Source organism: Magnolia sinica, chromosome 6 (assembly GCF_029962835.1).
Source record: "Magnolia sinica isolate HGM2019 chromosome 6, MsV1, whole genome shotgun sequence".
NCBI classification, from domain to species: domain Eukaryota; kingdom Viridiplantae; phylum Streptophyta; class Magnoliopsida; order Magnoliales; family Magnoliaceae; genus Magnolia; species Magnolia sinica.
The window spans coordinates 7,370,856-7,435,842 of NC_080578.1; the positions used below are offsets into that span (position 1 = coordinate 7,370,856).

Genomic DNA, 64,987 nt, shown 5'->3' on the forward strand with positions numbered 1-64,987 from the left:
CAAAGCACTATGTTTTAGTGGCCAATCAATGGTTCAGATCATCATACGCAGGTGCCACATGTATGATACAAGATCCAGGACCACTAGAGGCAGTGGATCGGCTCCACTAACTAACATACACGTGTTGCTAACCTGATGACTGGACGGGGCTGATTTTAACGGCATGGAATATCCACAATGGGATGAGCGGTCCGTTTCACCCACGTGCCTGGTTAATACGTGTGGGGATGGTCAGTTTCGGCGACCACCCGGGAAGGCAGTCTAGTCATGTTGTCGGCGGAACCTTCCAATTCTGGAGGCGACTGGAAGTCCGAATTCAAATCTCAAAGTTGAAAGTAAAAATCAGGAAGTCTAGAAGGGTTGAAGGCACACTGCGCACCCGGCGCAGTTTATCTTCCAGAGATTCCCTTATAACATGCGCACCCGTCCTTTCAATATTATATGCGCGGGTTTCGAAATCTGGGAAGTAGGCCCATTATTCCGTAAATCTTGACCACTGATCTGTTGAGACCCACCGTGGATGGACTAATAATAGAAGATCTTCTCAATTGAAATTTTTTAACTTTTTGATTTACGGCCTATAAATAGACGGCCAAAAATTGAAGAACCCCAAATTCAACGGACTAATAGTATCGCAACACGCGAATCTCGTGAAGAAAATCCGAAGAACAAATGAAAATATCAGGATAGCGTGCTTTCGCCAGCAACTACTCTGGCGCACAGTAGAGATACGTATGTAGCCGATCACGACGGTTGATATTTTGGGAATTCAGAACGGACGGAGCATAGCCATGGATCGCACTGATCGAATGAATTTAATCATTCAATGGACCATTGAGAAAAATGGTCAGCTATCCCCATTGGATGGACCAGATTCGACGGTTATCATCCTCGAATTAATGTACTTTATGGTGTGTGACTCATCCTCGAAGTGGGCCATGATAAAGCGTTGTAGCAGAACAGCTGGCCTCGAGAGGGTTATCATAAGGGGCCGGATTCGGTGGATCCGCCTTAAATCCACACCATCCATCCGTTTTTACAGAGTATTTTATGGCTTGATCCCAAAAAGGAAGGATATCCAATTCTTAGTTAGACAACACCACAGAAAACATCAGTGATTGAATAACCACCATTAAAAGCTTATTTGGGCTTTATGAATTTTGATTCTATTCGGGTCAGAGGGTAATGGGTCATTGGCCGATCTTCGGCTGAACCCGACTCGTCCGAACCCGGCCCATTGCCACCCATATTTAGAGTGCTGGGGTGTTATTTGATGCTCTGCATACAATGCTTGATATACGGGCACCCGGAAATTGTATACACAGCAAAAGTAGAATACTTTTGACTTGACTAAATTGTGGAACTCAATGGTTGTAAGTCACAGTTTCCAAATTAGATTGATCTATGGATCTGGACCTTTGATTTGTGGACGGTTGTTTGTTGAAATAGGACCACTGGATATTTTTCATTTTTAACCGTCAAACAAATGTCCACTGTTTCCGCTGCTCAAAGAACCAAATAAGAATAATATTTTGCTGTGGCCATAATTTGAACGGTTAATTTGAGTTACTGGTATTCTACTTATGCAATTTCTAACTAAATTTTAACTGCCTGCGTATCATCAATCATAGTTTGCCAGAGTATCAATGTTTTTCTCTCTCGCGCCGCTCTATCTATCTATCATCTGTTTGCCGCCATATGATTCCCCTGCACTGGGAGTGGATTAGGTAAGACCCCGGTTACACCTAGGTGGGTGGGACCTCTAACTGTGGACATCACAATGATGTATGTGACTTAAATCCACGCCGTCCAACCATTTTGAAATATCATTTTAGGGTATATCCCAAAAATGAAGCTGACTCAAATCTTAGGTGGACCACACAACGGAAAAAAGTCTTCATTGAATCCTCACCATTAAAATCTTCATGAATTCTAGCGGAATGTTTATTCGCCGTCAAACCTGTTGATAAGGTCACAGACACCTCGATGAAGATAAGGTACAAATATCATCTTGATCCAAAGCTTTTGTGACCCAAAAGAAGTTTTGAATGGTCAATCACCAATAGAACTGCTTCAATTTTCGAATCATAAGCTTTCAATACGGATGGATGGCGTGGATGTAGTCACATACATGGCCCCACATCAGGGTCCCACCCATCTCCGTGGATTCGGAACTCACCTAATCCGCTACCGTTGGTCTGTTCGCCGCCATTAGTAAAAAGGTAATATGATTCCTCTGCGGTACACATGCATACATGTAAGTTTACGCAGATAGTCCAGATTTTCGGCCCGGTTTCATGGATCCTGGCCCAGAAATCAGATATTAGAATGATCAGACAATCATCTGATCTGACCGTTGAATACGAACTCCTAACCATTGGACGGTTGAGATTACCGTCATGATTCTACAATGGCCCATCCATAACTGATCAGACGACTTGGATGTAATTAATTGGCATCCATACATGCCACGCGTGAAATGGATGGCTTTGCATAGTTTAGTAAACGGCTGTGAAAGCTCGCACGTGTCGTCACAGTATATTGAAATTTCCCTCACCGGGGTTGATTTTTTTGAAACCTACAGTAGAACTAAAAACAGATTTCGTTTTGCCTCTGGCGCGACTGAGGTACAGCGTGTATCGCGGTCCACTGGGATCTACATACTGGGTTTTCCAATGATCTGAACCGTCCATATTGTGGAATTTATGCTACACGTACACGTATAAACTTCTGATGAACAGATGTTGTGATAATAACTACCTGTGGATGAATTTCGAAAAAATACTAAAATATTTTTTTAGGGTTGAAATCAACTGAGAAAAAAAAAATTAGGATTATATATGTATTAGAGATAATAATAACGGTTCCGATCATAATATAATCTCAGTAAGTGGGCCCCAGTGGGTGCGACACGCGCTGATCCCGAGCCACGATATGGGCAAAACGAAATCTTAAAAACGAGCGGGTCGGAACGCGGAGGAGTTATATGATACGCTGGTAGAGTATAATAAGTGTATATATTCACTGGGGTCCATCATATTATTGAAATAATATTATACAAATCTAAACCATTCAAATACATAAAATTATTATATCCAACAAAAATAATTTTTAAATTTTTTTATATACTTTCCTCTATCTATTATATCTATGCTGTTGAATATCTTTTGTTTTAATGGCTAAGAAGATATACATTAATATAATGGTTAAAATAATTAATTAATTTTAATTTTCAAATTAATAGTCCATAAAAATAAAAATATATGATAAAGATGGTTTAATTTGAGGTATTTATATTTCAAATATACAGAGATTATATGCATGCGTATGAACTATCATATTCTACCAGAGCTTCGAAGTTTTTTTTCTCGTAAGGAACAATGCGCACCTGGCGCTCTTTAGCCGACGGACATTTCCCACGCCGAACCGCAGGGAAGCAAGAAAGAAATAAAATGACGGGGCTCTAGAGAAGAAACTTCCAACGACCACGCCAGCTACTTCGTTCCTAAGACGCCTCTCTTGTTCTTCTTCTTCTTCTTCGACATTTCCAGGGTTTGCAGCAAAGAAGATTAGGGTTAGGGTTTTTGGAGTAGAGGAAGAACATGGAAAACTTGATCGGACTCGTTAACAGAATCCAGAGGGCCTGTACGGTCCTCGGTGACCATGGCGGCGACAACGCCTTGCCGACTCTTTGGGAATCTCTTCCGTCCGTCGCCGTCGTCGGAGGACAGGTCAGTAGCTCTCCCTCTCTCTCTCTATCCATTTCTCAATCTTCTTCTTCTACTTTTTGTTTGATGTTCTGATTTCCGGTTGCAGAGTTCTGGAAAATCTTCAGTTCTTGAGAGCTTCGTCGGGCGTGATTTCCTTCCCAGGGGCTCTGGTTAGTTTTTTTTTTAATTGGCCGGTTGGTTTTCCTGATTTGGAAGTTCTTTTTTTCTTTTTTCAAATTTTCAAATGATTGTTTGGTTTGCAGGGATCGTAACGAGGCGACCGTTGGTTCTGCAGCTGCACAAGACGGAAGAGGGACAGGTGGAGTATGCCGAGTTTCTTCATTTGCAGAACAGAAGATTTACGGATTTTGGTAGGTTGTTTCTTAATCACGTTTGAGATATGATTGTTCGAATTCTGTTTGAATGCAATCTGTATATTTGAGTATGTTTCTCTGTAACATTTTACACATAGTAGATTCTGGATAGATGTTAAATTGTGTTAGTTGGGGAATGATTACATTCGTTCAACATGTGTGAGTTCCCATATGGTCGAGCTGTGTGGGGCCCACAATTATGTGTTTGTGCCATCCAATCCTTCGATCAGATCCCCCTCTCCGATGTGAGGCCAAGGGCCCAAAAATCATCCTAATCCAAACCACAGGAATCAATGGAAGGGAGACCCACCATTGAATCTTCCAGATTGTGTGGAGCCAAAAGTGCTGTGTATGTATTGACCATCCAATCCAGTTGTCAGAGGTGCCTCTCTAAGATGAAGGGACACCCTAAAAATGAGGCCATTCCATATCCCAAGTGGGGCACGCCACAGGGAACAATGTAAAATCACATATTCCCTGTGGTGCGTGTGGCCCACCTGAGCTCTGGATTGGGCTGAACTTTGGCTGCTTGGTGAACATGATGCAGCGCACCTGATGCATGGTTTGGATTCCACACACACATCACAGTGGGTCCCACAGAAGCTCAACTGTTTGGGAACTCTTGTTTGAACGTATGTGATCATTCCCCTTGTTGGTTTCCTGATTCGCGTCAATTGTGCAATAATGGAGATTTAGATGTAGGTTAGGATTTTTTCAAAGATTTTCTAATTGTCTCATTTCATTGTAAATTAGCTGATTGAATGACTTGTTTTCATCAAAAAATTGCCGGAGCCTTTTGATGTCGGTGGTGTTCTCTTTGATGAGGAATTTTGTGGTCCTGCTGACCGACATATGTACAGTTTGCTAAAGCACCGGATTCCTTCATGTGGAGCCCATGGTTCAATGATCCGAGTTGCTGATCTGATAGCCCTCGTGGTGGGTAATGGATGCCTCGGAAGTTTCCCAGCTTGGATGATCCAAACCCTTCAATATTTGGTATTTTTTTTTTCCATTGAATGTGGACTGTTGCACTTCTTCTCTTAACTGGGCCATCAATTGAAGGTTTGAAATCATTCAATCTGAGAGATTTCTGCGGCATCCCTTATCCTCACCTAGGGTCATCAGATAAACAATACAGATCACTAAACATGAGCTCCACATGCAGGGAATCTTGTGTGTCAATAAACCCATATGTTTGCTGATTAGCAGGACCTTATAATTCCACCTCTTTTAGTCATGATTTTTGTTTTAGTGGCAAGGCTATTTCGTCCATTGAACTTTGACACAGTGGGTTCTGCTTATTGTGAATTTGTGATCCTTGAAAAGAAAGTTATACTAATATTTCTTATCCATGATATGATACTGATACTTTAAAAAACTGGAGTACCCAAATTGAACACTCTTAACTCTTCAGATAAGGGTAATGATGAGGGATTGCCCTTTCCCAAGATTTGAAATCCAGATCTACTGGTATTTTGAATGCTAAAGTTAACAACTAATTATAATTCATACTGCATCATGCCAATTGGCAACACATTCAACTTATGCTATTGTTAGGGAATATTGATCATGATTATAGTTATGACCGGTGACCCATCCTTGTTGTACCCATATCCTCAGAATTTGGATTTTGACAATCCACCAATCCATTTATTTTTGTACTTGATATCCATGCCTAGGCTTTGGTAGCATAGGTGCTCATTATTATCTCCAGTTATGCTATGGACTTCTCTGTCGTAGCAATTGGATTTTGTATAGGTTTCTCAAGTTCCTTTTTAATTTTCTGGAAAAAGTTAATGAAGGTGTGATGTATTGTTTGACCATCTCATTTTCTTTTGTAGCCATGGTGCGCAAGGAAATTCAAGACGAGACTGACAGAATAACTGGGAGATCTAAACAGATATCTCCAGTTCCTATCCACCTCAGCATATACTCTCCAAATGGTGTGTATATTCAGCACCTTACTTTATCTAGTTTGTTTTTATTCGTTGACCATCAAATTGGATATCACTCTCTTTCTATCTACTTTCTCCAATATCATGTGGCTTATGTCATTGCTTGCTCAGAGAAAAAATTATATTGTTTAGCAATTGATATTTTCTTGAGGTGTTTCAAAGTGCTTATTATTTGTTTGAAACATAATACAATTGAAATCCATATTATTTGTTTCATTTATTCCTAATTTCATCTTTTCCCCAAATTCTAAAAAACCATAATTCCAAAATTCCCAATTCCTATGAACCCTAATTTTTCAAATTTCATATTTTCCCTTCCTAACCCTAATCATAGAATCTACAAGTCATTCCCTTGAGTGTGGAACATGCCTATGCTAAATTAGAAGTTCCATCCTTCCATTGGGCCTAATTTTAATTAATTTATGTGATTTCTTAGCATGCAGGCATATGATTTGGGTTAAATTAGATTTTATTTCCCATTATTTACTCTTAATTACGTGGTTGGTTAGAATCTTTTGTTAATCGAATACTTTATAGACTTTTTCATAATATCCATGTTGTATGCTAGGATTAAATCATGTGTCCTGCATCAAGAAGCTAACCACTGACTACATAAACAAGCGGAAAAAGGATATCAAGTTACGTTAGCAGTCAAGGGCTAATTGGCTTAAAGAGGGGATAAGAACACCAAATTCTTCCATGGGATTGCTAATGCTCATGCCAGAGCTAACAAGATCACTTCCTTGTTGGTGGATGGAAGGAGACTTACAAACAAAACCCAAATTGGTGATGTCGTGGTAAACTTTTACTCGAGTCTCCTCTTGGAAGAGAATTGGAGGCGGTTAAGTTTCGATAATCTGTTGTTCAATAGAATCTCAAAGGAGGAAGCAACTAACCTTGAGAAGTAGGTTCTGGGAGTGGAAGGAAAGGCTGCGATGGAGACACTTGCCTTCTTTGAACTCTTCCGAGAGATGGTTAAGGTTGATTTGCTAAGTTTCACTCACGAGTTAGTTTGATTCTGGCTTACTACCGACAAAGATGGAATGTTCATTCATATCCATTCTTTCGAAATTTGAGGGAGTTGAGAGCCTAAAAGACTTAGGCCCCATCAATAGCCCTCTATAAAATCATTGCCAAGATCCTAGCTCAAAGGTTTCGATCTGTCCTCCCGAAGGTCATATCCCCTCCCCAGAGTGTCTTCATCTTCGGCAAGCAAATTTTGGATGGCACATTGGTGGCTCATTAGTGCATCAACTCGTGCCACCGGTTGAGTATTATCTGCAAGCTTTGGAAAAAGCCTATGACCACATCGATTGGAAGTTCCTCGACTATCTGTTGTACTGGTTGGGTTTTAGGGCTCGATGGAGGAAGTGGATCCAAGAATGCATTCTGTCAACAAAATTATCCATTCTAATCTACGATTCCCTATTCGGCTTTTTCTAAGCCGAATAGGGGTCTCCGGCAAAGGGATTCCCTTTCTCCCTTCCTGTTCATGGCTGTCTCAAAGGTGCTAAGTAGAATGTTGAATAAAAGCTAGTTCATGGGTCTCTTTGAAGGATTTAAGGTGAAAAATGTTGATTTCAGGATATCCAACTTCCAATTCGCAGATGAGACAATCATCTTTTGTGAAGTTGTCGAGTCCATGGTGGACAACTTGCATAAAATTGGGAGGTGCTTCGAGTCTCTCTAGGCTAAAAGTTAACCTCTTTAAGAGTGAGATCCCCGGGATTCACCTATCCCATGTGGAAGTTTCTAGGATGGTTGAAGTCATCCACCAAGCTGGCTCCTTCCCCTCTTCGTATCTTGATCTCCCTCTCTATGTTGGAAAACCGCCTAAGCATATGTGGGATAAGGTTGTTGAGAGAATGGAGAGGAAGCTTTTCATCTTGGAAAAGAAGGCATCTGTCCTTAGAAGGCAGAATTACGCTAATCAAAGTTGCGCTCTCGGACCTGCCCTTGTATTTCATGTCCTTGTTAACGTGCTCATCCTCGATCTTGGCTAGGATTGAAAGGCTGAGAATGGATTTCCTTAGGTAAAGCGCTCCAGCCAAAGGTGAGTTCCTTCTACTAGATTGGAAGGAAGTGTGCAGGCCGCACGAGGAAGGTGGTGCGGGTATTAGGCGGTTGGAGGATGTCAACCCAATCTTCTTGGACAAGTGGGTTTGGAGATTTGGCACTGAAGAGGACAGGATTTGGAGGTCCATCATCGCAAGTAAATATGGCGTTTCTGCCATAGGTTGATGGAACAAAGCCTTTTCCCTCTACAAAGCATCTCATCTTTGGACAGTGATTGCCCAGTTAGCAAGCAAAGTCTTCGAGGGGATTGGCTTTTCTGTCGGAGACGGTGAGTGGATTCAGTTTGGGGACGATATTTGGATTGAGGAGACCTGGTTTAGATCAAAGTTCCTTAGCCTTGTCACCCTCTCCTTTCCTCTGGATTTATTGATCACTCGATGCTTCTCTGGGCCGGGCAATGGCAGCGTTTGGGCCCTCCTTGTAGGCGCAACCTTAATGACGCTAAGGTGGTTAAGTTACCGAGCCTCTTAGCTTGCCTCCAAGGAACTTGTCTGTCTCTGGGAGTGAGGGACTCACTAGTCTGGCTGAGAGACAAATCTAGAAAGTTTTCTATGAAATCCTTCTTCAGTATGATCTCCCAGGTAACATCTGTTGTGAGGTTCTCACAGGCCCAATCTGGTCCTATGGAGCACTGCCCAAGGTAGCGTCATTCGTTTGGCTCGTCAGTAGTAATAGAGTGCTCACCATTGATAACCTGTGCAAGAGAGTTATGGTGCTTCTTAATGTCTGTCTCTTGTGCATGAATGACGCGGAGTCGGTGAATCATATCTTTATCCATTGCTCCTTTGCTTGGGGTGTATGGATCGGCATTTTGGATGCCTTCAAAATTCCGTGGGTGATGCTGGGGTTTGTGAGAGGGTCATTCAATCCTTGGCATGAAGGTAGACCTTGAAGGAAAGGTAAGTTGAGATGGCAGCTGGCCTTACTTGCTAGCTTGTCGTCCTTGTGGGGAGAGAGGAACGATTGTTGTTTTAGGAATCGTTGTAGGCCTATTTTGGCTGTTAGTAGTAGGGCTTTAATGTATATTAGGGAGTGGCCTCCCTGATTTTTTAGGGTCTTTTTGCGTGTTGTGGTTTGCCTCTTGTATTCTTTCAGCCTTTTGGGCTTTTCCTTAATAAAATTCATTACTTCTCAAAAAAAAAAAACAACGAAGAAGAAGTAAGAATATGGTGGGGTTTTCAGAATAACTTTGTAAAGTTTCGTTTTCAAATTTTGCATTGGTTTCAACTATTAAACTCGAGTTCATGTCTGTTCTAAGTATTGATATTCGGCATATCTCTATTCCCTAGGCAATATTATAAATTCTCAGGAAATTTTGGCTGTCTTGTCTATTTATAGCTTTTCATTAGGTTTTCAAATTTTAGCATTGGTTTCGACTGGTGAAGTCTGTTCTAAGTATCGATATTCAGCATCTCTAGGCAATATTATAAACTCTTGGGAAATTTTGGCAGTTTCGTGTATTTGTATTTGCACACCATACTGGGTGCAGCTTTTTATTTGGTTTTCCTTGATTTTACTGTTACTACTGATTTATCACTTCCTCTCTCATCTTCCTTGGATGTCAAGTTTATTCACTTCTGATTGTATGAATTGTATTCTCTATTTTTTTAATTGACGCCATCCAATGCTTTACTTCATTTTGGCAGTTGTCAACCTGACATTGATAGATCTACCTGGTCTTACAAAGGTTGCTATAGGTAATATTTTGTTTCGTTTTGTTTTGTTTTGTTTTTTTAATTTGCTCCTCTTTCTCCTTTTCCTTTCTGTTTCTGTGTTCCAAGCCTTTGGTACCTTGTTTACTTTTGTTCTGTTTTACTTTTGAAAACATTTCAGATTATTCTTCTTTGAAAAAAAAAAAAACTAAAAAAGAAAAAAGCCATCACTGGCCCTCTTTGTTGTAATAAGTTTGGTATTGTTAGTTTCTAAGGTGGGCCTGGTTCTTTTATGTAGAGGGACAGCCAGACAGTATTGTTGAAGACATTGAGAACATGGTCCGCAGTTATGTTGAAAAGGTAACAATCTGATATCTTAGTACAACAATGAGCATTTTTTTAATCTCATTTTCTCTTTATGTAGTGTCATGATGTTTCTGGTAACTTAATACGTCTCAAGTTTCTCGTTCATGGATGAAGAAGCTTTTCTCCCACACTTTCTATGTATGCGCGCGCACTGCGCACATGTGCGTGTGCCCAGAGCTTATTTCTGCAACAGTCTTGTCAGAAACTTATGGTTCTTATATCCTGACAAGTATAATAGTGCCAAAGTGACTTCAATGCATCATGATCCTTCTACCAGGTCCCTATCCAAAGTCCCTGATGTATATATTTTCTAACATTTTGATACAAATGCTTTCCTGCTCCTGCACCCAAATCTGTTACTATTTTCACTTGATGCTTCATGCAACTAATACTTAAATGGGTCTTTTTAGAATATTTATGTTATATCCTCCATTCTTTATCTGGTGATGATTGTAAAGGAAACATTCACCATGTAGCCGAAGCTGTTATCATCATTTCTGAGTTGAGTTACTCATTCCTTCTTGTTCAACTAATCTTCCTTGTAATTTTAAAAGGTCAGTTACATTCAGTGATAAATAAAATGGAGAGGGGAAAACACACACACACAGACTTGTTGCAATTGCAGATCCCAACTTCTAGTGTAATTTGTGTCATATGAAACTTTTAGAAGTTCCCTTCTTTTTTCTGATGTATTGTTTGCACCATGAATTTAAACTGAGGCTGTGAGGTGGCTAAATCCTAGTGTTCAAGATAGCTCTCAGCATCAATGAGATACTCTCTTATGTGGTTGCTAAGTATCAGTAAATCCTTCATGTCAACTTTCTTAATTCAACTTTTATTCTCAGCTTTTTATGTGGCAGTGCAAAATTATTCCATAAATGCTGCTTGTTTCAGAACATGGGAGTCCCTTTCCTATTTCACAACATGGAGACTCTGTCTCACATGTGGCCTTGATGTCACTTGTTGATTGTCTTGGGAGCATATGTTGTTTCTGACACTGTTCTTTTGTTGTTTCTTGTATTAGTCTCTATAAACATAAAAGTTCTGCATCTTTATTCTGCTTTCCATTTGGTTTTTACATGTACTTCTGATGACTCTGTCATTACCAAATACTTTTGTTTTTTGGCAGCCTAGCTGCATTATATTAGCTATATCTCCAGCCAATCAAGACATCGCAACATCAGATGCTATTAAGCTTGCCAGAGAAGTTGATCCATCAGGTAATCCATTAGGCAACTTTTCATTTTGTGTTAGACTCATGCCATCACTTTGGAGTGATTCATAATATGGTGGAATTATTTGGATTGTGCATAGGTGAGAGGACATTTGGAGTGTTGACGAAACTAGATTTGATGGACAAGGGTACAAATGCTATAGATGTAAGTTCCAAACTTTATGGTTTTTTGTTTTGTTTTTTTTTGTTTTTCAGGAGGCAATTTTCACCTGGCCATACATTTATAATATCTGCTCTGGTTATTTGGTGAATTACTTTCCTATTCTTGCCAATAATAAATGCATGCCAAAACACTCATCACAAGATAGTTTTTGAACTTAGCTCCATTACTACTCAATGAGGATGAATCTTTCACTTTGGCCTGTTGTGGGTTCTTTCAATACTTCTGTATCGTAATCATCCCTTTTTCTTCTTCCTTTCCTGCCATCTTTTTGAAGGTTCTTGAAGGAAGATCTTATAGGCTGTTACATCCTTGGGTTGGAGTTGTTAACCGCTCACAAGCAGACATCAATAAGAATATCGACATGATGGCTGCCAGGAGAAGGGAGCGGGAGTATTTTGCAACAAGTCCTGATTATGCACACTTGGCAAGTAAAATGGGTTCCGAATATCTTGCAAAACTTCTCTCCAAGGTAAAGCTTTTGTTGTTTACCGACATTCATATTACCGCTTGCTCAAGGATTTAGATAATGACAGGTTTTTTAATGATTTATCATGGTTTCAGCACTTGGAGTCGGTGATTAGAGCACGCATACCTACTATCACATCCTCGATAAGCAAAACCATTGCCGAGCTTGAATCAGAGATGGACCATATTGGTAGGCCCATCGCTGTTGATCCAGGGGTGAGTTTCTTATACCTCATTCACTTACTCAGAAATGAAAACATTATTGGCTTTGAATTTTGTAATTAACACCTCCTGGTTGTATATTTTCAGGCTCAATTGTACATGATTTTAGAACTCTGCCGTATATTTGACCGGATATTCAAAGAGCATCTTGATGGAGGGTAAAGGCATCAACTTTTTTATTGCTCTTACATGAGGATATTAAGTGCTTTCATCTGGAACTGCATGTACAAAGAGATTCAAGTCTCTACACCTAAATGCTATGTTGTACACGTCGTACCCTTTGCATGACGCTCAGCTGAGGTGCACCTCGTGCTTGACCAAACAAAAATCTTGGCATGGGTATTGCCACCTTATGCTTGCAGCATGTCATCTGGTGCTCAAAATTATACATAGATACCATAGTCAATATCGTATCAATCAGTTCATAATCTAGGGGTGATCATGTCCATGCAGACAACTATTTCAAACTAGTACAGTGGACATTTGATTGTAAAACTTTTGCCATTCTATTTAAAATCTGACCACTCCAATTTGGTCTGAGAAAAGGCTAAGACGGTGATGACGATGACGACGTTATTTTGATATTGATGATTTTCCATTTAAGAAATCAAAGAAACAAATTTCAAAACCACACTTTCTTTGGCCCTATATGAAGAGTTGTGTTGAGTTCTTCAGTATGCATGAATAATTATCCAAGGCCAGTATTTTTCATTGACCAGGATACTTTCATCGGAAACCTTCAACCATGTGATGGAAGTCATGTTAATACGTACTTGCATATAATGCATTTTTTTTTCTATTTTGATTCTGAGCTGTTGTGTCATACCTGGAACTTGGCTGTGCATGGTGCTCATTTATCGCTTCTGGAAATTGTTTTCTGAACACAGGCGACCTGGTGGTGATCGAATATATGGGGTTTTCGACAACCAGCTCCCTGCTGCATTGAGCAGGCTTCCATTGGATCGCCATCTTTCCCTGCAGAATGTGAAGAAAGTGGTTTCGGAGGCAGATGGTTATCAACCACATCTGATTGCTCCTGAGCAAGGGTATCGGCGCCTCATTGAGGGAGCTCTCAATTATTTCAAAGGCCCAGCTGAAGCTACCGTTGACGCTGTAACTAATCTATTCTTTCACTCCTAATTCCTTAGTTGAGATCAAGCCTTTAGCTGCGCGATGGGGTCACAACGTTCCATCCTTGAGATGATGGGTTCCTTTCCTGCTTGCCAACCAAAAGAAAATGATAGAAACATCATTAGCTGAAGGTTGTCTCATTTGATTTGTATTTATATTCTAAGAAACATTTGTTGCAGGTGCACCTTGTTTTGAAAGAACTTGTTCGAAGGTCGATGGGAGAGACTCAGGTGAGAGATTCAGGCAATTGATTTGAGATTTCTTCTTTTCAGTTTTCTACTTGATAGAAAAGATCTATTGAACCTTTAAATCGGACAGGAGTTGAAGCGGTTTCCTACACTCCAAGCCGAAATAGCAGTAGCTGCGAATGAAGCTTTGGAAAGGTTTCGTGAAGAGAGCCGGAAGACAGCACTACGATTGGTAGAGATGGAATCTTCGTATCCGACTGCAGATTTCTTCCGGAAGCTCCCACAGGAAATGGAGAAGGGAGGGAACCCGGCTGCCCCCACTGTTGATCGATACTCAGAGGGGCACTTCCGAAGGATAGGATCGAATGTGTCATCTTATGTTGGGATGGTGTCGGATACACTTAGCAAAACCATTCCGAAGGCTGTTGTCTATTGTCAAGTCCGGGAGTCCAAGCAATCTCTACTCAATAACTTCTATATACAACTGGGGAAGAAAGAGGTACTCCCGTTGTTTTACGATATGCATGGAACAAGATTGGACATGCAATACCCAAATCTTACTCATCCTGTCATCCATGTGTGTGAAATCCGGGTCATTCATCAAGCAGGCTTTGTTGCATATATGTCGTGGCCCAAAAAACTAGGCTGGTCATGTGAGATAAATGGATGTTTGAAAATTTTGACCAACAATCCACATTCAACATATGGAAGTTTCCCGCATGATGAACGACCCGGATCTCCCGGGTTGGAAGATATGGGGTGTAAGATTCAGAATGCTCTGATAATTCTTTGGTTTCTTCGGCAATTGATTGTGTTATCTTGTTGTGCAGGGCAAGGAGCTTGCAAAAATGCTGGATGAGGACCCGTCACTGATGGAGCGCAGACTGCAATGTGCCAAGAGGCTTGAATTGTATAAGTCCGCAAGGGAAGAAGTAGAATCTGTATCCTATGTCAGATAGGATGGAAGCATATACTGGGAAACACAATCTTTCTTGTAAAAATCAATTCTGCATCACTGGTCAGATAGAATCATATACAGATAAACATCATGAGTCGGATAGGATGGAAGCATATGCAGATAAAAGAGCGTCTCCTGTAGAAATTGGTTGTGTCATGGGTCAGATAGGATGGAAGCGTATAACGATAAGCACCATGTATCAGAGTAATGTGCGTCATATGCTGTAGAAGGTTAATGCACTATGAGTGGCCCATGCTGATTTATTTATTTTTTTCCTTTTTTAAAAAAAAGCATATGATATTGTTTCATGTATTCGTTTTGGTTGATACAGTGCTGAATTATCAGATCTTTTGCACTCATGTAATCGGATATTCATATATTCTTTTAACCTTTCAAAAAAATATATCTCCACATATTTATTCTACTGGATTCTTCAACAGAGAAGTTGGGTACTGATGTTGTAGTCTCCCGTCTGTTTCCATTTTATAAACAAGATATCCGGCTAAATAGCTTTGCTCCAAGACATCCCAACATATTGCAATACGGGACTTATGAATCTGGGTCATCTTCCATTGATCCAAACTGTTTATATGACTAGTCTCACTTCACTTTTTCTTTTTCTTTTTCCTTTTTTCTTTACTCACACCCACACCCAAGGTATTCCGTATCAGTAACGGTGGCCATAACCGTCACCACCATTACCGACACAGGTATCGGCTGTAACGACCGATACGGAAGCATAATGACGGTTACGACCCCTAGAACGGTTGAAAATTTTCCTTTGCCAGAAAAATTTTGAAAAAATATATAGAAACTTCAAAATAATGTAAATATATATTTATTTTTTGTTTTGAACATGTTTATGGTACTGTAACGGTCTACTCTTTGGTGAGGGTGTTGCATCAGGGCGTCTAATAAATTTGTAAACATGATTATGTCTCTAATGTTTACACATCACAATTAATTACAAGAATTATAAATTATACAAGAAGGCATAAATAGTAATTTTTCAATTGTTTTGAAAAAATTGCCCTAAGAGCTTCTGTTTGCTTAAATCACATTATTTTACAGTTTTAATATTAAAATTTATAGTAAAAGTGGTTAAAATCTATTGTAAATTGATTTAGGAATTTTTTTGAAATGAGCAAAGTGAATAAATAAATAAATAAAGAGAAAATTGGATTTAAATAGAAAAAAAGTGGTTTTTTTTTTACTATTACGGATCTGTTATGCGGCAATGGTTGTTATGCCCCGTAATGGCGATACAGTCCCAGAAAGACAACTACCCTGTTTCGTCCCCGTATTGCATAATGATCATGACTGTTACCTATACACATTGGCCTCTATGGGCATATTGTAACAGATACGGAACATCCTTTATGGGTATATCGTAATGGATACGGAACATCTTGCCATACCACATGGGCATTCAATCCTATAATCTCAGTGTTAAAACTAAATTTATTTACCAAGACATGGAGCCGGACCCAACTAGACTTACTTTGTATGATGGAAAGACAAATAAAAGCTCTTAATTGAATAATTTGGCTCTTTCGCTATGAACATGAAAGGTCACCATAACCTTTGTATAAGCAATGGATTAAACGTGACTTTAGGGGGCATTTAAAAAGGCCCAAATCCAACAGCTAGAGTCCCGACATCTCGCTAGAGTCCCGACATCTCTTATTGAAAGCAAACCCTCCCGACTGAATTGGTTGTAGGGGTGCACACGGGTTGGTTCAGTCCGTTTCTAGGGTGAAACCAGAAATGAACCGTTCCTAACGGTTCTACCATTTTTGGAACTAGAACCAAACCGTTGGTACCCTGGAACCGAATCGAAACTGGACCGTGAAAGTCCAGTTCCGGATCAGTTCCACGGTTCTGGCCTAAAAATCAGGTTGTTTCAAGTTTGAACTTGCCAACATCAATGCATAAGCTATAAATTTCCCATGAAATATTGTTATATATTTAATTAAAAAGAGTAATTGTGATGAATTGTTTCAATTCAAATTGAAAACATCATATTGCCAATCAAAAACTAGATCGAATATTTCAAACTGAAATTGTTCAGTGTTACAGAAGGTCAAGAGACGCTGAAAATATAAATGAGATACAGGCAGGGGTTTGGGCAGGAGCCTGGGCACCACAGAGATATAGGCAGAGGTTTGCAGGTGCCGTAGCAGCACCCAAATACGGCGAGAGAGAGAGAGAGAGAGAGAGAGAGAGAGAGAGAGAGAGAGAGAGAGAGAGAGAGAGAGAGGGGCGCCGCACCTTGTGCTCTTAGTCGTAACTCAACCGAGTTACTGGGTAGGATAGAACCCTGACTTTATGCGAGAGAGAGGGCAGGGGCAAGACGCAGTCGGGCAAGAGAGATTAGATTAGGTTTTTTTTTTTTTTTTTTTTGTTTTAAAGTCATATCTGGATCAAAGGTTCCGATCCAATGTTCGGATCAACGGTTCAGTTCGGTTCAGTTCGGTTCTACAGTGCACTAAACCAGAACCGTTCCGTATCCAATGGTTCTTGAAATTTCGGAGCCAAAACCGGAACCAATGCTGCATAGAACCGAACCAAACCAGACCAATCCAACGGTTCCAGTCCGGTTCCACGGTTCTACCGGTTCGATGTGCACCCCTAATTGGTTGCATGCATGCTTGTATTGGGTTGACATCGATCAGAATATGGTCTGTTATTGTGTCAATATAAAAGTTGATATCTCTGGTATAAACAATATGCGAGCATCCCGTTATGGTATGGGATGCCATAGTGGCCGCTAGTTTCGTCTGTTACGGTTGATGTGCAGGCTCCAATAAAACATAATTAAGCTACTAAGTTTTTGAGGACATTCCTCTACAGCCCTATGAGGGTCGAACATGGGACTTGTCATCTAAGCTCTGTCAAGAAGGGTCTGCTCACTGTGAAAGTTAAATACCATGTGTTTTCCCTCTTCATCCATTTCTACACAACCTTATGAACAGGTTGGCTGGCAAATGATCATCACGGTGGGCCCTAGGAAGGTTTGAATGGTGGCCATCATTATCACCACCTCTTCCTGTGGTGTGGTTCGAGCCTTTGATCTGCCTCATTTTTGGTCTCATGCCCTAATATGATCTGTCAAAATGGATGGATGGCGTGGATAGAACACTAACATAATGGTGGGCCCCACAGAGCCCCTCTGCCTAGACCAGTCCGTCCTGGAAAGGGCAGGACGCACTCCACGTCCAAGCAACGCGGCATTGTAATGTGCTGGTTGAATGTGGACTACTGAGAATGTATCCTCACCGTTCATTTGATTGGTATATCATATATGTGCAGCTCCCCTAATGATTAGGTTGGCCTGATTTCCTAGAAAAGACATCTACCCTAAAATTACACCTGATGAAGGGATCTCACACGTCTACCATGTTGATACGTGTGAGAGCTGTGTAACAAAAACATGCACTCGATCCAGTGCACCTAGCCATCCGATCATTTCCAGCCGCAAAATAAGGGAAATCTACCAATATTAACTTAAATTTGGTCCGTCCGTTTCCAAGAGTAGTGTCTTAGAGGGCATGATGATGTGCTTGAAGAGAAAAACAATCGATGTGTGGACCACAATCGAGGTTGTGGGACACTTCAATGATCCTAGCCATTTGATGGGTGGCCCACAAAAGAATTTCAAATATCACGTGGAATTAATTCTACAGTTAGAAACAACAGAAAGGTTCCAGTGCTCTATGGTGCTTCTCGTTGCATCTGTTTACTTGGACAATCTGATTGATTGATCTGAACCGTCCATTACGTCCAGAACACATTTTGTGGACTACTGTACAAAAATACACTGATCCATGATCCAATCCATCCTTGATTTGGCCTTTTTTCTATAGCCATCCTTTTATAAATCCATGGATCTGATGGTTACTATTGCCCAAAAAAAGTAATTGTTTTAGAATCATAATAAATCCATGATGGGACCTAAAAAATAGATGGATTGAATCGTTGATTAAATCTTCTTTTTTTTTGTGTGTAAATGATATTGATCGTCCATGATAAAATCCATTGATCAAGTGATTAACGTTTGTTAACTCGCCATGATATTTGCATGCTAGCCCATGAAATATGCACTGAACCTAATGAACAGCCTGGATCAATGAATTGGACAGTCTAAATGTCCCATTGCAGCTAGTGGACCGATATCGACTATCTAAAAAGAATACGTAAAGAAATTCCACATTAGCGGCTGAGTGCTGGTGGTTGTATTGAGATTTCATGTTATGTCAAGATTCCTGGGCTGTTTTGATGGATGGAACTCTTCATCTAAGATTCATGGACAGAAAGTTCCAAGAAAGGGTTTTATGGATAGAGAAAATCTTTACTTTCTTGAAAGAATAAATCCAGTCTTATATCCAAGAGAAGACCGAATTCAAGTCTCATATCTATTAATGCAACTAAAAGGAGGTCAAATCTTTTGTTTTTATCTCCGTAAGGTGAATTAACCATGCAACATCTGCAATTCATAATAACAACCCTCAATGTTTTACTGTATTTAGTTGACCTTGTATCATGTTATAATTCTTTATTAACCTAATTCTCCTAATAAAGCCAATAACGGACCAAATTATTTAAGTCTGCTTTTTTCTCATCTTAATATTATTGGTGTCACTCCTAAATTAATCCTTCGACTATGTCATGATCCATGGAGCATGATCATCATATATGTATTGTTCATCCAGCCAGCCCTTGTCACAGCTTGAAGGGTAATTTCGTAATTTCATAGGAGTTTTATGTAAACCCTACTTCTTTTTCGGTAATATATATTATGTTGTGAGAGAAAGTTATTATTATATTGAGAGCCACTTTAAAAAAAAAAAGAAAAAAAAAAAAAAAAAAAAAACTTGTACCATAATTGATCAATGTAAATTTGTGAATATTTTGAAAGAAAATCACGTAAATGTGTTGTGGTTTACATTTTTTTCTTGTTTTCTTTTGATTTTGATATTATTATGTATGGTCAAGAAAGGATCCTTCTCCCAACAAAATGCACTCATTTCTAAATCTATCCTCCTCATTTTATTAAATATTCATTTCATCATCCTCATTTTAATTGTACTCATCTTATGAACATGTTATTATTCCTTAACTACCCAACATCTTACTCATGCTTCAATGGTAGATTCATAAGAGTTTGAACACTAGGTCATGGGTTCGAGTACCCACTACACTAAAAAACCAATGTGGTGTTAGTGTAAGTGCATGTGTAAAAGATGAAAAAAAAAAAAAAAATCACCTAACATCTTATAGCTATTCTATAAAAAATTTCTCTTAAAAACTATTTTTATCTATTCATAAAACTAATTTATTTTATTATTGTTGTTGGTTGGATTGATCCTTTTCATTTTGCAAAAGGGCATTTATCGTATATAATTTTTCCTTTGAGCACAAATGAAGATGAGAAACATGGGCAATTCAAAAGAGAAAATAGATATTAAAGGCATTTTTTTATATGCACGCCTTCACACCACACTATGGGATTTCACCACGATGGGTACTCGAATCCGTTAAAGGCATGCCTAAAGGGTTCCCTCTTATGTATATTGAAGAGAATTTTCCATGCAACATCATTTTCCATGCAACATCTAAAGACAGGGAAGTTATTGACTATCATTCAACTTTACTCTATCCTGGCAAGCATTTTGCATATATATGCTAAATATACATATTGTGTGTGGTGGATGATAATTTTACCCTTAATTTCAACTAGTTTATGACAATGAATAAATTTAAATATTTAAAAAATATGAGAAGATAGAAGATATTTTAAATAAAGTCGAGGGTATTTTAAGAATTATAAAATATGATTGTTGTCCATTGTATGTGTGTATTTCAACTATACTAAACATTAAACAGCTTAGATTACACCGACAAAGCCAACCTCACTCTGCATTTACTCTTTGGTGTAACCTTAAGCCATCTCCTTTTCCCTTTGTAGCGATATCTCTCATTTTTCACTCTCTCTTCCTATCTTCTCATGAAGAAAGCTAATTCTATAAAGAGGGTAAAAGTAATGTCTAAACTGCTTGGTTAAGTCCAAATATTCGGAAATCTCTTTCATTTCTCTTCTTCTTTTGTAAAGATGCATGTCACAGCATGTGTAAATTAATGTAGGCATGTGGAACATATGAGCTATCGCTTGCAAGAATCAAGCCGGTCCACCTGTCACGCACACCACATGGACAAAGCAAACAGTAAAAATATGGTCAAATTGTATTTTATCCGTCCTTTCATACCATAAATTGTGGTCCATGTGATGAGTGGACTAGCTTGATTGATGGACTGCTTGGATCTAAAGATTGGAGAAATCTAAACATTGATGGACCACTTGGACCAATTGGGGTAGGGAATCTAAACATTCTGATGATGGGTGGATTATAAGATCGTATTTTGCCGATTTTCCAATACTACTGCAAATATGAATTTGATCTTTTGTACCTTATATTCATTCTGAAAATCTCTCAATGAAACTAAAATTATCTACATGCATAAGTAATAGAACCAAGGCATAAGTATTAAAAAAGCTCATTCATCACACTTCTTTTCTTTGAAATCTCTGTACCATAAGTTTTTATATTTGACTGAATAATCTCATATAGAAATCGTGGTCCAAGCTCTGTCCCAAACATATTTGTATTGATCATAATTATAGTAGGCCTTGCCAAATGTCTCAGTTTCAATAATTCAATAGTCAAATAAATAATAAATGCCTATGTATGGCTCACCTAATGGAAGTCTTATACAGACTGCTTTGATCTGGCACACTTAGGGGTGTACATGAATCGAGCTAGCTCGGTCAACTCGCTCGACTCCGCTCGAAAAAGCTCGAATCAACTCGATTCGAAGCTGAGTTCGATTCGAGTCGAGCTGGTTTTTAGAGCTCGAAAATGAGTTCTAGCGGAGTTCGAGTTAGCCCCAGCTCGACTCAACTCTATTCGATATATAGCTCGACGACTCGAATCAACTTGAGTATTCTTTGATGTTGCTCACCAAGTGTTTGATGAAATGACTTAACAAAGTGTTAGCTGGTGGCAAGGAAGGTATGTTTCATCAAACAAATCCATTTTTTTCTTGAGTTAGATGTTGCTTATAAGGTGTTTGATAAAATACCTGTAAAACCGCTGCTAGTGTTTTACATTCAACGAGAATTTAAAGGTGCAGTATGTATGTTTATGAAAATGTTGCATAGGTGAACTCGGCTCAAACTGGCCGAAGCTGTTGACTGAACTGAGCTGAGCTAGCCAATTAAGCTCGAGGACCGAGCCGAGCCAAGTTCGAATTGAAGTCAGCTAGTGGCCGAGCCGAGTTCGATGTACACCCCTAGTCACGCTATTACTGGATGGCACATGTGAGACATGCAAAGCACCAATCCCAAGGATTATAAAAAATCTAAGATAGGATATTGGATAAGCTACTAAGGTTGGTAAAAAAGAAGACACAAAAACAAAGAAAAAAAAAAAGGAATCATGTGACCCGCTCATGATATATCCAAGATGTGAGAAACAGATTCTCCGAATTCGGGGAGGGATCTAATGAATATTCTAAAAAAGATCATTATTCCCAACTCCTTAATGGCACGCCTTAACATATATAATGCAAAAACATGGGTCCCACCTCCAATTCCATGGGCCCCACATTCCTCATCTGCATCTTGCTTAGAAATAAACCATTATCCACCATCATTACAAAAATCAATATACAACGTGGAGCTTTGCTAAGCACACACGCAATAAAGCTTCCGTATGCCCAGGTTCCTATCCATCCATCAAGCTGGTTCGAAATTGTACATGTTTTCCCACAAATTAATCTGGTCCGCTCATCACTTAGGCCCCATTATTAGAAACAGATGGATGGGTTAGAAAACTTCAGCCAATTTATCAGAACCGTACATTTTTTTGCTAAATGTGGCCCACCTGATCAGCAGATCAACCCGAGTCTTTGGTTAGGGCATCCATATAGCGGTACTGTTCCGATGGATGGATTAGATCTTGAATCTACCGTGCCATGCTGGCACACATGTGGCGAGCATATGAGCTTCTTTGCATACGCGCGCGTGTAAGCTTAGGCCCCAGCCCGAGGCTAATTTTGAAGAATGATGTGTGGAGAAAAGGGTACATGTACCAATATGGCACGTGGGTGAGATCCGGGCCGTTCATCAGGTACGGTGCATCGTGGGCATGTCCCGACCAAAAATGGCACTGGTGGGTCCAGTTATCAAGCAACGCAGGGTGGGTTAAAAGAAAGAATGGCAATGATCCATATTCAATATTTACGTGTGACCTAGCTGATGAATGGCCTGGACCTCGCACACGTGTGGGTGTTTGGCCCAGCTCGAAATCGTATAATACTCAGGCAGGGGATGGCGGTTGATACGCATGCACTCAGAAATTGTACACTTGGCTTACATAGAGACTGCTTGTTGGAGCAATACTAGCTTCTGATTCGTGGACACTTATCTGTTGAAAGAGGACCGTTGGATATTTTTATTTTTAACCGCACGATAAATATCAACCGATCCGATAGTCAGATAATCAAATAAGCTTAATATTAGTTTTACGATGCGTCTAAATAGTAATTTGGGCTGTTTGATTCAAATTACTCACATGCCACGTCAGCAATTTCTAAGTAGTTTCTAAGTGCCTGACTATCATCCATCACCTCGGCCAGAGTATCCAAAGTTAGACCCACCTAACGGCAAACCATCTGTCCCCTTTGCCTCCAACAAAGCTTCGTTTCGGCAAACAAACTCCGATATAATTACATGTCGGGAGATCCCATGTATTTTCTAAGAGCTTTGCTGAGACCTCACGCGTGTGCAATAAAGCTCACGTGCACACCATCCAATCCGTCCATCACAATGACAGCACTATATTGATACCCCAGCCCAAGTGTCAGGTTGATCCACTGGTTAGGTCGGCCACAGTTTTTTTAAAAAAAAAAAAAAACAAACTATATGGTATGAGTATTGGGCCCACATGCTGATTGAATCATATATATTTTTGAGCAAACATCTACAAAGTCGGACCAATCTGATGGATGGATTAGATCTCGCACCTATCTGTGTGACGTGTACACGAACTTTATTGCACACGTGTGTGGGTTTAGCACAGGTCATTTAAAAAAAAAACATTATTTTTATTATTTTTTTGACCTTTTTATCAAATATAATTTTCATGGTGGGCCCCTAACTCTAGCAGCCTTCCTTTATGTCCATGTCCAACTAGGCAAGTGCTCAGCGGTCCCGATCTACCTCCCATCATCGGTTCAATGAATCTATAAACGAGCATCTGAGACGTTGATGGTTCCTATGCGTGCACTCAGAAGCTATACACTCAAATCAAACCGTCCAAGTTGTGGGACCCACTATAGACTGGTCATAAACCAAGATTTACAACTGATATAGTGCACCAGCAGGCCGATTTGTGGACATCTACAACGGTCCTTATTCGACAAATGGACGTCCAGTATTCTTGAGAGGTTAGGATTAGGGAATCGATGTGATTCTGGTATCATGACCCATCAGCAGTGGGCCCCACTACCCACCACGTTTGATTCGAATTACATACACGCCACGTGATGTAGACGTCACGACTGATGTGGCGGCAACAGTGCCGAGTTAGTGCTAGTCGGCATCATGGCCATGTTTTCTATTCACCTTGGGCCCACCAAGCCCATGTACGATTCGGTTCTGCACTACCCGATACGGACAGTTGGAAATTTTTCTTTAGCCCGCCATTAGTTGACTATTAAAGAAGATTAAACAAGGCGTTGGAAAACAAAAAGGCAATAATCTGGAAATGAAGAAACCGACCCATGTGTGGCCCACTCATCTAACACAGTTTCACAAGGAGGCGGATTACCCGAGACCCGGTCGGAAGGTAGGTGCAGGGGCAGCTCTAAGGGGTAGGCAGGTGAGGGAATCGCATAATGCCCCTAATTATGAAGGCCCAATAATGCACTGTATTATAGGAACAGGCTTTTAATACTCTGACAGCGTTTGGTAATCTATACACATGCATTGAGAAATTGCAACCTTTGAATATTTTTAAATTAAATTAAACAGATATAAAAGTGGGTCCCAGTTTAGATGGTTCATGAAAAACAAAAACAAAAACACACAATGGCTGGATTTCCTAACTGGTTGATACTTGTACGCTAACAAATTATTTGAATTCAACATACAAATTTCCACTAATTGGAAGATAGAATAGTTAAATCAATGGATTTTTTGTAATTTAGCCTATCTAGAATGGATCACCTAATTTAGACGGTTTGGATGGAGTCAAAATATGCTATATTAACAATCTAGGAGTGCCTATTTATTAACCATAACACTGCTAGAGTACTATACAATTCTAAATTCATTATTCTCACAGTACACGCGGATTGCGTGCAGACCCTTTAGGGATTCTTGCAGCCTTGAGCTCTGTGGGGTCCACATCATTATATGTGTTTATATCTATTCCGTTGATCCGTTTCTTCATCCCATTTTAGAATATTAGAAAAAACATGAAATAGAACCAAAGCGCAAGTAGTCCGAAACACAGAAAAAAAAGTAGATATTGAATGCTCACCGTTAAAAACTTTTCTGCAGGCGGCAGAAATTTTGGATAAGCTGATATTTATGTTTTCCTTTCATCCATCTAGATTCACCTTATGAACGGTTTAGCAATTTTATCTATTGAAATTGTTTTATTGGGTAAACTTGAATACTAAAGTTTAATTAGTAATTTTGCATCTAAAACGGTAAGCAGAAAATTTATGATTTAATTTTGAATATATTAAAAAAAAATTAACTAAAAAGTCTCATTTTTATGACTTGCCTGAGGCCTCCCAAAAATGTTGATCTGCCCTGGCAAGTTGGGGCCCACTGTGATGTTTGTAAGAAATTCACTCCATCTACTGATTTTTTTTCCAACTCATGTTAGGACATGAGCCCAAAAATTAGGCAGGTCCAAAAGCTAAGTGGGCCATATGACAGGAGAAAGTAGAGATTGAACACCCACTGTTGAAACATTCACGGGACCAGGAAGTTTTGTATAAGGCTAATATTTTTATGTTTTTAGTTAATTCCAGTGGAAATAATATTTTTGAACAGTTTGGATGGCATATAAACATCACATGGACCTGAGAAGGTTTCAACGGTGGGCATTTCACTCTCCACTTTTTCCCATCCCGTGGCCCACTTGAGTTTTGGGTCCGTCTGATTTTTGAGATAGTGTCCTAAGATAGGCTATAAAAACAGATGGACGAAGTGGATTTCTCAAAAACTTCCACCTACCTTGCAGCGGTCAGACGCCGCAGCGAATACGCATCCGTTTGACAAAAAGAGAAAACGGGCCCGTTGAGAAACACGAAGGTTGTTTCCATCTTCATGTCTGTATTCAAAGATCCAAAAATGTGATGTGATTATTATCACAAGTTGGAGAAGATTTGAGAGACAGAGAATGTGTTTATCTGCCAAACATGCGTCCAGCTCAAGCAAAGCAAAACGTAAGAATACTTTCTATTTTCCGAGGTTTCACATCTTGGTGTCAAAGCACTAACCATTTTCCAGCTCAGCTCATTTTGACAGGGAATATTATTTCGATAGTCATAGTCTCAAGACTCGGATAAGTCTTTCGAGTCAACTCAGATCTGATAGTGCCCGTTCGGATTCATTACCACTGAGTCACCCCTGACTAAGTCGAGTCTGGTTGATTCGGACCTGACTTGGGCGAGTCAAAACTCCTTTAGAGGACACAACAAGTCAATCCTAGTCTCCAAGTTCTATTTGATGTGTGGTATTAGGTGGTATGGAATTATATTTTGAGGACTGCAAACTCTATCCTACATTTGGAAACGATGTAAAAAATTAAATTAATCCCATTATTGTATCATCCAAAGCCAATATGGTATTAATATCAAATACCATGCAATTTCTGATGAATTTTGAAATTCACTACATCAGTGGGCCATGTGTTGATGTATGTGTTTTATCCATGTCACCCTTCCATACGTGTCATTTAAATGTGCCAATCAATTTGCATGTGTAAATATGACTAGCATCGCTGTGAAATATGGTCAGCTGTTATGATTCCATGGTCCACTAAATGCAGACTTCACTTAATACAGTGTATTTCTGAAGAAAGAAATTTTATCCCAATATGTAGATTGGATGTTGAAAATATGACGGTATTGTTAATTCCATCTAATGCAATTTCATACCATTTAATCACGCTGTCCAAACAGGCTATTAATTCCATCTGTTACATGCATCCTTGGGTATCTATGTACATGCGTGGATGTACACGGAGAGAGGAGCATCCTCTTTGAAGACCAAGAGGGGGCGCACTAGGTGCAGCCCTGTGGGGCACACCTTGATGTATGTATAGTATATCCACGCCGTCCATCTGTTTTTAATGATCATTTTACGACACTAAAAATCCAAGCAGATCCAATTCTCAAGTGGACTCACTGCAGGAAACAGTGGTGACCGACCATTAAAAACCTTATGTGCTCCACAAAAGAAGTTTTGAACTAAGTTGATATTTGTTTTTTTTTTCCCTACATTCAATCAAGTCTTTGTGACCTTATCAAAAGGCTGGATGGCAAGTAAACATTACGTCGGCACTAGGAAGTTTTCAATGGTAGGGGTTCACTCATCGCTATTTCCTGTAGTGTGGTCCACCGATGTTTTTATCTGCTTCGTCCTTTTTCTCATACCCTAAATTAATGATATTTAAAAATGGATGGACGGCGTGGATATACTACATATACATCAAGGTGGGCCCCACGGTCAGGGCCGCACCGTGTTGGGTGGGGCCGGGGGTGCACCTAATCCGCTCCCAGAGGAAGTAAAACATATACGTGGCTGCTCGTCTTTGCACTGGATACGTGGGTTATAAGTTCTGATACGTGGGGGCCATTTTTCGGTGATCCAGACCGTTGGTCTGTTGAGTCTCACCTTGGACGGAGCTTGTCTTGAAAAAAAAAAGATTAGAAGATCCCAGTGACTAATATTACGGCCTTTTTTAATTTCTCGTGGACCAGTAGTCTATTTCTTTAGGTAGTGAAGGAAACCATTCGAGTTCAGAGAATTTTGAGGCATGGTCCATATACGGTGGGATACAAGAGATCAACGACGTTGATTACCTTCCATAGGCCCCAGTTTTCATATTTGAAAACCTGTGTATACCGCACAAAGATGTGGCCGTGTATCATATAATTCCTTCGTGATCCACAACCACATATCATGATCAGATGGTGGGACCCACCAGAACTACAATGGTTTGGTACAATGTTTTAACCATCTAATCGGTGTATATAACTCCCATCGTGTATCTCATCTCGAAAATCAAACTGATCAAACGACCATTCACTGAATTTCGACGCCATCAATCCACTTTCTTGCTACCATCCATTGGATGGCTGGGATCATAAATTCCATCCTGATTTGTGAGCACGATCCATCCACTATCTTCCCCATAATATTGATGGTCTGGATTTGCTTCTTATATTAGACGTATTGTGGGTGAGTTTCACATGGGTGTCTACCAAACTCTTTATAAAAATACAGGGAAAGATGCATAGATATATAAAAATATAAAATAGAGAGAGAGAGAGAGAGAGAGAGAGAGAGAGAGAGATTTTGGTAGATTGGAGTCCAAGAAGGTTGCTGTCAGCACCTTATATTTGAATATTCAGCACAAAAACATTCCATTTCTTCTCTCCATTAACGGAATTTCAAAGTCTTTGTTTTACCGGTTTCAGGAATGTAGGCTTTCATTTCACTATAAATACTCCTACACTTGGAGCTCTCAAACCACCACCTTTTATTCATTCATTGCTATCTTCTCGTCTTCTCTCTTTTCTCGACAATGGCTCTCTCATTCTCTCTTCACTCCCTTCTCTTCATTGTTTCTTTGCTTTTGGGTGCATCCATGGCCCGAGCCGCGACATGTAGCGATTGCTTCACTCGCTCAAGAGCAGCCTACTACCCAAACTCTGATGAGTCGGGCACCGATGGTGAGATATGACAAAAGACCTGTTTGGATTGGTGGAATCTTCTTTTCTAACATGGAAAAGAAATCTTTTTTCTCATACAACCAAACCAAACTTCCTTTTACGATATCTTAGCGTGTGATCATTTTGTTTGATTGGATTGTAGTTGGGGCATGTGGGTTCGGCAAGTTTGGTGCGAAAGTCAACGGTGGGGATGTATCAGCTGCATCCGAACTTTTTAGGAATGGTGTTGGATGTGGGGCATGCTACCAGGTATTAATGGTTAGACCAGAATGTTAGAAATGGTGGGACGGTTTGATCCAACGGTTTAATTTCTCTTTAACTCTTCTTTTTTTTGATTCACCAGGTGAGATGCACCAACAGTAAATATTGCTCGGACAAAGGAGTGACCGTGGTCATCACTGATAGCGGTTCTAGTGACCGCACCGATTTCATACTTAGCAGGCGGGCCTTTGGCAGGATGGCTCAGACCACTGACTTGGCTGCACCACTGCTGGACTTTGGCGTAGTGGACATCGAGTATAGACGGTACACACTCCACAAAATCATCATTATACAATCTTAAATTTCTAATAAACACACACGTACGTGCATGAACATGTAATAGTCAGAGTAGTTTTTGCCAGCATTCTACCTCTACAGCACATGTTGGGCAATACCCGAACTCTTTGAACTCAACATATTGTATGTGCAATATCCACTCCGTCCATCAGAAACATCCTCTCATGCTCACCGTACAGATCACAAATCAGCCAGACCCAAAACTCAGCTGAGCCACACCAAGGGAAACAATGTTAATCATCCACCCTGTGTGGCCTGCCGAGTTTTGGGTGACGCTGATTTTTAGAGTCTTGAGATGAATGTTATGCACGGGTTGGGTAGAACATAGACACCATGGTGGAGCCCAAAAAAAACCTGCAATTGGTGTTTTCTCCTTATTGTTTCCTGTAGCCTGACCCACCTGAGTTGTGGATTGGACTAACGTTTTACCCCAAGGCCTAACATCAAGAGACCAAACTGATGGACGGAGTAGATGGCACGTACACCACTTTGGTATTGTATTAAGTATACAACAAGTGTTGTATGAGCATTGGCAAAAGTTCAATGACTAACCTATGATCAAATTAAAAATTGGGCCTGGGGTTATATGAGGTACTGCTTCACAACAACGTTCAGATTTTAGAGTCATATCATGTATGATGAGTTATTGGAAAAGTTGGCACGAGTTCCGTGCAAACGGGTGTGTGTGAGTGTCTGTGTATCACACCGTTCGATTGATACAGGGCTGATACACTCGTATCATTCATGGACGGCTTCAGATGATACTTTAAACCTAAATTCTAATTAATTAGTTAAAATACAAATGCAGTGTAAACATAGTAGTATATATAGACATGTATACAAATACATATGCATGCATGACCATCGGATAATGCATCTTACCTACTTCAGGTGTGAAAGTATGCCAGTCCATTTTGAAAAAATCATGTTGTGGAAATTTTTTATATTAAAGTTGTCGGTCTTACCTTAATAATGATGATGAGACTGTAAATTCAAACTAGTACAGTTAAGTCTAATAATAGGATGGGTATTTTAGTCAAAGTAAAGAAAAAACAGAGAAAAAAACGTATTGAAATTCACCTTTAAGAGCTGTTGCTCCTGACCTATGCAATGGACTGACACGTGGCGGTGGGCCACCAGTGTTTCTTGTAGCTACCCAAACCAGAATATCCAGTTCAAGATCGACGAGGCTAGCAGCTTCCCAAACTACCTAACTTTTGCGATATGGTATCAACAAGGCAAGGTGGATGTGATTGCAGTGCAGTTGTGTGAGGTCGGTCTCTCTCTCTCTCTCTCTCTCTCTCTCTCTCTCTCTCTCTCTCTCTCTGTTTGTTTATGGGCTGGGTTTGGATGTTTTGGGCTTGAAAACTCGGCGGCTTGGACTTATTCGTTCCGTCCTGAGTCGAGTCAGGACTCGGGGGTGATGAACCAGATCGAACTCGACTGAGTCCGAGTTGACTCGGACGAGTCAGAAATCCATCTGGGCCTTTGCCTAAATTCAAGTCCTGCCTGTGCCAGATAAATAAAATGGGCCAGCTCGGCCTTCAAATTTTGAAACTTGTCTGTTGAGAGGCCTCTTCAAGTTCTGCATGGGGCCCGATTTAAGGCCCAAAAGATTAAATGGGCCAGACTCGGCCCAAAACTCTCTTATTCTTTTAACTGAATTATGTAATGACAAAAATACCCTCCGGTGAATGCAGACACAGAATCTCGCGTGCAAGCTGTTGGAACGTAGACATGGAGCTATGTGGGCCATGATCATGCCCCCCAAAGCGCCCTTATCAATAAGGATGCTTGTAAGCGGCGGTGAAGATGGAGATGAAACATGGGTGATCCCCACCAATGACATACCCCAGAATTGGACCGTTGGAGGCGTCTACGACTCAGGGATACAGTTGGATTTGTAGACGGACATGGCTATACTGAATTTCGATTGTATGATTTAATGGAATCCATGTTTTTCTTGTTAGTACTGTTCTTTCAGATGTTGTTGTAGTTTTAGGCGCATTTGAAATTCTCTTAACTACATTTGCTGAGTATTTGTTAGAGTCATTTATTAGTAGAATTACAATAATGTAACGTTTTGAGGTTACTAATACAAAAGGTAGTGTTGTGTTTGTCCTTGATAAGTACGGCCACGATTGAATTTTATGGAATGAGTGCGATCAACGGATGGTCCAGATTAGTTTGATTTTTGAAAAATCAACCATCCAAAGTGGTGCCCACTTAATCGGATGTTCGGATCACAAAATCACATGGATGAGGTTGTGAGCAACTTGTCGGATGGAGAGTAATTAACCTTTTCTTGAGAAAATAAGCTTTGGAAGCATTTCAGTATTTATCATTGGGCTGTCAATGGTCCAAGTTGGCTTAATACAGTCCAGCTTGGACTCGTATACCGGGCCCGAGGACTGGGGTTGGGCCTAAAATAGAGGCCCGTTTACTAACGGGCCGGGCTCGGGCTGTGCTTAAGATCCTGGCCATCCGACCTATATAGGATTGCAGTCATGCATGATGGGGCACAGGTAATGAACAGCCTAGATCTTGCACAAGGGTGGTTGGCTGGCCCTGGTCCATGAATAATTATCACGGGATAGGTCGTAGGGCTGAAAGTTGGGCAGGTTCAACCCGACCGACCCGTGACCGACCCGACATTGGGTTGGGCTTGGGCAGGATGTATTAAGTCCGATCTCGGGCTGAGGCTATACAAACACCAACCCGATAAAACTTGGGGCTTGGGTTGAAGACCCGGGCCCGATCAATATATTGAGTTACTAATAAATTATAATTGACTGTGGATCCTTTGTGGCGAAGGCATAAGAAATTCTAATGTTCTTGGGTCTCATTGGTCCACATCATTTCCAATGACTCAAGCTAATAAGATATGCCAGATTTCTCTCTCCCAAATAAATTGGGTGCTGTGTAGCATGACTTTCAAAGAAATAGTTGTCCTATATTTTAACTTATTTGTTTAGGAAAAACATGAAGTTCATTACAATAAATAACTACATATATATAATTAATAAAATCATAAATACAAAAAATAAGACGGGTATTGAAATACAATAAACTAATATAATAATGAAAATATTAGCGTGTATGCACCCAACCAACCCGATCAACCTGACCGAGCCTACTTGGGTTGGGCTTGGGTTGAGAATTCTCAACCCGAGGTTGGGTTGGGTTGGGTGAGGGTTGAAGTATATAAACATTGGGTTGGGATAGGGTTGAACCCCAACCCAAACCACACCATCCGACTTTCAGCCCTAATAGGTCGGGCTTGTTTGTTTTGACCGTTTCTAGCCCAGCCCGATCTTGGGCTAGACCTCAGCCACCCCCGTTAATCATGATCCTATAAAACCTTGAAATGAAAGGAAGCCGGGGTTTGAAATCTACACAAGCAAACTGATGGTAGGGGTGGCAAAAAGGTTGGGCGCATCAACTGTGGGACCATGATTTTAATGGTTCAGACCACCAAAAGATTGTAGTAGTGACAATAGACTGGCCAATCTTAAATGGCCTGATTTTTAATGGTATCAGCCCCGGGTGAGGCCTACCTTAATATGAACTTTAATACTCTGGGAGAGTGTGATGAATGATGCGCAGGCACTTACAAAATTACTTAGAAGCTGCATACGTAGCATGCAAGTCAAATTAAGCTGACCAACTTATGATTCCCAGATTAGATGCATCATAAATCAAAAATTAGCTTATTATTTTATTATCTGACTATCAGATTGGTGGACACTTATTGGACGGTTAGAAATGAAAATTATCCAATGGTCCTATTTCAACCAAAAAGTGGCCGCAAACTAGAGTTTAGGATCGTTTAAACACTCTCATTTTTTCGGACTGTGACTTAATAACAGTAGGTTCTATAATTACAAGGATTAATTTGAGTTAGCGTATGCCAAGTGCACGATTTTCTAACTGCCTGTGTATCAAGTGTGATCGCCGTCTGAGTATCCAATAACTCTCTTTAACAGCCGGGCCCAACCGCTATCTGTCCAGAAACAAAGCCCCATTAAGTGTAGATTTTCTGTCTGCGCAAGTATAGATTGAGCGGTGATTAGTGGCATGTGTGCGAAATCCAGGCCATTCATCAGATGGGTCCACCACGAACGTGCACGGTACAAAATCCAGGTTGATGAACTCATCCATTGGATTACACATCCAATTCGGGCCCGACTCAATACACGCCACTCCAGGCCCGAGATTGGGTGGTTTGAGCCCATTTTGTTTCGAGAGGCCCAAATCACAGCCTTCGAAATATAACGGCATAGGCGCGATCCACAATTTTCTGAGTTTCATTTAAGCTAATATATGCTTCGTGTGCATTTTCATGAGTGCCTAAGTATCAACTGTCACACCAAAGCAGAGTATCAAATTACTCCCGAAAATCAGGCAGCTCCGCACGTGTAGGAATCACATGAGAAAAAAATCAAATACAAAACAAACTAAGTAATAAAAATTAATCTAATGATTTGATTTTGAGATTTTTGAATGGATGTAATTCAACTGAATAAAATAACACCCAAGCTTCAAAGTTCCACACATAGGTTAATGTTCCAAAATCATGATGACTTGGATAACACAACTAGGATCTGAGCACTATGGTCAGCCTAATCAAAAAATACAACAGTTTAAATATTTAATAAATGTTATAAAAGATTAGAAAATGATGGATTTGCACCATTGACATATATTCTCAAGCGCTAGTGATTTTAAGTATTCAATATCTATAGGAATAGAATAATGAATATCAAAGAAATATAACAGGTTGAGAACATATCTTATCTAGGAAATTTGATTGATATAGGGTAAGCCTATCCATCAATGTGGATCTCATATGATGGAAACATATGGATCTTACAAGAGGATTAAAAAAAAAAAAAAAAAAACCTAAATAATAAATAACATGCATACACCATTCTTCTCATCATTAAAACAATCAATTATCATAATCTTAAAGAAATAATAAACCCATGTGCTTCCCTTCTATCTTAGGCTAGAGGGAACTTAGAAAAATATAATTAAATTGTAGAAATAAAAGGCAACAAGAAAGAAAGAAAAAAAAAATGCAAATAGAAAAGATCTAAAAAAAAAACAACTTATAAAGTTTTAATAAAACTAAAAACTCTTTAAAAACCATAAATATTGCTCTTGAATGCTTCTAATAATGTTTAAGAATGCCCTAGGATGCCTTATTTATAAGTAGGGAACTCCAATTTTCGTACAAAGTTGAAAACCTTAGAAAACGCCTCAAATATATGTATTTTTTCAAAATAGACTTCTCGCTGCATAGTTCGTTCAAAACAAACTTCCTGCTGCATAATTTTTCAAAATACACTTCACAGCTTCATAATACACTTTTTCATGACGATTTCAGGATTCTTCACTTCAAATCTTCGATTCTCTTCATTTCTCACTTGGTTTCTTGAATTTTTGGCATGTGGATTCTTCAATCTTGATCTCCTAAGATCCATCCCTTGTCTTGGTGATTTTTTAACATCAAATTTATACTTTTAACACTCTTTTTCAATCCAAGTAGTTAAATTCACCTTGCAACACATACATGAGTAAAATAAAATATTAAGATGATTTATGTTCATAAAACTAAGATATAAATGGGAAAAAAGATGCAATATTTGATTCTCAACACACCCCCCAACCAGCATTTTGCTAGTCCCGAGCAAAATAAGCAAAGAAAAATAAAAATAAAAATTAATTTAAAAAAAAAAAACTAAAATGAAAAAAATTCTAACTACACCACTTTCATAGGTAATCTCGATTGCATTTAGCATATGCAATAAGCCTTTAAACCCCTAGGTTTCCCCTAGTGGACGAGTTATAGTCTCGTGAGGATTTTCAGAAATGTTACCCACAAACATTGAAAACATGAAAAACAGTTCAACACTCAAAAATTTATACAATTATGCCTCCATTCATCATATGAATTCCAAAACAAAACAATACTTAACCTAAGTCTGAAGTTAGTTAGAATCTCAATTTTCTAATCCATTACATCCTTGAGTTCAGAGACCTAATCAAAATTTAGAATAGTTATAACCCAATATCCTTAGGTGCTTCGTGACACTAGTCTAACTTTGAGAAATATGCATATTCCCTATCCTAACTCCTTTCAATCATCCCAAGAATATGAAATCTCTAGTTATCTCATTTTTTTCATGACATTTCTTCTTTTATCATCATATCCTCATTATTATAGACCACCCTTAAATGAAGATTCCCACCGAGTTTGCTTCATAACCTAAGGTATCGTACTTGTAATGGTAACAGTAATGGATACTTAGGTATCCTTACCCTGGATTACTGACACGATTGTTATGGTCATTGCATTCATGCTCTATAATAAAATTTTCTTTTTCCATCATTTTTTTCCTTCAATATTCTCTCTTTTAAGCATATATTAATGGTACTAATTCATTCAACCTTGTTTGAATCAAAAGTTGTTATTCTAGTTCACATATCATATTCCTCACTTAGTTAGCTAGGGTGTATTGTGAATTCAGTACATCAAATTATAACTCACTTTAAACTAGTAATTAGATAATTGAACTCAAGTTTATAATTTTCAGTTGTCAGATTTCTGACTACTATCAACCTAAACTAAGTATTAAATTTGCCTTTGGAATTCGGAAAATATCATGTTCACATTCTTGTATATAAAAATATTATTTTAAAAATGTTGAAATTTATTTTTTTCCCATAAACTTAAAAAAAATAAACTTAAACCTAACTGAAACCTAAAAATAATAAAAATAATAATAAAATAAACTGAAACCCCTAAAAAAAAAAAACTTTCACATGGATGACTATCCACACCCCCCAACCTAAAATCTACATTGTCCCCAATGTAATGATAATGTAATGCAGAGAACAATAAAAATAAAAGAAATGGTGGATAGTACCTGCCATAAAAAACTCACCTGCTATGTGACACTAAAAAAATTGAATATGATATAAATCATACACAGATGCTTCGTTAGACCAGGAGCATCAATCTGAATATTCTGGCTCATGAAGAAGGAAGGACTCCTCTCCCACATGAAAGTTTTCCACATAAGGCTTCAATCTCTGACCATTAACCTTGTACACATTGCCATTACGTGGATTCTCAATTTCAATAGCCCCATGAGTATAAACATTCTTCACAATGAAGGGGCCTGTCCATCTTGATCTTAACTTTTTCGAAAAAAACTAGAGACGAGAATTGTACAATAGGACCTTTTGCTGATGTTCAAAATTCTTCCTCAGGATATTTTTGTCATGAAAAGCTTTGGTCCTCTCTTTGTAGATTTTAGAATTTTCATAGGAGTCTCTCCTCAACTCCTCTAATTCATTTAACTCTAATTTCCTCTGTCCACTTGCTTGATCCATATCAAAGTTTAATTTCTTTATTGCCCAGTAGGCTCTATGTTCCAATTCCACAGGCAAGTGGCAAGCCTTCCCATACACCAATCTGTATGGAGACATTCCAATCGGGGTCTTATAAGCAGTCCTATAAGCCCATAAAGCGTCGGATAGTCTGAGGGACCAATCCTTCCTATCTGGCCTTATAGTTTTCTCTAAAATGTGTTTGATTTTTCGATTAGAAATCTCAGCTTGCCCACTCGTTTGTGGGTGGTATGGGGTGCTCACTTTATGCTTGATGCCATATTTCTTCATCAAAGCCTCAAATGTCCTATTGCAAAAGTGAGACCCGCCATCACTAATAATGGCCTTTGGAGTTTCAAATCTAGAAAAAATATTTTTCTTGAGGAATCGTATGACCACTTTGTTGTCATTGGTCTTACTTGGAATTGCCTTAATCCACTTTGAACATAGTCCATGCTAACCAATATATAAAGAAATCCAAAAGAAGATGGAAATGGGCCCATAAAATCAATACCCCAACAATCAAATATCTCCAATGGTAAAATTGGAGATAAAAGCATCATATTGCGCCGAGACACTCTTCCCAACCTTTGACATCTATCACAAACAACGCAGAAAGTATGAGTGTCTTTAAACATGGTGGGCCAGTAAAAACATTTAGATTTTGCGGTGGTTTTCTTAGCAGAAAAATAGCCACCACATGCTTCCATGTGGCAAAAAGAAATAACACTCTGAACTTCATCCTCTGGGACACAACGTCTAAAAATTTGATCAGTCCCATATTTATATAAATACGGGTCATCCCAGAAGAAGTTCTTAACCTCGGTTTTAAAACACTTCCTATCTTGTGACTTCCAATGATATGACATTTTTTCTATTACAAGATAGTTCACTATATCCGCATACCAAGACAATTTGGAGATCGCAAATAATTGTTAATTAGAGAAAATATCCTAGATATGCATCTTCTCAGTGGAATCATCTAACACCAATTCAGAAAAGTGATCGGCCACTACGTTTTCTACTATTTTCTTATCTTTTTATCTCTAAGTTAAATTTTTGGAGTAGAAGGATCTATCTCAAAAGTCTCAGCTTTGCATCCTTCTTAGATAGCAAATATTTTAAAGTTGAGTGGTCCATGAAAATGACTACTTTGGATCCCAGCAAGTAGGATCTAAACTTATCCAAAGCAAAAACTATTGCAAGTAACTCTTTTTCAGTTGTTGAGTAGTTAACTTGAGCTGAGTTTAGAGTTCTACTCGCATAGTGAATAACGTAGGGTTGTTTATCTTTCTTTTGGCCCAAAACAACTCCTATGGCATAATCACTTACATCGCACATTAGTTCAAAAGGAAATGTCCAATCTGGTGGATGCATGATAGGTGTAGTAGTAAGAGATGATTTAATTTTATTAAAGGCACTTGCACACTCATCTGTCCACTTAAATGGGACATCCTTTTGGAGAAGATTAGTCAATGGTCTAATAATGACACTAAAGTCCTTGATGAATCTTCCATTTAAACCAGCATGCCCTTGAAGTGATCTTATATCTGTAACATTTCGGGGGATAGGTAGATTAGTTATAATGTCTGATTTTAAGTGATCTACCTCGATTCCATTTTTTGAGATAACATGGCTTAAAACAATTCATTTTTGAACCATAAAATGACATTTCTCTAAATTTAAGATAAGGTCCTTCTCTTCACACCTTGCCAAGACAAGAGATAAATTGTTGAGGCATTCCTCAAAACTACTCTCAAATACAGAGAAGTCGTCTATGAAAACCTCAAGAAACTTCCTAACCATATTTGAAAAAATACTTAACATACACCGTTGGAAAGTTGCTAGGGCGTACACAATCTAAATGGCATCCGTTTGAAAGCAAACGTGTCAAATGGACAAGTGAACGTGGTTTTCTCTTGGTCTTCCAGGGCTATCTCTATTTGGTTATATCTGAAATATCCATCAAGAAAACTATAGGAGTGGCCTGCTACCCTCTTTAAAACTTGATCAATGAATGGTAGAGGGAAATGGTCATTCTTTGTGATCTGGTTCAATTTTCTATAGTCAATGCAAACACGCCAACCTTTGGTGACACGTGTTGGTATGAGTTCATTATTAGAATTCTTCATGATAGTTATTCCGGATTTCTTTGAGACTACTTGAGTTGGACTAGCTCAAACACTATCGGATATTGGGTAGATGATTCTCACATCCAATAATTTAATCACCTCATTTTTTACAACTTCCATCATGTTTGTATTGAGACGCCTTTGAGGTTGTCTAATTGATTTGGCGTCCTCATCGAGGTAGATCTGATGGGTGCATATAGAAGGGCATATACGCTTGATGTTATAAATGGTCCAGCTCAAGGCTCCTTTGTGGTCCCTTAGAACTTTCAACAATTTAATCTTTTGATCCTTCTCTAAAAATGAAGAGATCACCACAGGATAAGTTTTATTTTTGCCTAAGTATACATACTTAAGCTCATTTGGTAGTGGTTTTAAATCAAGCTTTGGAACATTGGTTGGTGATGGCAGAGGTCGCAAGTCCTCGATAGATAGGATTTGAGTGCGCGATCTCCATTGGTACATACCAATGTCCTAGGTGGTAGTGTTCTCATTATCATCACAAACTTCAGCAAGTACTTTTTCTAAATCAGAATTTGACTTGAATCAATTCTTTAGTTAGACTAGGTTCCAATTCCTCTTCTTCTATCAAGTAGTCCATGAAATTCAGCTCATGGATCTCATTATTGTCAATGGGCTGCTTACATAGATTGAAAATATTTAGCTCTAAAGTTATATTACCAAAAGACAAGTTCATCATTCCATTCTTGCAATTTATGATTGCATTTGAAGTTGCTAGGAATGAGTGACCTAAAATGATGAGAACTTAAGAGCTAACATTTACACATGGTTCAGTGTCTAGTATAATAAAATTCATGGGGAAGTAGAATTTCTCCACTTGGACTAACATGTCCTCTAAAATTTTCCTTGGTACCTTAATGGAGCGATCAGCGAGTTGGAGTGTAATCATGATTGGTTTAAGCTCGTCTAACCCCATTTGTTTATAAACTGAATAAGGTACTAAGTTGACACTTGCACCCAAATCTAGCAAAGCATACTCAATTTGAAAATTCCCAATAATACAAGGAATAGTGGGACTTCCCGGGTCTTTGTATTTGGGTACAACCCTTTGTTGAATGATAGCGCTCACTTTCTCAGTAAGGAAGGCCTTTTTATGCACATTTAATTTCCTCTTTATAGTGCACAAGTCCTTGAGATATTTAGCATATGATGGAATTTGTCTAATGGCATCAAGCGGAGGAATATTGACAGTAACCTTTTGGAGCACATTCAACACCTCTTGATATTTCATGGGGACAGTTGGATTCCGAAGTCTAGATGGGAACGGAACTGGAGGCTCATATGACTTAGTCTCTTTATCCTTTTGTTGTTGCGGCTCTTGAACCATAGCCGGTTCATCATTTTCTTGAGACAGTGGCTCATCCTCCGGTATTTCTACCGGTTGCATTATCTTGTTATCGACCTCTTTTCCACTTCTCAAGGTAATGATGGCCTTAGCTTGTTCATGATGTAGCTCACTTGGATTTGAGTCTCCAATGAAATGTGTGTTTCTAGGGTTTGGCACAGGTTGAGAAGGAAGGGTGCCTTTTTCCCTAGCATTTAGTTGAGTCTCAATCCTAGCCACAGCTGTCTTTAATTCCTGATTTGATTGGATTAGAGACTGATTCATTTGAGCTTGAGAGTTCATGAATGTGGTCAATGCATCCTCCACAGATGATCGCTTTGGCGGGGGCACATATAGTGCATTGTTAGGTGCCCCAAAGAAGTTATTTTGTGGAGGCATTTGAGGTGCATTGGGCACATTAATTTGTGGTCCATTCCTCCAACTAAGATTAGGATGGTTACGCCAATTTGGATTGTACGTGTTTCCCAATGGTTGCATAACTGACCTTTGGTAATTATTTATAGCATTTGCTTGATCATGTTCATGCGTGATATTTTGTACAACTGAGATTATTGGACAATCCTTTGTGTCATGGTCTGTACCACCACAAATGCTACAAAAATTACCTAAGGAAGTGTTTGCTTTAACCATATTAACCTTCCTAATTTTCAAGGCTTCGACCTTTCTAACCAATGCAGCGAATTTTGCATTAAGGTCGTCTTCCTCTCTTAAGACATACATTCCCGCTCTCTCTAGGAATGGGTCTAGTTTGCTCTGATTTAGTAGAGACATCCCGTGTCTGCATATTCTCTGCTAAAATATCTAGAAAATCCCAAGTCTCATTACGATCCTTGTCAAGAAAGGTTCCACCACACATCATCTCTATGAACTGACGGGTATCCATGGTAAGCCCCTTTCGGAACGCATCAATCACGTGCCATGGTTCATAACCATGATGTGGACAAGTAATTAAAAGGTCTTTGAGGTGCTCCTAAGCTTGAAAAAATAGTTCATTCCCATTTTGGAAAAATGACATGATTTCTTATTTTAGTGCATTTGTTTTGTGTTTGGGAAAGAACTTTTTCAAAAACTCTCTACTTAAGGCTTGCCATGAAGTGATGGTATTAGGTCTTAGAGAGTTGAGTCATGCTATGACCCGATCCTTAAGAGAAAATGAGAATAACCTAAGCTTAAGTACACCCCTATTGCCATTGTTTACTTGTAATGTTACAATTACTTCTTCAAAGTCCTTGAGGTGCAAGTAAGGGCTTTCAGAATCTAAGCAATGAAATTTAGAAATTAATTGAATCACACCTGGTTTAAAATCAATGTTCCCTATGTGAGCAGAGAATACTCTGCAAGATGGTAAAGTTGATTTCTCAAGGTATAAATGTTCACGTAAAGTCCGTAGCTGGTTTAACACATTCCTATGAACTTCATTTCATCCTCAAGAAGAGGATTATGTTGATTTTTTCTATTTTAATTTATAGTTGGATCTGGCAGATTTGGATTTGGATTATCAACTGGGTCTGTCATAGAATCCAAGTGATGTTGAGTGCCTCTTCTAAGTGAATGATCAAGGCCTGGAACTAGTCCCCCTTCAGAGGAGAGTCGATTGTTTTAATCCCTACTCCAACGGGACATAAAAAATTGACACCACACAACAAATACCACTAATGTAAATACTAAGTATGATACTTAAAATAAAAATAAAAACTTAAATCAATAACCCAGGTAGCAGGGCCAACCATGAGGGTTCAGTCCACAATGCAAAATAAATCAACAACCCAGGTGGCAGGGCCAACCATGAGGGTTCAGTCCACAAAACAAAATAAATCAACAACCTAGGTGGCAGAGCCGACCATGAGGGTTCAGTCCATAAAGCAAAATAAATCAACAACCCAGGTGGCAGAGCCGACCATGAGGGTTCGGTCCACAAAAAAATAAATAAATAAATAAAAGTAAAACTAATGCAGAAATTAAACTATGTTAATCTGGAAAATAGATTCAACGGATGATCTTTTTAATCAAACAACAACTGTAGGACAACCATAACACTTGGGTGATAAAATCCCAAGCAGGGTAACCTTATGTCATAGTTAGTGCTTGAAAGACCCAACTGAATTTATTTTCAAAGAAAAAGAAAAGAAGAAAGAAAAAATAAATAATTCAAAAAATTAAAAAAAAATTTATAGAAAATTTGGAGGTTTAGAAGAAAACTTACCTTAACTATCTTGCATAGATCTAATCTATCCCAGTCTCCCCCGGCAACGGCGCCAAAACTTGATTGCTTGTCTCCAAGTGCAGAGGTTCATAAGTAGTATCCCGTGAATACAGGGTCGATCCCACAGGGAAATGAATTATGAGAAAAAATAATAATAAAATGCAAAACAAACTAAGTAATAAAAATTAATCTGATGATTTGATTTTGGGATTTTTGAATGGATGTAATTCAACTGAATAAAATAACACCCAAGCTTCAAAGTTCCACACATAGGTTAATGTTCCAAAATCATGATGACTTGGATAACACAACTAGGATCTGAGCACTATGGTCAGCCTAATCGGAAAATAAAACAGTTTAAATATTTAATAAATGATATAAAAGATTAGAAAATAATGGATTTGCACCATTGACATATATTCTCAAGCGCCAGTGATTTTAAGTATTCAATATCTATAGGATAATGAATATCAAAGAAATATAACAGGTTGAGAACATCTCCTATCTAGGAAATCTGATTGATCTAGGGTAAGCCTATCCATTAATGTGGATCTCATATGATGGAAACATATGGATCTTACAAGAGAATAAAAAATAAAACTTAAATAATAGATAACATGCATATACCATTCTTCTCATCATTAAAACAATCAATCATCATAATCTTAAAGAAATAATAAACCCATGTGCTTCCCTTCTAGCTTGGGCTAGAGGGAACTTAGAAAAACATAATTAAATTGCAGAAATAAAAAGCAACAAGAAAGAAAGAAGAAAAAAATGCAAATAGAAAAGATCTAAAATAAAAAAAACAACTTGTAAAGCTTTAATAAAACTAAAGAACTCTTTAAAAACCCTAAATATTGCTCTTGAATGCTTCTAATGATGTTTAAGAATGCCCTAGGAGGCCCTATTTATAAGTAGGGAACTCCAATTTTCGTACAAAGTTGAAAACCCTAGAAAACGCCTCAAATATACGTATTTTTCCAAAATAGACTTCTCGCTGCATAGTTCGTTTAAAACAGACTTCCTGCTGCGCAGTTTTTCAAAATAAACTTCACAGCTTCATAATACACTTTTTCAGGACGATTTCAGGATTCTTCACTTCAAATCTTCGATTCTCTTCATTCCTCGCTTGGTTTTCTTGGATCTTTGGCATGTGAATTCTTTAATCTTGATCTCCTAAGATCCATCCCTTGCCTTGGTGATTTTTGAGCATCAAATTCTTACTTTTTAGCACCATTTTTCAATCCAAGCTCTTAAATTCACCTTGCAACACATACATGAGTAAAATAGAATATTAAGATGATTTATGTTCATAAAACCAAGATATAAACATCTAAGTACTACATGTCGGACGCTGATTAGGTATTGTTGCTGCCAGCACCACCCCCAGTGGTGGTGTGAGATGTGTTGGGCGCTGTGGGGCCCACCCTGATGTATGTGTTATATATCCACGCCGTCCATCCGTTTTGCCACCTCATTGGAAGGTATAAGTCCAAAAATATGCATTTTCAAAGCTCAAGTGGACCACACTACTGGAAACAGTGATGATTGAACGCCTACCATTAAAAACTTCTTGGGCCCATACAAGTTTTGAATCAAGCTGATATCTGTATTTTCCCTTTCATCCAGGTCTGTGTGACCTTATCAACAGTTTGGATGGCAAATAAACATTACGGTGGGCCTTAGGAAGGTTTCAATGGTGGGTGTCATCGTCCCCACCGTTTCCTGTGGTGTGGTCCACTTGAGCTTCGGATCTACTTCATTTTTTTACCTCATGCCTTAAAATGAGCTGGCAAACATATGGAAGGCGTGGATATAAAACAGATATATATCATAGTGGGCCCCACAGCGCCCAACACATCACACACCAACGCTGGGGGTGATGCTGCCAACACCACCTGATCCGCGTCGTTCTTAGCACTGATTGCCTGGCGAGTGGACCTGATCACTTGCACGTGTGCCGCATCGGCACCCTTCCCGCGAATCGCTTTTGCGTTTATCAGTTTCTCAGTGAAAGGGAAAAATCAGAGAGAGACAGAGAAATCAGAGATAGGATTCATTTGTTGGAAATCATGAGCAGCGGGACGTCGAATCTCTTGCAACTTCTGCAGCTTCCTTCTACCAAACTACTCTTATCTACCTCTAGGCTTCCTAAAGGTTCTCTCTCTCTCTCTCTCTCTCTCTCTCTCTCTCTCTGAAAGGAAAAACATCAAGAATCTATGCACTCTTCTATCTCAAGATAGAAAACCCATCTCTTCGTATCATTAGACAAATGCCCATTTGTTAGAAATTTCAAATACATGGCATTTACTGTTATTTTCTGTCTTCTTTTTTAGTAAATATGTAACAATGGGCTGTTGGTAATATCATTGAAGGGTAGCTTTCATATTCTTACCATATTTCTTCATATGTAGATCATGTTCTTCTGTACCTTTTAAAAAAAAATTAATTAATTTTTGCTTCTACTTAAGGGCGCGTTTGGATGCTCGAGTGAACTGAATTGCAATAATCCAACTCGATACTTGAGAGATGAGCAAAGTGGAGGTTCCGCTGTTTTAATTCATCATGGCAACCAAACGTCACAATCGCTATTCTACGTGTTTCAGTCTTGAACGTGAAGCTATTGTGGTTTCCACTTTGGTTGGGTTACTCGTTATAACTGAAGTTTGGACTGGATCCACTTTCCCGTCAATTTCATATTTGAATTTTTATTTGCATTTGCTATCATGGTTTAAAAATTGATTCTGGCGTACCGTATTATTCACCACCGATACAGGATCATATCACCCTGCATCGGCTGTTTCAGGCTGATACAGCCATATCGGTCATGGACAATACCAGTTCATATCAGTTGATATGTGCCGGCTTCGGCTATACTTTAAACCTTGATTAGGATCGAATGTATCCTTTTCTTTATATGGAATTTTGGATCCTAGTGGAGGGTGTGTCGAATGGTCAAGTGAACTGAATTGCAATAATCTGATTGGGTTGAGCAGATATTCCTAACGGTACCCCTAATTGCAGTTCCTTTATTTCAGGTTTGGACTAAATAAATCAGAAATTGTATTTGGGGCTTGTTCCTCACTATGAAAGGAGTTGGGCTAGCACCATTTTGGTCATCTCTGCTTTTCTCAATCAAATCATGGCAATTCAATTCAATGGAGCACCCAAATGCAGCTTAAATTCTCAAATACATGTTCATCCATTCAAATCAAGTTTCATTTGGTGCCTCTTTGAAGTATTTGTACCTGCTCGTGTCTTCCCTTCTACTAATATCATTTGTGCAAGCAAGTGCAGAAATGTGATGTGGTAACTGATTGGTGATGCAGATCCATTTTCAACACTGGAAACAAGGATCTGTTCTAGCTTGAGTTTTCATAGGAGAATACAAGCAGCGGCATATGAAGTTGTTAACAGAAGCTATATACCTGCAGTTCGGAATGAACAAGCAACCAGTATTTCGGTATTTTTCCTTGATAATTGTTTCCTTAGGATTCCAATATTTAATGGGTTTTCATTTCGATTATTTCCGCCAAAGTGTCTGTGTCTCAGAAGGTTTTGCAGTTGCTTAGGTAGTGTATTCTATAAACTATCTGTTTCAGAATTGTATCTTTAAGGGTCTTATATAGTTCTTTGAAGTTTAGGAAGTCAGGCTCTAGAAATTAGAACGGCATGTTAGGATGTAACCCAAATCACAAGTGAGCCGATAGTTTGGCAGAATGGATGGTTATCCATTCCACCATGAATTTGAGGTGAAGGGGGGGGGGGGGGGGGGGGGTGGGCGGGTGGGGTTTCTTTTTACACTCCAAATCATGATTAGATGTTTCAGGTTCGATCTGAAATGTCGCCAATAATGATTTGGGCACCCAAATTGACATTTACTGCATTGGCAAAGAAGAACTAATTAGCCAAATTAGCAAAGAAAATACATTTACATCTTTGTTTTTCTATTTTCTAGGACAAACCTTTGGGGAAGCTTGAGACAGTTGGCGCATTTCAAAAGCTACCCATGGTGATGCCTTCGATTGACATACTCTATTCGGCAATGAGGAAAGCAAGGAGAGTCTCTCCTACAAAGGGTATATGATCTTGGTTGCTTTTACACAATCAGTCAATGCATATGGCGTCTAATGTTTATGTTGGTCGTGCCATAGGTATTGCTAACATTGCAAAGAGAGAAAGAAATAAAGGTGCAAGGCAACTTGATGCATTGATGAAGGTAAGCTCATTCCACATCTTACCTATCTTAGAATCTTTATATGGTTTGATTGCAGCAAGTCTGGTGGTGTTTGGCATGCTTTTCTTGAACTCTATCCATGGAAACTGCTGCAACTTGCATCTAAGCTTTCCATGTCTCTGTTGTAAGGAATTAGCTGTTCCTCTGAGAGGGTATATGGAGAACTTCCCCAATAAACATCACCTGCATCCTTATGAACGGTCTCTTATCGAGTTGACGCTTGGGGATGGAAACTATGAACAGGTAGACTTTATTGTTATTTTGCAATAACCCCTTGTTACAATACTCGACCTTATAGAATCTACACCAATCTGAAATTTCATAAGTACTGTTGCTTTTCATTCCTTTTCAATGGTGTTTAACCATTTAAGCTGCCTGGTGGTGTGTTTGGGAAGAAAGGAATGAAAGATGTTTTCATGACAGGGAGCACTCAGCTGAGAGTGTAGCTAGTAAGGCCAAGTGCACTATCATTGAATGGGCCACTGGTGTAGACAGTGTTAAGGGCTGTAATCTTTTGTTTCTCAGAGTTTAGATGGGCTTGCTTTCTCAGCTTCCCTTCTTCTCCTTTTGTTTCTTTGTTTTTTTAATATAATTCAGTGATCTTTCAAAAATTTAAAAAAAAAAAACCATTTAAGTTGCCTGGTTATACATTTATTTGGATGTCCTCTTATGTACCTTTCGTGTGCTTGGTTGGCTTGTCTTTTTGCATCATTACACAGGCATCTGTGATTACTATTGTGATGAAAATTATATTAATTCCTTAAGAATGTATTCATTTAGGCAGTGTTTGGATGCTGAAGTGAATTGAATTGCAAACTATCCGTTTAGACAAGAGGAAATAGCCAAATTGTATTGGTGCTCCCTAGTATTCATAACAAGGATGAGCCTTTAAATTGCAGTTAAATCCTCTCCATGTCCAGCTTGAAAGTAATGTAATTGCATCTTCAAGCCCATTCCCCCAATACCTATGCTAGGGAGGGCAATTACTGTTGCTGTCATTTCCACTCTTTTAGACTAACAAATGCAGTACTTTTTTTTGAGAAAGAGAACTGAGTTTTATTAAAGAGCACACCAAAAGGCACAAAAGAATACAATTCTAAAAAAAAAAAAGAGAGGAGAGATTAGCAGATTTGACTGCCTTTGTATAAGATGCCCAACCCAAAACATTGTACTTGAATGTTCCTGATAACCTCTTCCACCAAAGAGTTCTTGTTACGAAAGCAATGGCTATTTCGACGCCCCCAAATAGACCAAAGGATTCTCCATAATACGAAGTCTTCATACTGCTTTTCCAACTCCCCAGCCCACAGGAGGTCCACAATAAACGTTGACATCACCCAAACGATATAGAAGCATCAAGAAAGCGTTCACACGCCTTTCGACCAAAAGGGTAGAGTGAATGAATAGGTGATCAATTGACTCTGCATCTCCCATACACATCAAAAAAAAAAAAAAAAAATGTTCGAAAAGACAAGGGATCTCTTTTGCAAATTGTCCATAGTTAGCACTCTCTTTCTTCCCACTAACCAGACGAATTGCAATACAATTGACCAGTGCATCAAAATGTATCCTTGTTGTCTAGATTTCCCTTTAAGATTTTTTTTATTATTTATTTTTGAAAGATAATGAAAGCTTTTGTTAAAAAGGTGTTGAGGTAGCACCAAGAAACCAAAACAACAAAAGAAGGCAAACAGATCAAAAAAGGAAAATTGCATCTTTCCAACCATCCCTTACTCACTGCCCATTCTACAACAGCTTCCCAAACAATACTAATAACCCACTTGACGCTTCGGCAAGCATTGCGAAAGCATGTACCACTCCTCTCAGTCCAAATCAGCCATAAACCTGCTAGGAGACAAAGCCTCTAGCCCGCTTAAACTTTTTGGCAAAGGGCTACCCCATGCCATTCCATGCCATAAAGAGATCACTAATGTCAGAAAGCATAGACCAAGCCAAAGGGGCAATGGATAAAAAGATGGTTAACCAACTTAACATCATTCATGGCATAAGGCATAGGTTTGGAATGACCATAGAATGCTTTTGGAGATTGTCGATCATCAGAACTTTGTTTCTATCCACAAGCCAACCAAAGGCCCCAATCTTAGGAGGGGTGCTGTAATGCCACATGTGAGTCGTCTTTCCTTACTTCTGCCCACACTTCCGAAGCATGAAGTAGAACGGTCGAACCAAGAAGCAACCTGACTTGTCTGTAATCCAACTCATACTGTCAATCTCACCAATCAAAGGCCTACAAGAATGCAACCACTCTAAGAGGGCAGCATACTTGTCCACCTCATCATCCTGAAGAAAGCGACAACAAGGCAAAGTCCACACTACTGTCTCACCACAAACTTCATAACATCTATCAATCAAAACATAACGGTCCGGAGCCAAACTAGCAATAGCTGGGAATCTAATATTTAGAGGTAAGTCACCCATCCACACGTCTTCTCATAAACAAATCTTCTCCCCATTGCCCAAAGAGAAGGCCGCTCCTTCCTTGAACTTAGCTCCCATGCTATTAATGTCTTTCCAAACTGTCAACGCTTTGTAGTGGGATGTCTCCTTAGTCCACCACCCTCTTTCCGAATATCCATATTTTGTAGCAATTATCTCTCTCCAAAGAGCTCCCCTTTCCGCCCCAAACTGCCGCCGCCATTTACCCAAAAGAGCTTCATTCATCAAAGCCAAATTATGAAAATTAGCACCACCTTCCTCATATGGTTTGCAAACTTCACTCCAATAAGTGGAAATTTTTCTTCTTAGGCAAGTTGCCCCAAAGAAAATCCCGTTTAATATTCCTTTTTATTTTTAGTTTTCCTTGAAAAGTAAATTCCCCTTAAGATCATGCTTGCACGATGCAAATTGCCTGTAACCCTGATGTAGCCCAATGATAATGCTCCATGTGCGCACGTCAATTGTGGGCCCCGCAAGGGAAAAGCCAGGATTCCCCTATGTGAAAAGACAATTTTACCCTTCTCACTGTAGGGCCCACATTTGTCAAGTGCGCATCGCACACTTTCATTGGACACATCAGGGGTTAGAGGGGATTCCTGTAACTTCCATTTAACGGGCAATTCGCATTCGTGTCTGCATGTGGTTCAAGTTAATGTCTGGTGCACTTCCTGCTCTCTGTGGCCCGTATGTTTACTTGCACGTATAACCTTCGAGTTTACTTGCATTGTCCTTTTCTTAGCCTGATAGGGGCCGATATTATGGGTCAGTTCCGTATATCCTGGTCCTTCCTAGATTCAGTGGGCCTTTGCTTGCTTGCTTGCTTGCTTGGCACGGTCTGGGTCTCGATAAAATCAAAACAAAGCTGTGGAAAATGGCTTTGCCGCCATTTGGTGGGCGGTTTGGGAAGAGAGAAATGCTAGGTGCTTCGATAACTCCAAAAGGTCGGTGGAAGGAACCTCCGCTAGGGCAAGAATGCTGATTATTGAATGGGCTTTTGTTGTCTCACAGCTTTACGGTTGTAACTCGGAGTTTCTTGGGTAGTTGTTGGGTCGCTGTCTTGGCACCCCAATGTTGTTGTTTTGCTTTTGATGTACCGCATTTTTCTGTTTGTTTTTGCTTTCCCTTTTAATAAAAGTTTCATTATCTTTCAAAAAAAAAAAAAAAAACATTTACTGTGTGCTATGCCATTTGTATGCTATATTTCTAAGGATTTTCATTTCAACAGGTGTTAAGAAGGGTTGACACTCTAAGAAAGAAGGTTGTATCTGTTGGAAAGGAACACGCTTCTCTTTGTGCTAAGGTTGGCATAATGTTAACTCAGAACTGAATGCAGTTGTATAACCTTTACAATGCTTCGATTGTTAACAGGTTTGAGTTTGAATGCATGGTTGTAACCTTAACCTGTATGAAACCCTCACAGACGCAGGCCAAAAAAAAAACCCATCATTTTGATAGTTGTAAGATTTACTTCCAACTTTCTTTGTTTTCCTGGTGGAGTATGTTCGTAAAAGGTTATGGCAGTCTTCCTCCCCTTACAGTTCAACTATCAGGGAATCAAAGGTTTAGAAGTGTAATAGTGAATATCTTAGTTGGCAAGTTTCGTGCTCTGTTTTTTTTTTTCTTCTTTTTTTCTTTTTTTTTAAACTTTTATAGAGGTTGCAGAATTTAAATTGTGGCATGGACCCACCAATATTTATAAAATCATAATTTTGGGTGGGTGCTAAACGCAGCCCTTAGTTGCACAATCCTTCTAACCAGGTGCTGCTCTCACTCCGATTTTGCTTTGGGCTCGTGCTCCTGATCCCTCTTCCTGACTGCTTATACATGCTAACATTTTCAAACAGTCATTTCCCCATTCCCACACCCAAATCTGTTGCTGCTTCACTTCACGCTTCTTCTTTCTTTTTCGTTTTTTTGAAAGATTCACTTCACACTTCATGCAACTATGATGCTGGCAAACCCTTTGAATGTGTGCTTGCTCAAAATGATATTCTTAAATTGTTTCTGTTAAAATTGTACAGGCTTCAAGTCTTAACTAACAAGCACATTGCTTACTATATTATTCTCCAATAAAGGAAAAGGTTTTACCCATTTCTTGTATTTACCTCTAACAGTCCCTATCAAAGCGTGAAGCAGAGGAACGATTGAGTGAGGTCAGTGCCTATTCACAATCAAATACATCTCTGATGAATCCATTTGTCTAAATTCTTTCAATTGTCTTGATTCAAATCCTTTCTCTTGGTTCATCTCTCTCAATCCTACTTTTTGCTTCAAACCTTCAGCCTTTAGATTTTGAGTCAGCGTGGTTTTTATCTGCAGGGTGTAAAGAAGCTCGAAGAAATTTTTCAACTTGAAGGAAAGTCTATTGACGATCTGTTAAACGTTGCAAAGGTAGTCAACCTTGAAAGGATGCATACCCTCTATATTCAGACACAGTGGGTTATCTACAAAATGCATGTGATTGAACCTTGAATAAAAAACGAAGAGAATACAATTCCATTATTTTGGTCAATCCTTCCTAATCTTCTTCTTCTTTTTTTTTGGAAAGATTCCTTCCTAATCTTTTTGTGAGTAATGCTTATGCAATATTGCTGTCTTGAATCTGTGTGAAGCCAGCTAGGCACCCTTTTTTCTTTGGTTCTTTTTACCTTCTATCTTGATGCACCGAGTTCTAGACACCTACATTTTGATATCTTATTCTTTATAATGTGATTTTATGCTTCCTTTCCCTGTATGCCTTTGCAGTTTCCATCTTCTAGTTGACAAATATATTCTATAATGACGTAAATCACACAAAAATAGCCTTCTAGTATTGACTGTCTAGTTGCTAACTGCACACTGAACTTACAAATGGCAAAATGATAATTTTCCCTCATCACCATCCAGATATTGTGAAAGGCTAAGATAAGGTTTTGTGTCTTTCTCACAACTGCTGCTTACTCAGTCGAGAGTTAGCACGAGAAACATGTTTCTGGTTTTTGCTCATTGTTTTAACCTCTGGTGATTTTATCCCATTAGTTCAAGTAGTGATTGCGAAGTTCTGGAATATTTCCCTTGCAGAACCATATTTTGTGGTCTTTACAATGTACATTTTTCTATGAATCTCCACAGTAAATCATACAGTTGATATAAAGGATAAATGTGTAAAACCTCAAAATGTGTAGAAATTAATAACAGGAAGAGAAGTAGTCAGCAGAGCTAAACATCAAGTGTATGATGAGTTATAATATTGGTTGGGCACTAGAGAGTGAGAGAAAGATACTTAGAAACTAATGAAAGCAAGGGAGAGAGGGTACTGACACAAACCATGTTAGATCCATAAAGAGTGAGGATTGGAGGGTCTTGGTGAAAGACAATAAGATTAGGGAGATGGAGAGGCTACATTTAGAGGTTGTTAAATGAAGACTTGGGCATGGGGTAGAACTGGGAGGGGCCTTGGATCTGGGGGAATTGACACCGCATGCGTGTTTTCATAGAATCCAGACAGAATTTGCTGGAGGATGGATAAGTCCAGTTCCTTCTCAGATAAATCGCTTTACACTTTGTTGGAGCAAGAGTTGATCTCTAAAGATGACCATCCATCTTACCACTTATGGAAATACTCGATTCCCCCTAAATATGCCTCATTCGGGTGGTTGGTGGGGAACAAGAAGATCTCACGGTAGATAATTTGAGAAAGAGGGGGATGACTATAGTTAATGTTTGCCTTTGTTGTTTGAAGGATGAAGAATCGATTGATCACCTACTTCTCTCCTGCCCTTTTATCTCCCGGATTTGGTCAGAATTCCTCAATTGCTTCAATACTAGGTGGTGCTTCCCTGGTTCCGTGACTTATCTCATACAAGCCTGGCATGGGGTTAGATTAGGCAAGCAAAAGACTCGCCTGTGGAGAATGGCCATTATTGCAGTTTGGTGGTCGGTTTGGGAAGAAAGAAACGGGAGATGTTTCAGGGATATTTCGAACCCGGAAGCGGTCATAGCCTCTAAGGCAAAGCGGCTAATAATAGAATGGGCTGTTTTTGATGTAGATCTTAAGGATTGTGATTTTCTCTTTCTTGGAGTTTAGTGGAGTCTGCTTTCTCGGCAAACTCCCTCTCCTCCTTTTTGTATTCCTATTCCTTTTTTAATATACATATCATGACTTTTCAAAAAAAAAAAAAAAACAAGTACAAGGAAAGGTTGTTGAAGACACATGATAAATGATAAACCTATAGAAGAGCGGAAAAAACTAGATGAGGTTGTAACTTGTAGCTAGATTTACAATAGAACTTTGCAGAGAAAGAAAATGGCAGATGAGTGGAGGAGAAGCATCAAAATACCCATATACAAGAACAAAGGATATGCCAAAGTTGCACCAATTATTGAGGGATCAATTATATAAATAGCCAATTACTCTCTGAATTTTGTTTCTTTTCCCAAAAGGGAAGGGGGAAAAAACACTATGAGTTATACTTTGAAGCTTTGGGTGGTGGAATAAAGACCAGGACAAAAAAGAAGGATATCAACAAATTAGTTTGGCTTCATGTATAGTGATAAAAGAAAGAATCTGGAAATGGTTTTTATATATCTGGTGAGTATGCAATAGAGTACCCAGGGAAGCTATGTAGCGCGTGATATGGAGGAAAGGAGGTCCTAGGTAAGGCTGTCAATAGGTCTGGTTTTGGTGTTCCATACCCAAACCTTCTTAAAGGGGGTCGGATCCAGGTCTCGATACCATATTTTTGTTCCTGGATCCTATCAAATTCAGGTACTCATCAGGATTCAGACCTTGGTTTCTGTTCAGGTCCATGTTGAACAAGGGCATCTCAAAAGTTGGACCTTGTGATGAACAGATTGAAACTCACACATGTGTCACCTTGACACATGGGTGGTGTAAAGATGGGCCTCTCTTATGCACATGTGATAGCTATTGGGCTTAGTGAACCTCATTTAATCGTTAAAATAACGCAGAGACTATGACTATTGAAGTTAATCAGGTACCTGACTCGGACCCTGGCCAAACCCTACTGATGGGTCCAACATGGTGAACCCAACCTGATTTCTTTAAACAGATCTTGACCAACATTTGGCATCCGCCAAGTCGGTTCTAAATCTAGGTCCTAGGATCAGGATGGATTCTGATAGACTTTGATAGCCTAAATCTTTATGCCTTTAAAGCATCAACAAGTTGGACCGATCCAATAGCGTGCAAACCTAGTCAGAGTCGGATCTGTGTCTGGATATTGGGTGTGCAAGTCAGATCTGTATCCAGGTGTTGGGGTCCAATTAATAATCAGGCCAGATCCAGGGCGACCTTGAGGTGACCTGAACCCAACCCATTTAAGGCCCTACTACGGTTACACTTGCAAATATCCATGCTCTTGATGATAGTGCTTGCAAGGTGCTTATGTGCTTGATTGGCGGTTCTTGCAAGACTTGTGTGTTTCGTGGGGTTTTTTATTTTTATTTTCTTGTAATACTGTCTGCCTGATGTTTGTGTTTGAGTGATAATCAAAGTGAAAATGCTACATGAATACACTTCTCTATAGTACATTCTTCAGGTGCTTATACTTCCAACTTGTTGATCTTAACAAAAGTTCTGTTTCTTATTTTTGGACAATTTAAGCTTGTTCTGTTTCTCTGAAGGAAATGGTAACATTGGAAATTGATTTTTGAACTGATCACCTGTGCTAAAAGAAATAAAATAAAATAAAATTGATCCTGCAGTTGATGAAGATGATTTTTTACTGTTAGAAAATTCTTATCTATTATTGAATTATGGACCACCCTTTTAATTATTTAATTTGGACTGACAGACGTTGCGTGGTATGCCAGTAGTTGATCCAGAAACACCGACGCTCTGTCTTGTTGGAGCACCTAATGTGGGGAAATCATCACTAGTCCGCATACTCTCAACAGGGAAGCCTGAGGTATCTTCGATCAGCCAACTGTAATATGAAACTGTACTGCCCTTAGGTTTTTTTTTGTTTTTTTTTTTTGAAAATTAACTTGCATTAATAAGAAGAAAAAAGAGAACACAAAAGAGGAAGCCTGCTGAGATGGCAGGACCTTAAGAGAACAAAAAAGACAGATCAACATTGGACCCTTCCTTCATGGATGTCCACTCGGCAATGAAACATGTGATGTTGGAAGAAACTAAATGGGAGGGCTTGGTTTCATTCTGAAAACGTCTGTTGTTCCTTTCTAACCAGATGGCCCACCAAACTGCCAGAATAGCTGTCTGCCAGATCCTGGATTTAAACTTTCCTAATCTGACCCCATGCCAGGCTTTAAGAAGAGTGTCCACATCCCTTGGAAAACACCAGCTAATTTTAAAAGAGGACAGGAGCGTAGACCAGATAGAGTAGGCAAAGGGGCAATGAATCAGTAAATGATTCACTGATTCTTCTGACAACATGCAGCATAAACTGACATTGGGTAAGATCATTCCTTTTTTCCTGAGGTTATCGAGGCTAAGAATTCGGTTGTTTCCCACCAACCAGCCGAAAACCAGTAGTTTTGGAGGAGCATCGTATTTCCAGATGAAATGGGAATGATGAGAAGGTGTGGAGGCGTTGTTGGCTGATAAAATTTTGAAGAAAGACCACACCGTGAAGACGGAAGATTTATCTGCTTTCCAAGTAATGCTATCGTTGCTTTCCTGTTTAAGGGATACAGACTGAAGAAGCTGCATCAGATCAATGAAGTGGTTGATTTCCCAATCGTGAAGGTTCCTTCTACAGGGAATATTCCAGATAACCTTATCAGCAACCAGGGAGTAATTTTCAGCTATGAGACTATTTCCATTTGTTGCCACCCGGAATATAGGGGGAAATTTATCCTTTAGAGGCTTTTCCCCAAGCCAAATGTCATGCCAGAAACAAACGTTGTCTCCCCTGCCTACTTCGAAATCGACAAAGTGGATGACCTCTTCTTTAAGCCGACTAATTCCTCTCCAGATCGCCGAAGCCCTGTGAAGAGTAGAATCATTCGACCACCACCCTCCTGTCGAGCTCCCATACTTACCTTTAATGATAATATTCCATAGGCTATCCTTTTCAGAACCAAGTTTCCAAATCCATTTACCTAGAAGGGCCCGATTCATCAATTTGAGATCTTTGATACCAGCTCCGCCTTCTTTAAAATGTTTGCATACGTCCCTCCATTTCATAAGACTGAACTTGATTTTGTCCTCCGATCCACTCCATAGGAAATTACGTCTGAGCCTGTCGATGGCGTTTAGGACCGTGGTTGGGCACTGAAAAAGGGACATGAAATAGGTGGGGAGGTTGGACAACGCAGCTTTGATTAGCGTGAGTCTCCCACCTATGGAAAGCAGGCGCCTCTTCCACCCGGCTAATCGGGATCGGAATCTCTGCAGAACTTTCTCCCATTGGAGTTTATTGGGCTGACCTTTGCATAACGGGAGGCCAACAAAAGTAGTAGGGAGGGATCCCAAAACACAGCCCATAAGGTCAGCAAGAGCTACCATTTCCTGATCATCTATGTTGACCCCATGGATTTTGGATTTAGACAGATTCACCTTCAACCCTGCAACAGCTTCAAAACATCTGATCGTCGTCCGCAGGTTTTTATTAAACATGTTAAAATATAAAATAAAATCCATGCTGTGTGGTTGGATTGAATCATAGCATGAGTAAGAATATTTTAATGACTTTTTTTTTTTTGGAAAAATGATTATCTTTCATTTGTCAACAAAGATTATTGTGTCAATAAATGACAATGGATTTCAGACAGTGGCTCGGACCAACTCATCTGGTCTTGAGTCAGGTCGTGACTTGGCTGAGTCGGGGTTGACTCATCGTGTCGAACTGGATTGGGTCTGACCGAATCCAAGTTGATTGGGACTCACCCAAATCTTAAGACCATGCAAATGACTGCAACCCTCTACTCACACTATTCAGTTCCAAACTAACATTCAATTTAATTTGCAAGATGATGATTTTGACAATATCGTTCCTGCATTGCACTTCTAGTCATGACCTAATTCTTTTACTCAGGTTTGCAACTACCCTTTCACAACTAGAGGAATATTGATGGGTCACATTGCTATAAACTATGAGCGATTTCAGGTTTGTCATTTTCTTTTATGATATTGATACATTGTTATTCTGATTTTGTTTTCGTTCAATTTTATCTAGAAATCAAAGAAATTGACTGCAGGTGACTGACACTCCTGGCCTTTTGAAGAGATGCGATGGTAAGGTACCTCCATTTGTTCGTTCCAAAAAAAAAAAGACACCTCCATTTGTATCATTAATAGGAGAGGTGGCTTTTGGCATTGCATGAGTGATTTCCATGCAAGAGCATTTGACCCCCAATTTATAGTAAAGGCAGGCTATCGATGCCATGGTTTTTCATTTCTGTGGCATCATTGTTTGAACTTTTGAAAGTGTTACTACATCCAGTAAACATCTTATGGTAGATCTTGCTTCTTTTTTTTCCGGCATTCCATGCACAGAAGGTGAGTGTCGAATGACAAGACACAGGCTTTGTGTTACATATTTTCTGATCTGCTGTATGCTTAACTTAAGATGACAGGAATAACCTAGAGAAGTTAACACTAGCTGTCCTTTCATATTTGCCAACGGCAATACTCTACGTTCATGACCTGTCTGGAGAATGTGGGACCTCGCCTTCCGATCAGGTACAATTTGTTTTCCTCCATGCATTGTCATTTCTATGTGATTTAGAGCAAAGGGCCCAGGCAGCATGCATTGGGACTTGTCGCAGATTTTATTATGAAATGCATGCATTTGGGCTATCAATCATAGGCCCCTGACCCTGCAGAGCCTTGACCACTTACCGAAATAACTGAAAAGATATAACAAGTTTAGACAATTCAAAAAACACTCTTGGGCTTTTTTATTTTTTTCAATATCAGTTCTATTTTACGAGTGGGTAGGTAAGTCTCATGTATTGTCCCATGAATACACACATATATATGCACATGGATACCCCATGTTTCTGAGTGCATTTGTACAACATATATTAACAGAAACTAAAGAAGGGAGGTTAGTGCATCTACCTCCTATTATATAAATTGATATACCTCCACTCTGTTTTTCGTTTTTTGCAGATACCTCCCCTGTTTCACGGTATCATTGCAGACTTCTCCATATAAGAAAACAATCTATCGGCACTGTTATCTTTGTGGAAAATGACTGTTTGGCCCCTATCCTTAGTTTCAAATTAATATTAGGACAAAACTATCTCAAGCAAATCCACTGTACACATGGCCTGCACATCCCAATCCAACCCATTCAAATTTTGGGCCCTAATATAGATGTTACAGGACTCCAAAATCAGATTGTTGTATCATTCTAACTTCTGATTGGTGGATATTTATGTCTACTGAAAGGGGGGTATTTTGGTCCTTTTGTACAGATTCTTCTAATGCCTTGTTATGGAAGGTAACATTGAGGAGGTATCATTTCAATCCAATTGTCATCAAGGGGTACTCTTGCAATGCAATCAAGTGGATAAAAAATGGTTGCTACCAATGGTGTTTAGCTAATATCGCCTTGGGTGTTACACTCTCTTCTATTGGTGTCTTTGTCCTACATGCATCGTTCAGTAAACTCAAAGGCAGACACCTTAAGCTAATGCAAGCGTGCTCCAGGAGTCATTAGTGGTAGAGCATTTGTGTCAGGGCCCTTGATTCTCCCTGTTATCTCTAGTCTGGTGTTTGTTTGTTGTTGTTAGCATGAGGGTTTTTTTCCAGTTGCCTATTTAGGCCTTGTTGTTTGTCTTTTTTTTCTTTCTCAATAAAATTTCATCATTCATCAAAGACAAACCACTGAGGGAAGGTCCCCACAAAATTAAAAAATAGGTGATTAGTATATCTGCAGAGGGGAGGTAGATGCAAAAGAATAATAATAATAATATTATTATTATTATTAATATTAATAATCCACTTATGAATGACTGCAAAATGCATATCTACATGATTTTTTGCTTTTTTGGAGGTAATTGGTGGTTGAGGCTGGTTCACTCAGACGTATATGTATAGAGCCTCAGGCACTTGGAAGACAATCTTTAGAATCATCAATCTCTTCAAGAAGGAAAATGTTTCACGGCGGAGAATGGAACTTGTATTTGATTCTAGGAGGATGTCCAAGTCTCTTTGCTTGGTCTTTCCTAGATTGGCCAGTATCGCGTCAAAAAGGATGTCCATCTCCCAATGTTTCTCATCCTTGGGTGGCCAAGTGGTTTGGTTTCCCCCTGTCACAGGAATTTGACTGGAGAGGAAATGGAAGATATGGTAAGATTATTGAATCTTCCGCAGCGTTGGGTCCCTTATGTGCTCGACAAGGATGGCTTGGTGTGGAGATTGGAGAGGTCAGGAAGGATCTCTATTAATTCTTTTTATGTGACAATTCACTCTCCTCATCCTTGGGAATTCCGTGCCGCGAGAAAGTTCATTTGGTTGGTTTGTGAGCAAGAGCCAGGTTCTTGCAATCGATAATGTCCGAAAAGACATGATTATCCCAAATGTTTGTGTTATGTGCCTTTGAGGAGCCGAGAATCTGTGGACCATTTATTTATGCATCACATCTTTGCTAGAGCTGTTTGGGAAAGATGCTTCAATCTATTTCAGTGCTGCTAGGTAATGCCACCATTGATTGACACATTCTTCTTGGTGTGGCATGGGGGAGCTGTAAGCCAAAAATCCTATGGAGACTCTTCTCATGGTCTATGGTTGATTTAGGCTGAGCACAACGGTAGATGCTTTTGCAATCATCATCATGACCCTAATGAGGTGTTCAAATAGGCTAAATTGGATGCAAATGCTCGGGCTTTGATTCTCAAGCCATCTGCCAGTTGTTCTCTTTAGTCTTTTTATTAATTTTGGTCTTGCTTTTTGTAATTTCTTGGGTGTCGATTCCTCATCGTCGTGCTGTTTTCCTTCCTCGATAAAACTTCCATTACTTCTCCAAAAACAAAAAGGTAATTGGTGGTTGGATTTAAGCAAGCCACCAAGCCTGAAGTTTTCTTCAGATTTTCATTTTCTAAATGATGTCACAGTTTGTCAGAACATATGATTTTAACTTGACCTTGTCTCTGCTATTATCTTTTCCCGACACATGGTCTATTCTTGTCTCCAAGAGCTTTTTATTTTTCCTTGATGTGTCTAGCTCTATTGAACTTCGTTGATTGCTGATACTACAATTGATTGTGCAGTTTGTTATATACAGACAGATAAGGGAAAGATTCAAGGACCACTTATGGCTTGATGTAGTCTCGAAATGTGACCTGTTACAAGACATGTCCCATGTCATCACCGAAGATGGTGATGAGGTGGCGAGATACAAGAAAGTGGGCCCTTATGGAGCCATCCATGTGTCCGTGAAGAGTGAAGTTGGGGTTGATGAGGTTAGCATAATTGAAATTGCTCTCTCCTAGTTATGCAGTTTTCCATATATTTTTTTTTAAAATACTTGGAACTAAATGCACACTTTCATATTTGCAGCTGAAGGTTAGAGTGCATGACCTGCTGGTGTCGCAGATGGCTAGGATCAAAAGCCAACAGGGCAAAGAAGAGAGCTAGCAAGAATCCGGTCCCTTTCCTCTTTTGTTTTTGTGGATCGAGTTTTGATAATTGTAACATTCTTGGAGGTGTATTGGATACCATTTTTTTTTCTTTTTTAAGGTTTGATGTAATCATTGGATACCGAGCTCGGTTTAACCCCCTTCAAATGCAAACCAGGGGAAAAGAAATTTTACCGTTTTAAGCTATTCATCTGCTGATTTCACTGGGAATGTTGCTCAACAAGGAAACTCAGGCTGTTAGTCACGTGCTGTGGTTTTAGTGGCATGGGTCAAGGACATCCAAAGCTTGCCCTCTAATATTTACGGGTGTTTGAATGCTCAATTGAACTGAATTGCAATACATTCATACATTCAGCTCACCATGTAGGAAATGATCAAAGTGAGGGTGGCACAATTTTGATTCATAATGACATCCGAGAGGGTGGCACAATTTTGATTCATAATGACATCCAAAACCTTGCCTGCCACATATAACTGGGACAGGCCATGATGTCAATGGCAACCAAAACCCTAATTAATATGTTGTTTGTTTCAAGTTGGACTTGGAGCGATGGTAACCACAGTAAGGTGCAGGTCCTTAACTGTGAGTGGAATGCGGCTAACCACTAGCTCCACTTTGGTTATTTACTTTACCGTGTTGTATTGTCATAATTCAATTCAACATCCAAACAGGACCTTTTTATTTATTTATTTTAATATGGTAAAAGAGAAACTTATTGATAAAGGCCAAAGACCAGAGAATACAAAAGAAAATATCAAGATGAGAAAACGAAGAACAGAACACACTACAGATCTAACCAACTAGCTGGAAAATGAGCAACAGGGAAAATATTAGCTGCATGCACCCCACCCCAACAAGGCCTTTTGTTGAGAGGAATCCATGACTTATTTAACTGAATTTTGTCATTTGAATCTACTTGGGTAGCTCGCTTTAGGAGCAAGATTATTATTTTTTTTGTCCTTCATTCTTTTGTTCTGTCTTGTGTGGTTTGGATGAAGGAAAACTGAAAACTAGATATAGAAAGTAAACTAAAATACTAAAGAAATAGAAAAGAATGGAATTAAATTATTCTTCCATTGTTCATTTTCCAATTTTACGTGGATTGGAGATCAATGTTACATTGTGTTCTCTCTGCCTTGGAAATCAATTTAATGTGTTTTTTGGAAGAAATAAATGTCCAGTTTTGAGTAAAAGCTAGAAGTCAGAAGTCCCTTTCTGACGCTAACTTATTTGCCCCCATGTCGCCACACAGAAGGGGCATAGGCACATATCAACAAATTCTTGCATGGTCCAAGGAAATAAAAAAAAGGGGTCCGCTTCTACAATTTTATCTCTATCCAATTTTAATATCAGAATGGCTGATATAGTCGTGATTCAATGGCCAATGTCCAATTACTTTTTCTTTTCTCGATTCTAATTTTTCTGATGGATTTAATTGGAACCATGTAGTAGTAAAACTTCAGTTTGTCAATTCATAATCAGGATTGAGTATTATCTCGAATATCTGTCCCGAGACCAAAGTTGCAGTTTTTATTTCACTCAAGATTGGGTCTCTTTGTCAGGTGTTCTGCCCATGGGCATCAAGTCATATTCATGTTTGGCATATACCTGCCCTGGCTGATTCTGTACTTCAGCTTGGTGGAAGTTGATATGTGGCCTTCAGATCCCATTGGCTGGCACCAACAGTCCCCGCAATTTTTAAGGGCCCTAAAACGAAGTTGATCTGCAGCCTTCACATCCCATTGCCTGGCACCAACAGACCCTAATATGTTTTGAGGACCCTCAATTCAATTGGTCAATTGGATCCACTGAATCCGCGATTGGTGACCTGTTGAGAATTGATAAATTTCGGTGCTCTCAATTTCCGTTCATTTGCAAATTTGCAGGGCTTTGGAAAGTTTGCTATTGATCTCATCTGTACAGGAGTGATGCAAGCAATTTATCAGCGAACCGAGAGCCCCGATACACAATTCCAACCATCTTTAGCTGTGGCTCACTACCAGTTTGAATGAGAATATGCAGAAGTAATTTGATTCAGATGTAAGAATATCAAAGAGTGCAATTTTGACCATCAAGAAAAGCTGCCCACAAGATGAGCGATCCAAAGATACATGATCACATGCACGAGGGAGATTGGGTTTGTCTGGTTTCGAGCTCATTGTCACTTCAATGCGCCCTTGTGTGGAAATAGAAATCGGATCAGGGAGTGGAAACAGGTTGAACAAAGATTCATGGATGAAACCAAAGGCACGGTTACTGCTGCACTACTACAAGCACGATGAAGTAACAAAGGGGGCTAAGAAGTCTCCTCTTTATCGGTATGCATGTATTTCCTTTTCTTGGGTTGATGAAGATATACAGAGAAGACGGTTATTTTAATTCTACATCTATATTATTATTATTGTACAAAAGAAGCAAACCAATGGTGACTGCTAAAACCACAAGCTACAAACAACAAGCAGGGGGATCTTGCATCCTCTTCTAACCTTCCAACATCTATTTTCGGACCACACATCAAGCAGCAAACTAGATCATTTCTCCTCAATCTCTATATCAATAATGTCAGGATCCGAAGTTGAAGAGGGACGTGTGCCCCTTGAGAAGTTATCTCCAGGTTGCCATACAATGTTTCTGCAATTAGTGCAACGGATAACTTGGTTCTTGTAGCCCATGAACCGCCTCTTGCAAGCTGGGCAGGCTCCCTGTCATATTTCAGTAGAGACACATAAACCATATTAGAATAGGGGACAGTTTGAAAAATCAATATATTCAGTAGAATCATATTAGTGCCAGATCAAATAAAATTGTAAATCGGGCTGTTAAGATATGGAAAAACCAGCAGGGGAATATCTACATACGAAGAGATGGAAAATAAGAAATAACCAAATGAATCTTTTTCCTCTTTTTTTTCATTTTTCCTTCTCTTTTCAATCATGATCTTACACCCATAAAATTTTAGTCAATTTATGTCATTTAGTATTTCAATGTGGTAATGAACCACCAGAAAGTTCAGTTGCTGGAATGAAGCATCATACCAGACTGTTTTGTGCAATCCCATTGCACTTGCCTTTAAATCCATGAGATAACCAACTTGAAAAACTGTATGCCTTGCCATCTTGGAAAGCATTGCCTGAGGCATGTGTCATTGTCGAATAGGATTCAAGAGTATTCAGTTTTTCTACCTATGCTAATATGGTCTCTTGTGCTAAAGGTTACATGCAGAATACCATCTCCCTCTGTTAGGCTCTGAAGGCCAAGGAATCCCTTGAGGGGGGGGTGGTTCATTAGATGTCATCAATTGGATCAGAGTTGGTCATTTCTTGTGGAGGGTGTGATCCATTTTAGAAGAAGCAAAAGACCCCGACTCATTGACTGTTGATTTCAACCACATTCACTGGTCTGTGAATGATTGGGTGGAGAAGTTGGTGAAAGACAGGTTCTGTATGAAGATCTCAGAGGCATGATATCATGCCTAATCCAGTTGGACCCAGCCTGAGCTTGTGATATGTTTGTTTTAATTTTTTTTCCATCATTTCTTCGTATTGTATTTTTTGTTAGCTTTCAAGCTTTGGTTGGAAGCTTTGAGTCATCTTGTATTTTCCCCTCTTTGTTTTAATAAGATCTCACCCATTCATCAAAAGAGAAGGGAAAAACTAAAAGGAATCCCTGGTCAACTGGTTTGAGGAAGTACAATTTCCCAGGATGCAATAGAAGGCCCTGAAAGACCAAGGGCTCAGCAAAAAGATCCAGCCGAAGCGGCTTTTACATAGATGACCCAACCCCCAACAAGACCTTTAACTTTGATAATAACCTCATTTACACCCTTGGTCAGATTCCTAAAACATCGCCCATTTCTAGCTCCCCAAATAGACCAAAGCACAGCCATAACAATCAACCTCCATGTAGCTTTCCCGGACTTACTGACTCTCCCTCAATGCCAGGCCCAAAGCAAGTCCTCAACAGACTCTGGCATCACTCGGTATGAAGCAAAGAGAGGAAGTGGTTCCAAACTCTTCCCGCAAATGCAAAATGGATGAAACGGCGATTGATCGTTTCCTCATGTTCCATGCACATCAAACATATGTTGGGAAGAATCAAGGCTCATCCTAGAGATTATCTACTGTGAGGATTCTCTTCCGGTCCACAAGCCATACAAAAAGCGTCACACAAGGGGCTCCATAGATACGCTCAATAAAAAGTTTCACATAAAGATGCTCAATAAAATAAAATTTGTTCCTGACTCCCTAAATTCAGCAAAAATATAAGTTAAACAAAAAATAATAATAATAACAAACATATAAACAACTAAATAAACTAAACTATTTCATGGCCCACGATAAAGATGTCCAATGACGATGATCCAACAGTCGAAATGATCCAACTAAGTAGCCCACATGCATTTTCCCAGTGTGGGGCCTTCAAAGATGCATAATCATGCTTGTGGGGTCTTCAACAGACTAGGCACTCGAAGTGGACCCATGGGGCCCCGTGTATACATTATTACATTTAGGGTTGTCAACGGGCCAGGCTTGGGGTACGTCTCGGATCAGA

General features: G+C 39.3%; 4 protein-coding genes across 7 annotated transcripts in view; 3 read left to right on the forward strand and 1 right to left on the reverse strand.

Annotated features, from left to right (window-relative positions):
* The first annotated feature begins 3,354 nt into the window (after nt 1-3,354).
* On the forward strand, nt 3,355-14,918 carry LOC131248126 (phragmoplastin DRP1E-like). The gene is made up of 15 exons (XM_058248195.1): nt 3,355-3,731; nt 3,817-3,880; nt 3,974-4,081; nt 5,926-6,027; nt 9,762-9,812; nt 10,066-10,127; nt 11,263-11,353; nt 11,448-11,512; nt 11,805-11,999; nt 12,092-12,211; nt 12,305-12,375; nt 13,105-13,330; nt 13,528-13,578; nt 13,667-14,035; nt 14,367-14,918. Exons 1-15 carry the CDS (start codon nt 3,603-3,605, stop codon nt 14,493-14,495), a joined length of 1,833 nt encoding a protein of 610 aa, XP_058104178.1. The 5' UTR covers nt 3,355-3,602; the 3' UTR covers nt 14,496-14,918.
* Nucleotides 14,919-28,294: 13,376 nt separating this feature from the next.
* Nucleotides 28,295-31,210, forward strand: LOC131248127 (expansin-like B1). Its single transcript, XM_058248196.1, has 5 exons — nt 28,295-28,531; nt 28,674-28,780; nt 28,875-29,056; nt 30,230-30,362; nt 30,790-31,210. Exons 1-5 carry the CDS (start codon nt 28,384-28,386, stop codon nt 30,994-30,996), a joined length of 777 nt encoding a protein of 258 aa, XP_058104179.1. The 5' UTR covers nt 28,295-28,383; the 3' UTR covers nt 30,997-31,210.
* Nucleotides 31,211-44,187: 12,977 nt separating this feature from the next.
* Nucleotides 44,188-60,623, forward strand: LOC131248128 (uncharacterized). Of its 4 annotated transcripts, XM_058248198.1 has the most exons (15): nt 44,205-44,345; nt 44,660-44,828; nt 45,518-45,651; nt 46,147-46,267; nt 46,343-46,407; nt 46,555-46,668; nt 50,108-50,182; nt 50,997-51,035; nt 51,202-51,273; nt 54,678-54,791; nt 56,883-56,954; nt 57,046-57,082; nt 57,417-57,529; nt 60,067-60,258; nt 60,356-60,623. In XM_058248198.1, the coding sequence occupies exons 4-15, from the start codon at nt 46,198-46,200 to the stop codon at nt 60,431-60,433; spliced, it is 1,041 nt and encodes a 346-aa protein (XP_058104181.1). In that variant the 5' UTR covers nt 44,205-44,345; nt 44,660-44,828; nt 45,518-45,651; nt 46,147-46,197; the 3' UTR covers nt 60,434-60,623. The 4 variants fall into 4 exon arrangements, 3 of the variants coding, with proteins under 3 accessions (XP_058104180.1, XP_058104181.1, XP_058104182.1); XR_009172148.1 differs by lacking the exons at nt 44,660-44,828; nt 60,356-60,623 and adding an exon at nt 58,851-59,491 and having other exon boundaries at nt 44,188-44,345; nt 60,067-60,205; XM_058248197.1 differs by lacking the exon at nt 44,660-44,828 and having other exon boundaries at nt 44,188-44,345.
* Nucleotides 60,624-62,715: 2,092 nt separating this feature from the next.
* The window catches only part of LOC131248129 (uncharacterized), an 11,383-nt gene continuing 9,111 nt past the window's right edge, over nt 62,716-64,987 (reverse strand). The window contains 1 exon segment of the mRNA XM_058248200.1: nt 62,716-63,138. Coding sequence (XP_058104183.1) covers nt 62,968-63,138 — 171 coding nt within the window. The 3' untranslated portion in view covers nt 62,716-62,967.

What these genes read in the sequence shown, in the direction of transcription:
- LOC131248126 (XM_058248195.1), top strand. Translation starts at nt 3,603, where the DNA reads ATGGAAAACTTGATCGGACTCGTTAACAGAATCCAGAGGGCCTGTACG. An exon ending in AGGGTACAAATGCTATAGAT is followed by an intron (nt 11,513 to 11,804) that starts GTAAGTTCCAAA and finishes ATCTTTTTGAAG; the next exon opens with GTTCTTGAAGGAAGATCTTA. An exon ending in AAAGAGCATCTTGATGGAGG is followed by an intron (nt 12,376 to 13,104) that starts GTAAAGGCATCA and finishes TTCTGAACACAG; the next exon opens with GCGACCTGGTGGTGATCGAA.
- LOC131248127 (XM_058248196.1), top strand. Translation starts at nt 28,384, where the DNA reads ATGGCTCTCTCATTCTCTCTTCACTCCCTTCTCTTCATTGTTTCTTTG. An exon ending in TGATGAGTCGGGCACCGATG is followed by an intron (nt 28,532 to 28,673) that starts GTGAGATATGAC and finishes ATTGGATTGTAG; the next exon opens with TTGGGGCATGTGGGTTCGGC. An exon ending in GTGGACATCGAGTATAGACG is followed by an intron (nt 29,057 to 30,229) that starts GTACACACTCCA and finishes GTGGGCCACCAG; the next exon opens with TGTTTCTTGTAGCTACCCAA.
- LOC131248128 (XM_058248197.1), top strand. Translation starts at nt 44,261, where the DNA reads ATGAGCAGCGGGACGTCGAATCTCTTGCAACTTCTGCAGCTTCCTTCT. An exon ending in TACCTCTAGGCTTCCTAAAG is followed by an intron (nt 44,346 to 45,517) that starts GTTCTCTCTCTC and finishes TTGGTGATGCAG; the next exon opens with ATCCATTTTCAACACTGGAA. An exon ending in GGGATGGAAACTATGAACAG is followed by an intron (nt 46,669 to 50,107) that starts GTAGACTTTATT and finishes TCATTTCAACAG; the next exon opens with GTGTTAAGAAGGGTTGACAC.